This window comes from Podarcis filfolensis (assembly GCF_964270895.1).
Source record: "Podarcis filfolensis genome assembly, chromosome: 3".
Classification (NCBI taxonomy): domain Eukaryota; kingdom Metazoa; phylum Chordata; class Lepidosauria; order Squamata; family Lacertidae; genus Podarcis; species Podarcis filfolensis.
The window spans coordinates 115,347,354-115,419,442 of record NC_139606.1 but is presented as its reverse complement, the minus strand read 5'-3'; the positions used below and the strand labels follow the sequence as shown (position 1 = coordinate 115,419,442).

The window sequence follows — 72,089 nt, the reverse complement described above, 5'->3', positions numbered from 1 at the left end:
AAAGCATATTTACAGTTTATTCAGCATTGGTCAGAGCAAAAGAAGACATGACCGTCTGCTCCGACTGCTCAGGCAAACAGAGAGAAAACGAAAGGAACAGACAACAGAAACATCCTGTGAGACAGGAAATACGCAGGCTGTGACACAAACATCCTGCTCCCTTTTAAGGTGGAACGGAAATATCCTAACATTATGATCCATCCAGTCTGTTAGTTTCACTGTGTTTGGGTACATTTCCCTTAATCCATGTTTTTGCTTTTTGTTTTGTTTTTAAAAACCTTTTTGGAGTTGAAAAAAATGGATTTAAAGATCTGAAAAGATCTGATGCAGTGCTGTTTTCATATGCAGATTGAGCCAAGTAGGGCATCCAAACAGTTTCAAAGCTATCTTTCTCCCTTGTCCTTCTTCTGCTCTTTATTTAGTCGGGATCTGCTATGAATAAATAGTTGAATGAGTGGAATATCTTTAACCCGGGAAAGGTAAGGTGAAGTAGAAACAAGGAAGCTCTCTTCAGATATCAGAATAAGGACTGATACATTGTGATAATCAGGGTTCGTCAGCCACATGATGTTGAGAAAACAGACCAGCAGATGGGGAGCCAGGGGGTTATTAGGAAGACGACTGAGGTAAACAGAAATGTTGGATTGTACAAGAGATGTGGGCACAACTTCAAAGAGAACTCAGCCATGGAGAATAAAGTAATCTGAGATGCCATATGTACAAATTATGTAGGCAAATCAATCAATTTTTATTTCTCCCGGTTTCTCACACCTTCAAAACTATGTTCTGTACTCCACATCTTTGCATGTATGGGCAACATCTTCCAAAAGATATTTGTAATTTTGAGGAGTTTTGTGATCTAACTTGGTCATCTCTTCCTGCCTCTGCTCACTTCCCTTCTCTATCTCTTGTTAAAGTTCTTTGATGGCTGAGAATAGCCTTTTAATGTATAATCTGGTGGGAGGAAGAAGTGATAATGCAGGGTATCTTCTGACCTTCTTTGATGTTAGAAATTGTTTGGAGGAATGTGCGGGTATTGGAAGAGGGTGCTAGCTAATGAATAATCTACACATAGGCAGTTGGGCAAGCCATACAGGCTAGCGATCAATAATCTATAAATCAGATGGTTTGGGAGCATAGCTCAGAAGCTCATATACGAACTCATGGCTGGAGGGTTGTGCAACCTGAGGCTACCTAGGGGTCACTTTGCTACTTCTTGAGGGCTTCCCAGTGGCAGATCAAAGTGCTTGCTTGGTAATATATATAATGCTTGCTGTTTAGAATAAACACTTTAATCTTCTCACTTACTTGTGTTTGTATTGCTTCTGAATACGCCTAGCATTTGGCAAGAAACCGCATAAGTTTTGTTATCCATCCATCATCTATTCCCTATCATCTGTCTAAATCTATCTATCATCCATCTATCATCTATCTATCTAATCTGTCATCTATCTCTATGTCTATCATCTATCATCTATCATCTATCTATCTATCTATCATCTATCTATCTATCTATATCTATCTATCTATCTATCTATATCTATCTATCTATCTATCTATCTATCTATCTATCATCTATCTATCATCTATCTATCTAATCTATCTATCATCTCTAGGAAGTTTAGGAAAATCATGGAGGATACATCTGTTATTAAGCCCCCTGAATGTATCTATCTGTGTCTATTAGCTATAATGGCAAAGAGCAGCCGCCATTGACAGTTGCAATGCACTAAATAAAATGTAGGGGGATGAGGTATATGAAATGCAGCATAATGGATTGATTGTGCCGAAACTGGTCTGCCTTTCAAGCCATTGTTTTAAAGATCTGTAGCACGGGTGGCTAATGATTAGCCCTCCAGATGTCATTGACAATGGAGATGGGGATAAGGGGAGTTGAAGTCCACTAAGCTCTCAAGGACCACCTCTTGACCACCCCATCCTAGAAGTTATGTCTGAATGTTTCAAAAATGGATGAACGTCTTACCAGAAAGCCACGTTGCAGAAACCAGGCACATTCCTGAAAAAAGTGCTAAGAGAAGCCATCGAACCCTCATAGCTGATGCTCAAAAAGGATCTCAGGTCAGACTATAATAATGGAAAATTGCTGTGACCATTCTGCAGCTTTTGGAATGTCAAGTCTCTGCTTATTGATTGGGCTCTGTGATATACTGACATGCCAGCCCTGTTCATTAATCTTCCAGTTGTAATGCAGGTGGCAGAAGAAACCCTCAAGAGGACATGGTGTGCAAGAGAGAGGAAGTTAACACACAGTGCATTAATCTGATTAGGCATTCCATATTCACTGGGCTGGAAATATTGTTTCGATGTGCCTTGTACCCCAATCAGATGAAACATCGATGTAGGTCTGCTAAGTGATTTCATCCTTAAAATGCCATGCAAAGATCTTCCAGTCTGCCCAGTGGAAGAGGAAGCCTCTCAGGCACCTGGGGCGAACCGCCCATAGTGGTGGGACACATAGCAGCCATAGGGACAGGATGGGGTGCACAGTGCCCATAGGGATGGGATGTGCCATGGGGCCTCAGCCACCCTACAGATGGGGGGGAGGCAGTGGGTGGACAGCGTGGAGCCTGCGGGCGCCAAGATGCATGGCTCGGGTGCACTGCAGGCCCTACAGTGAGTGCTGTCCACAATTTTGTCACCCCCGTCAGGCTGACACCCGGAGCGGGCCACCCCCCAACCCTCTTCCTACACCCCTGAGTCTGCCACTGAGTCATCCAGAGGCTCATTAGTCACCTCTGACATCACCAGCTCTGGACCACATGAAGCAAGCAACTCTCATGGGCCAAAGTGGTAATGAAGTTATTCTTGTTGCCTTCACTTCTGCTTGACAGATCCGGTCACCTAAGTTCAGTGAGTTCCCTCTCACTTGCAGACCTAGCATGATTTTTTTTTGTCTGCCTTTGCTTAGTAAAATAAATGGCACTGTGCCCGTTGCAGCACTTGAAAGACCCTCAGGAGAAGCTCCTTTGATTTTCTGCAAGACTTGGAAGGAGTGTCAAAAAGCAAAGCTTTAAAATTAAAAGCACCTTTCTCCCAAATCCCTTTAATTGGAGTGCCTTGGGAAAATAATTAGCTGTGATTAAAAGCTTGACTTGCCTTTCAAAGTTAAATATGCCCCCACCTCTATACCCAGTCCTATCTGAAAGAGTATTTTGTGATTCGAGGACCCGATCCCCGCTTGGGGAATAAAGACACGTGGACACATAATGTAAGGTTAATGGGTAAGGTAAAGGCCACAACTTTATTGATTACAGCATGTGAGAAGGTATTGGCTTAGGCATTGGACCACGGAACATTAGACTCCACCCACTCGTAGAGGGGTGAGTCTGAGGAGGGGTTAACCACCAGTAGGGAAAGCCTGTTGATGCTAATCCAACTATAGGCTCTCTTCCTGATGTCACTGAAGGTCGTGCCATGGCCCCCCGCCACACGGGCATCGGACAGGATCCACGACCGCCGGATTCCTTTAGCGGAATACCCAAAATTGTCGGGGAAGGCGATGGCCACACCTTGCCACCCAAAACACCAACAACACATTCCAATGCCTAACCGCCAAATACCACGAAAGTTGTGACAGTTGCTACGAGGTAGGCGAAAAAAAACCAAGAGGCCGGGCCAATTTAGCCAATTGGAAAAAACTCCTACCAGGCCCCCTGGTTAAACAGGGCGACCAACCAGAGGTCCATAGCAAAGTCTCAGGAACAGCTAATCTAAAGGGAGTGGAGGGTGGGTGACTCGAAGAAAATGTGTGTGCGATGGTGGGGATCGCTGGCGCGGCTGCGTTTGAGCAGCAAGCCACACCCCCGTCGAGCTTCCCTATTGGGTGCCCAACTGGGGAGGGGCGTGGTGCCAGCCCTGGAGTTGAAGCAGGGGGCGGAGCACCCCCTGCATGACGCGGGAATCATCTCCCGATCACAACCCCTCCCCTCCTGGGAGGAGGAAAGGCTTTCCCCTCAGCCTGGTTTTGTTTCAAAGTAATGCATTTTTTATGTTATTTTTTTGGATAGCTGAAGCCACAGAGAAACTCAGATCTCGGAGCGGTAGCAGGGCCTGATCCAGATACTTTGTAAACAGTGAGAGCCAAATCAGGTACATGAGAACCCATCCCAAACCCACCTTGAGATTTGGGGGATACCTAAACATGAAGCACCCCTGAATAGTTCTGAAATGTCAAAGTGTTGCCTCTCTGTGAGGATCAGAACGTTCCTTTATGCAGCCCAAAGGAAGATCACTGACATCACTATTTATTCCAATAGTTCTCATTGGAATCCTCCTTGATTTCATTTCCCATTTCAAGAGCATTCTAGTATAGGTGAGCTAGAATACAGCCTCAGTACTAAATGAGTCCTACCAAACAGTCATTTCCAAATTCTGCCCCAACCAATTTATGATTCTCTGAGCATCACCAGTTTCCCTTTTTTGACCTGTGCAGTCTGTTGTATATTATAGGGTAAATATGTTGGGGATCAGACCCATCCTTTGCCTTTTATTCCCTGTCTTTTCTCTGAGGCTCATTGGTTTGCCACCTCAACCAATTACTTGAAGGCTGCATCCAGAAAGCTCTCTTGTTTTAGCTTCTCTAGCTCAGCTCTCTTTGCCCCAAAGGAGCAAATCTGTACTGTGAGAGCCAGGATCTCACAACTCCAAGCAAGCACACATCCTTTAAGAAGGATGTTGACAAGGTGGGACATGTGCAGAGGAGGGCAGCCAAGATAATCAAGCCATATGAGGAACAGTTGAAGGAGCTGGGTATGTTTAGCTTTGAAAAGAGGAGACTGAGAGGAGATTTGATAGCCATTTTTTAATATCTAAAGGGCTGCTACATGAAAGATAGAGAAAGGTTGTTTTCTCCTGCTCTGGAAGGTAGGACTTGAACCAATGGCTTGAAGTTACAAAAAAGGAGATTCTGACTAAACATCGGGAAGAACTTTCTGACTGTGAGAGCTGTTTGACAGTGGAACGGTCTCGCTCGGAAAGTTGTGGATTCTCCTTACATTGAGGTTTTTAAGCAGAAGTTGGATGGCCATCTGTCATGGATGCTTTAGCTGAGATTCCTGCATTGCAGGGGGTTGGACTAGATGACCCTTGGATCCCTTCCCACTCTAATATTCTATGGTTCTATGATCCACAACTTAATTATCTACTAGCTTTTGAAATTCCCCGATCATCCAACCCAGTTCTTTGCTATGATCGTGTATCCAAATGCTTTTGGAGATGCATGTTTCCAAAGTGTGTACATTTAGAGATGCACACATAATTGCAGGAATGTCCTGTGGATTTTCACAATAAACACACAGGGAGATTTCAGTGACATATTGTGTTTATTCCAATCATTTTATTCATTCATTTTCAGAAGGAGGGCTTCATTAATCAGCGATCAGTGAGCTCACTTCTTCAGTTGCTTTTTCTGGAGGTCAAATAAGTGATTTTGTCACAAAAGATAATGATGCTGAAGTTAATGAGAAGAGTCTTCTCCAACTACAAATCTGCAGAAAGATAACAACAGAAAGATAATTAAATGTTTCATTTTCTTTCCCTGTTAAATCCCTTGTTGTTTGCTTTGAAGTCAGTATGGGAACATGATCTTGGGGAGGAAATTGAAATTCTTTCTGGGGTGCAGTGATGGGGGAAATCAGCACAGTTGTTGGCAAGTTAGTCCACTTCTGTGCCACCTTTCCATATTTAAAGGCAATAACTCACCAGCTGCATCAAAAGCACTTGTCCTTTATATTGTCATGGCAGCCCACCCTACTAGAAAGAGGATTCAAATTCACCAACAGATATTTGACTCAAAAAGGCTGTGCCATAGAAATATCTTAATTAGAGGAAAAATTTATTCAACTGAAAGGAAAGTATTTATTTAAGATGCATAATCTCCTCCTTGACTGGGAAGTCGAGGAGGAAGAGGTTAAATAAGTTATGGTCCATTGGGCAAAGGATTTTGGACATAACATCTATATGAATGAATGGCAACAGCTCTGGAGAGAAGAGAAGATATAAATTTTACCGCGTGTTATAACTTGAAAGAAAACAGGATGAAAATGTTTTATTGATGGTACTTGACCTTGGCCAAATTGGCCAAAATGTATTTAAAAACCCTCAAACTTTTGTTGGAGATGTAAAAGAGGGGAGGGCACCTTAATGCACATGTGGTGGGATATTTCCGTTCCACCTTAAAAGGCAGCAGGCTTTGTGAGTCACAGAGTCTGCGTTTTTCCTGTTCACAGGATGTTTCTATTTTGATAGAGGTGCTGTCTCTCTCTTTGTCTGAACATGCAAGCAGGCAGTCAAGTTTCTTCCTTTGTTCTGACCAACGCTGAATAAACTTCTAAATAATGCTCTCCTGCGTGCATCTTTCGCTGTGTGAATTCTGCTGATAGAGCGTGCATCAGCTCTGGAATGTGACAAGCTATTTTCTGGAGCTCGTGTCGCTAATTGCTGATACTGTATCTACGGGAGATCGATGGATCATCCGGAGGCGACGTGGGGGCCATGATGGGCTTTATCTCCCTGGCAGTATCCCAACAACTTGACCTTGGCCAAATTGGCCAAAATGTATTAAAAAACCCTCAAACTTTTGTTGGAGATGTAAAAGAGGGGAGGGCACCTTAATGCACATGTGGTGGGACTGTGTGAAGATATGAGAATTTTGGGACATAATATACAACAAACTTAAAAAGATCTTTAAATTCTCCTTTCAAAGGAGGAGGAGGAGGAGGAGGAGTAGAAGCAGCAGCAGCAGCAGCAGCAGCAGCCTTTCTGTTAGGCATTATGTTCATTGAAATAAAATTAAAAAACCCTTTAGGACCATCTTTATGTATGCAACCACAGCGGCCAGAATTCTGGTAGCAAAAAAGTGGAAAGGTAACTTAATTCCTACAAAGCTTGACTGGCAGGTGAAGATGATAGAATACCTGGAACTTGCGAAAATGACTGGGAGAATAACAGGAAACTCGAATCAGAAAGTGAGCAAAGAATGGGCAATATTTAAAGAACATTTCCAACAATACTGTGAAAATGCAAATCTCCTGACAGGTATAGATTGTATCTTGAATATTAAAGAAAATTATAAATGTAAAAAAAATCCATATGCAATTGATATAATAGGAAGTGTGTATAGGTTTAAAATATTTAGAAAGCACAATGAAGTGATTAGGAAGTCAAAAATATGTGTGATGTTAGATATGTGTAGTCAATTAACATTTAGTTGTCATTGTGGTATTGTTTTTGTCTGTTTGTGTTGTATTTTTTGGCAATAAAGATAATAAATTTGGGGGGAAAGAAAAAAAGAAAAATAGAGAGTCTTTGAACCTCTTTTGTTGACCACCAGCATTACATTTTCCATTTTTAAGTTTGGAATAGAGTAGTTGCTTTGGAAAATGATAATCAGGCATCCGTACAACCAGTCCAACAAAGTCGATGTTGAAGAATCATTGCTTTGACACTAGTGATCTTTGCTTCTTCCAGTACACTGGCATTAGTTTGTCTGTCTTCCCAGGTGATGTGTAAAAAAATTTGGAGACACCATTGATGGAATCTTTCAAGGAGTTGGAGATGGCGTTTATAAGTGGTCCATGTTTCACAAGCATACAGTAAGGTTGGTAGTACAATAGGTTTGTAAACAAGCATTTTTGTTACCCTGTGAAAGTCCCAGTCCTCAAACTCTCAGCATTTCAGTCGGGAGAAATCTGTACTCAAACAGCTCAGGCAATGCTGGATTTTGGAATCAACATCTGCCCTTGTCGAAAGATAACTGGTATACTTAGTCCGGTAACTTATGGGCAGCCAGCGCAATCTTATTAACCCTAGCATAATATGATGGTGATATTCTGCCCAAGTGAGCAGTTGAGGCACTGTGTTGTGAACGAGCTGCAATGTCCGTGTCAACCACAAACAGAGCTCTGCATAGAGTCCATTGTGAAAGTTATCCCAGTCCAGAAACCTTCATGTCAGTCAGTGCTGGTAAATGGCATTCCTAACCACTCAGGCAAACTGGGCTGCTCCTGACAGAACTTGTGGGATGGGTGTGTTCTTAAAGAAGACTTAACCTTACTTTAAGAACTAAGCTCACTCTCCCACAAGCTAGATATTCGTTGTATGGAACTATATTGAAATTTTCTTTTTACCCCTTTTCCAAAATGGGACTTTATTCCCCTTCAAGCTTGACTTCTAGGCTAATCCTGAACACTAGCTTTTTGAGAGACTTCACACCCCAGGAATTTAGCTCCTATGTACTTTCAGGATTTGACTCCTAGTGCACAATGACCTGAGTCCTTCTTAGTCTGTGCTGTTTTGATTAAATGATAGAATGCATGGCTGTTACTTACCCTCTCCCTGCTTAACTCGCCTTGAGGCTTTGTCAGCTAGGACAGAGGCGCTTCAGCAGCTGGGGCTCCCTGTGCTTCTTGAAGAGAGGCAGACCTTTTTTTCTTGACAATCTCTGTTGGATTAGACACTCTGAAAGGAATTGGTTTAGGTCAGTGTGTTGTTTCAGCAACTCCATCTCAAAACTCAGTGCTAGGCTGAAAGACCAGGCTGGAAGACTGCCCTGATTTTTGTTAGGTATAATTGATTTAATTGATTTAATTCGCACAGAAATGAAAAATGCATGTGCATGGATGAAAGTTTAAAATGGAAAATGGCTGCCTTGAATTAAAAGAAGGCACCCATGAATGGAATTGTCTGAATGTATGCATCACTTGGGTGCCATGGAAGGAAAATAAGAAAGATTACCCAGTTGCCTTGCAGCAAATCCGACCTCTCTCACATTTTCCAACCTTTGCGGAATGGTCTCCACAAGTCTTAAGACAATTAGCGTGAAAGGCTTCACACTGCTTTCTAGTAGTAATATCTAAAAAGAAAAAAAGTGGAGAATCATAAGTGAAACCATTCTAATATACTGTATTTTTCCATGTATAAGACTATATTTTCTGCCATTTTTCAAAAGTTTATAATTGGGGTCATCTTATACATGGAATGTTTAAAATATTTATTTCTTAATTTTGGGCTTAAAAAATAGGGGTCATCATATGCATGTGGGCGTCTTATACACGAAAAAGTACGGTATTTCATTCAACAGTATACACATATACACTCCATCTAAACTGATGCACATATTCTGCAAAACTATATGTCTATAATTTTACATATAAATTATTGAGCTATTTTCAACACCAGTAATGCATAAACGGCTTGAACATGAGCAGACGCTCGATACAAGTGGGAGTCTGATAAGGGCAGAGGTTTCCTGATTGGAAACCGACAAATTCTCTGCAAAATAAGGCATTTTCAAATGAGTTTTTCCACTATCTCTAAATTTAAATAAAGGAAACATTTCTCTATTACCTATGATCTTTAAAAATGGGGACACTCAATTAAATCCATGGACAGTGGTTTTGGGACTGGCAGGAAAAAGTAGACAAATTCATGGAGGATATAACAGTCATGGAGCCCTTGGCATAGAATCATAGAATTACAGTGGTACCTCGGAATAAGTACTGAATTCGTTCCGGAGGTCCGTACTTAACCTGAAACTGTTCTTAACCTGAAGACCACTTTAGCTAATGGGGCCTCCTGCTGCCGCTGTGCCGCCGGAGCACAATTTCTGTTCTCATCCTGAAGCAAAGTTCTTAACCTGAAGCACTATTTCTGGGTTAGCGGAGTCTGTAACCCGAAGCGTATGTATGCCTCTCTTCTACATCCATGTAATCAAGACGAATTATAAGAGTGAGGCTTAGGTCTCTCCCCCACACATGAGACGACTCTGGAAGTTAATTTATTAAGATTTATTGGTTCAACAAAAAGCCCCAGTTGGAGCTCCGCAAATGTCAATCTTCCTTCGATTCCACTGTTGCCAGGAATGAGCTCCGCCCCCTTCTCCCCCAACAGGAAAACCCCCACCTCCCCTTCCTGTACTTTTCACACTTCTCAGCTAATCTCATGAGTCTACGCGATCGGGGTGATTCCCCTCTCCCTATTTCTGTGTCTGTGTCACTATCTGAGCCTTTCCTTTGACTAACTGCTTCTCCCCCCTCCTGTAGGAATCCTCCTCCTCCTTCCTCTGTGCCTGCTCTTTTGCAAGGCGATGAGTGGCATAGAGTGAAGGATAACAGATGGATCGTGTCCAAATTGTGGATTTGTCCCTCCTTCAGGCCCGTTGTTTTAAACACCTGCAGCATGGTTAGCTAACGTGTAGCCCTCTTGATTTTGTCCCATCATCCCTGAGCATTGTCAATGGTAGTGCGGATGACAGGAGTCCACTAAGCTCTGCAGGGCCACATCTTGACCACCCCAGTCAATATTTCCTATCTAAATATTTCAAATTTGGTTATGTCTTACTTTTCTTCCCTGCAGAAAGCAGGAATACCCCTGAAAGGACCACAAGGGAAAGCCAACAAACATTAATAGTTGATACTTGACAAAAGTGGCGCTGTGGGTTAAAGCCTCAGCACCTAGGACTTGCCAATCGAAAGTTCGGCGGTTCGAATCCCCGCGGCGGGGTGCGCTCCCGTTACTCGGTCCCAGCGCCTGCCAACCTAGCAGTTCGAATGCACCCCCGGGTGCAAGTAGATAAATAGGGCCCGCTTATTAGTGGGAAGGTAAACGGTGTTCCGTGTGCTGCGCTGGCTCGCCAGATGCAGCTTGTCACGCTGGCCACGTGACAAGGAAGTGTCTGCGGACAGCGCTGGCCCCCCGGCCTATAGAGTGAGATGGGCACACAACCCTAGAGTCTGGCAAGACTGGCCGGTACGGGCAGGGGTACCTTTTACTTGACAAAGATCTCAAGTTAGACTGCCAGAAAGGAAAATGACAACAGAACTCTGTGACAGTTCTGTGTCTTCTGTAAGGCTAAAAGTCCTCTCGTTTATTCAGCTCTCTTATAAATGATGCCTAAGCATTGATGCATAAGCACTGCCTGTGGTGGAAGAATAGCTATCATATCTCCACTCAGTCTTCTTTACCAGGTTAAACATACCAAACTCCTTCAACAGTTCCTCATAAGGCTTGGTTTGCAGACCTCTGATCATCTTGGTTACCCTTCTCTGCACAGGTTCCAGCTTGTCAATATCCTTCTTAAACTGTGGTGACCAGAACTGGACATAGTACACCAGCTGGGGTCTGACCAAGTCAGAATAGAGCGGCACTATTAGTTCCCTTGATCTGGACACTATACTTCTGTTAATGCAGCCTGGAATAACATTATGTTATACCGCTGCATCACACTACTGACTCATGTTTATCTTGTGGTCTACTAAGATCCCTAGATGCTTTCCGCATGTACTACTGACAAACCATGTGCCCCTCATCTGATATTGGTGCAGTTGATCATTCCTCCCTAACAGTAGAACCTTACACTTGTCCCAATCTGTTACGGCCATATTGAATCTTGATTCTGTCTTCTGCAGCATTAGTTATCCTCCCAGTTTGGTGTCAATTGCAAATTTGTTGAGCATCCCCTCAATTCCTTCATCCAAGTCGTTCATAAAGACATTGTACAATAACAGGCTCAGGAGAGAACCCTGCAGAACCTGACTTGTCACTTTCTTCTAGGACGATAGGGAACCTCATCTTACAAGCTTCTCCACAAGAATATCATGCAGAAAGCCATCAAAAGCCTTGCTGAAATCAAGATATACTATGACATAGCATTCCCCTGATTCACCAAGCGTGAAACTCTCTATAGAAATAATATTCATCTGGCATGGCTTCTTTTTGAGAAACCCATGCTATCTCTTAGTAATCAATCTATCAGGGGCTGTTAGCTATAATGGTAGAGAGAAGCCCCCACAGAGAGATGATATACATTGAATCCAAAATGTAGCAGAATGAGGTATGGGACTCAACATAATGGATAGATTACTCCCCAAATGTGAACTTGTCACTCCTTCAAGCCCATTGCTTTAAACATCTGTATCATGGCTGGCTAAAAAGCAGAGACATTGTTGCCAACAAAGGTCCATATAGTTAAAGCTATGGTTTTCCCAGTAGTGATGTATGGAAGTGAGAGCTGGACCATAAAGAAGGCTGATTGCTGAAGAATCGATGCTTTTGAATTATGGTGCTGGAGGAGACTCTTGAGAGTCCCATGGACTGCAAGAAGAACAAACCTCTCCATTCTGAAGGAAATCAGCCCTGAGTGCTGACTGGTAGGACAGATCCTGAAGCCGAGGCTCCAATACTTTGGCCACCTCATGAGAAGAGAAGGCTCCCTGGAAAGGCGCCTGATGCTGGGAAAGATGGAGGGCACAAGGAAAAGGGGACAACAGAGGACAAGATGGTTGGATAGCGTTCTCAAAGCTTCCAGCATGAGTTTGACCAAACTGCAGGAGGCAGTGGAAGACAGGAGTGCCTGGCCTGCTCTGGTCCATGGGGTGACGAAGAGTCGGATACGACTAAACGACTAAACAACAACAACATCATTGCTGGATAATGATTAGCCCTCTACATTTTGTCCCATCATCCCTGGTCATTGACAATGCTGATGGGGATGATGAGAGTTGAAGTCCTCCAAGCTCTGGAGGACCACCTCTTGACCACCCCATCCTATAAGTTATGTCTGAATGTTTCAAAAACAGATGTATGTCTTACCAGCAGAAACCAGGCATAGCCCTGAAAAGATAGCAAGGAAAAGCCATTGAACCTTCATAGCTGATGCTCAAAAGGGATCTCAGGTTAGACAGCAATAATGGAAAAGAGCTCTGTGACTGTTCTGCAGCTTCTCGAATGCCAAGTCTCTGCTTATTTATAGGGCTCTGTGATATACTGACATGTCAGCTCTGTTCATTCATCTTCTGCAGTTGGCAGAAGAAACTCTCAAGAGAACATGGTGTGTAAGAGAGAGGAAGTTAACACACAGTACATTAATCTGACCAGGCATCGAGGATTCACTGGGCTGGAAATATTGTTTCGATGTGCCTTGTTCCCCAATCAGATGAAACATTGGTCATGGCTTGCTAAGTGATTTCATCCTTGAAGTGTCATGCAATGCACTCACAGTCTGCCACTGAGTACTCCAAAGACTTCACCACCTTTGACATGACGAGCAGTATGCCAAATGAAGCAACTCTATTGGGCAATATTGTCAGAAATCAGAATAATAGAATCACAGAGTTGGAAGGTACACCAAGGGTCATCTAGTCCAACCTCCTGCAATGCAGGAATCTCAGCTAACGCATCCATGACTGATGGCCATCAAACCTCCGCCCTGTAAGGAGAATCCACAACTTTCTGAGTTGTTAAATTAAAATGAAGCCATTTATTTGCTACTTGTGTATACCATTCTTTATCTGAGGATCACAGAGTGGTTTACAACATAAAAAATATAAAATGAGAATGTTGTTGTTTAGTCGTTTAGTCGTGTCCGACTCTTCGTGACCCCATGGACCAGAGCACGCCAGGCACCTCTGTCCTCCACTACCTCCCGCAGTTTGGTCAAACTCATGCTGGTAACCTCGAAAACACTATCCAACCATCTCGTCCTCTGTCGCCCCCTTCTCCTTGTGCCCTCCATCTTTCCCAGCATCAGTGTCTTCTCCAGGGAGTCTTCTCTTCTCATGAGGTGGCCAAAGTACTGGAGCCTCACCTTCACGATCTGTCCTTCCAGTGAGCACTCAGGGCTGATTTCCTTAAGAATGGATGTGTTTGATCTTCTTGCAGTCCATGGGACTCTCAAGAGTCTTCTCCAGCACCATAATTCAAAAGCATCCATTCTTCGGCGATCAGCCTTCTTTATGGTCCAGCTCTCACTTCCATACATCACTACTGGGAAAACCATGGCTTTAACTATACGGACCTTTGTTGTCAAGGTGACGTCTCTACTTCTCAAGATGCTACCTAGGCCTGTCATTGCCCTTCTCCCAAGAAGCAGGCGTCTTTTAATTTCGTGGCTGCTGTCACCATCTGAATACAAAACCAATAATAAAAAACAGAACCCATTCCCTCAAACTTATTTCAAATGTCACATATGGTTTTATCAGCCAAAGACCTTTTTATAAAGACACTTTTTTTCTTTCCTGGGGAGAGCCTTCCATAAATGGGAATTCAGCCCAGAAAAGACCTGTTCTTGGGTTGCTACCCTTTTGTGGAGGAGGCAGACAAAGAAGGACTTCAGAGGAAGTTGGCAGCCTTTGGGTCGGTTCATAGGGGGAGAGGCAGTATTTGAGGTATTGCAGTCCTGAGTCAGTTAAAGGCATTTAAGGCTATATAGGTCAGCTTCCTCTCTTTTCTCCTTGGGTCTACTCTGGGCATCCACTGCCTTGGTCTCCTGCCCACCCCAAAGAGAGGTGCCTCACCATGCCACCCCACAGGGGCCTAGGAAGAGGATGCCCCCGGCCCTAGTGTCCCAACGAAGAGTGGCCAAAGGTGAACATGAGGCCAGGCCCTTATTCACCTTGGGAGGCAGCAGCTGGTGCCACCAGGCCTGTGTGGCAGAAAGGCTCCCTTTTGGCACCGGCCACTCAGCTACCAGACAAGGACAAGAAAGGCCAGCGTGGCAACTGCCTGTCTGCCCAGCCTCCCACTTGTCTGCCCTTTCCCAACACCAAGGGCTGGCAAACTGGCTGGCTGGCTGGGCTCCCTCACCCACTTGTGTACTCTGAGGCCACCTCAGCTCTTGACACCCAGCACCCCCTGGCTAATCTTCCCCAAGCATCACCCTTTGGAAACAACCATCCAAGCTGGACCAGAACCACCGCAAAGCAGTGCCACCCACCCCCAACTCAGACAGTCCCTTCAGAAGCATGCCATGCTAAGTGGTATCAAAAGACCCTGAGAGGTTGATGAGAATTAACAAGGACACATTTCCCCTGTCTCTCTCCTGAGAGATTTTCTGTGCCAAAGCACAGAACCGCAATTGAAATGGATCTAGAAAATCAGTGTCCTCCAAGAACGTCTGGATCTGGTCCATGATCATCTACTCAAGAACATTGCGTAATAAGGAGAGACCAGCAACTAGCCAGTAATTACTTAGACCTTTTGAATCTAGGGAGTGCTCTTACCACTGTCTCCTTCAACTCCCTGGTTTCCCAACACAAGTCAATAGGATTTCCAAAATTTTCATTTCATGGATGCAGGATGGGCTGGGTTGGTCCAGAATCTGACACAATCTAAATTACAAGCCGGGCCAGAAATCAGATCCAGGTATCTGTTCACAGCCATACTAAGCATTTTTTAAAATAGGATCTTTATTCTTACCAGAATAACAGCAACGAATGTCTTTACCACAACTTCCAATGTCTGAATAGATGAGAGGACATTCCTTCATTACACAGTATGCGGTCACAGCACCATACATGCACGAATTTAGGTCTGACACATCAGTGAATCCTGTAGTTACAGAGCAACAAATGACCTTTATCTGCCTCTCCACCTACATGAGACTTCAAGCTGGATGGCTAGGAAAATAGAATCTAATAAATAACACTATAAGTTAAAATATATACCATATTTTTCGCTCCATAAGACGCACCAGACCATAAGACGCACCTAGTTTTTGGAGGAGGAAAACAAGAAAAAAAATATTCTGAATCTCAGAAGCCAGAACAACAAGAGGGATCGCTGCGCAGTGAAAGAAAAGGAATACAACAGACTCCTTCTTGCTGTACTGAAACCCAACTTTAAGCTACCACAATCCCCACACAAACCTGCCGCTGGTACCCAGTGTACTCAGGCCTCTGCCATTGTTGAAAATTGCATGACATGTGCATTTAACCTGCGCGGTTTCAGTTGTAAAGGACAAGGTGAGGATGCTGTTGTGAGATGTCACAGGAAGTCAGTTTATCCTGTGACACCATATAAGAGCATCCCTACCAGCATCCCTACCCTACCCTTTTCCAGCCTAAACATACACAGCTCCTTCAAGCGGTTATTGTAAGGCTTTGTCCCAGACGCTTGATTACCTTGGTCACCCTTCTCTGCACAGGTTCCAGCTTGTCAATATCCTTCTTAAACTGTGGCGACCAGAACTGGACATAGTACACCAGCTGGGGTCTGACCAAGTCAGAATAGAGCGGCACTATTAGTTCCCTTGATCTGGACACTATACTTCTGTTAATGCAGCCTGGAATAACATTATGCTATACCGCTGCATCACACTACTGACTCATGTTTATCTTGTGGTCTACTAAGATCCCTAGATGCTTTCCGCATGTACTACTGACAAACCATGTGCCCCTCATCTGATATTGGTGCAGTTGATCATTCCTCCCTAACAGTAGAACCTTACACTTGTCCCAATCTGTTACGGCCATATTGAATCTTGATTCTTTCTTCTGCAGCATTAGTTATCCTCCCAGTTTGGTGTCAATTGCAAATTTATTGAGCATCCCCTCAATTCCTTCATCCAAGTCGTTCATAAAGACATTGTACAATAACAGGCTCAGGGGAGAACCCTGCAGAACCTGACTTGTCACTTTCTTCTAGGACGATGGGGAACCTCATCTTACCAGCTTCTCCACAAGAATATCATGCAGAAAGCCATCAAAAGCCTTGCTGAAATCAAGATATACTATGACATAGCATTCCCCTGATCCACCAAGCGTGAAACTCTCTATAGAAATAATATTCATCTGGCATGGCTTCTTTTTGAGAAACCCATGCTATCTCTTAGTAATCAATATATCAGGGGCTGTTAGCTATAATGGTAGAGAGAAGCCCCCACAGAGAGATGATATACATTGAATCCAAAATGTAGCAGAATGAGGTATGGAACTCAACATAATGGATAGATTACTCCCCAAATGTGAACTTGTCACTCCTTCAAGCCCATTGCTTTAAACATCTGTATCATGGCTGGCTAAAAAGCAGAGACATTGTTGCCAACAAAGGTCCATATAGTTAAAGCTATGGTTTTCCCAGTAGTGATGTATGGAAGTGAGAGCTGGACCATAAAGAAGGCTGATCGCTGAATAATCGATGCTTTTGAATTATGGTGCTGGAGGAGACTCTTGAGAGTCCCATGGACTGCAAGAAGAACAAACCTCTCCATTCTGAAGGAAATCAGCCCTGAGTGCTGACTGGAAGGACAGATCCTGAAGCTGAGGCTCCAATACTTTGGCCACTTCATGAGAAGAGAAGGCTCCCTGGAAACGCCCCTGATGCTGGGAAAGATGGAGGGCACAAGGAGAAGGGGGCAACAGAGGACAAGATGGTTGGATAGCGTTCTCAAAGCTACCAGCATGAGTTTGACCAAACTGCAGGAGGCAGTGGAAGACAGGAGTGCCTGGCCTGCTCTGGTCCATGGGGTCACGAAGAGTCGGATACGACTAAACGACTAAACAACAACAACAACATTGCTGGATAATGATTAGCCCTCTACATTTTTTCCCATCATCCCTGGTCATTGACAATGCTGATGGGGATGATGAGAGTTGAAGTCCTCTAAGCTCTGGAGGACCACCTCTTGACCACCCCATCCTATAAGTTATGTCTGAATGCTTCATAAACAGATGTATGTCTTACCAGCAGAAACCAGGCATAGCCCTGAAAAGACAGCAAGGAAAAGCCATTGAACCTTCATAGCTGATGCTGAAAAGGGACCTCAGTTTAGACAACAATAATGGAAAAGAGCTCTGTGACTGTTCTGCAGCTTCTCGAATGCCAAGTCTCTGCTTCTTTATAGGGCTCTGTGATATACTGACATGTCAGCTCTGTTCATTAATTGATGCTTTTGAATTATGGTGCTGGAGGAGACTCTTGAAAGTCCCATGGACTGCAAGAAGATCAAACCTATCCATTCTTAAGGAAATCAGCCCTGAATGCTCACTGGAAGGACAGATCCTGAAGCTGAGGCTCCAATACTTTGGCCACCTCATGAGAAGACAAGACTCCTGGAAAAGACCTTGATGTTGGGAAAGATGGAGGGCACAATGAGAAGGGGATGACAGAGGACAAGATGGTTGGACAGTGTTCTTGAAGCTACTTGCATGAGTTTGACCGAACTGCGGAAGGCAGTGGAAGACAGAAGTGCCTGGCATGCTCTGGTCCATGGGGTCACGAAGAGTCGGACATGACTAAACAACAACAAAACCAAGTTAATTAATAATAATAATTGTTCTTGGTTCTCTTGGTCCTCTGTTACAAGGCCTAGTCCACCTCTTGGCGATCCAGCCCACGGTGGGCATTCTCCCTATTCACTCATATCTACAAGCTGATTTAATATTCAGGTCATATGTATATCATCAATACCAATGTAATTATTTTCTGTCAAGTGAGAGCTCTTAGACAGAAAGTTAATCTGTCAATTCTTCTCCCAGAAGTGTATATCTCTCATGGACTGGTTGGATGCAGAGGGGGGGGGGACCAGCTATGGAACCCACAAGGGATGAAACATGGATCAGTGGCTATGATGACTAAGTAATGCTTCAGGGGATATGATACCATTTTTCCAATTCAGTGAATCTTGAATGCATCATGAGGTTAATGTACTGTACAGAACTTCTTGAACAGCAAGGAAAAACCAGCAAATCAGTTTTGCTTGACAAAGATCTCGGTTATTAGTGGGATCTGAACCACATTGAAACCATATTTCCAACTGGGTGAATTGTGAATGCATTGCCAGATTAATGTACTCTGCCACAATTTCCTCTCTCTGGAATACCACAGCCTCTGGAAGGGTAACACAGGGAAGGCATTTTGTAATTCATTGTGTAATGCCTAGGGCTCCAATCACTGGATATTTTGTAATCCCTAGAAGGGTGCGCATTGCCTCTTCATTACGTCTCAGGTTGGGGTACAAGGAGCATCCACCTTGACCTTCTCAGAGCTATGAAGACCATATAGTTTTACAATGTTGTGCTTGCTCTGCTAGTCATTCCCAATCCAGGCAAGAAATTACTTGAGGAGAGGAATGAATAATATCACCGTGTAGGGCCAAAACGTATCCCAGATTCTTCGTCCTCTTCCATTTTTGTTTCCAAGTTCTACCTTTCCAATTTCCATATGCAGTAGCTCTGCACCTCATGTAGGTGTTTGCTTCCAAGGGGAAAGCACATGTGCAAAATTTTGCATATAGACAAAATTAGGTTATCTTTTGATTCTGCCCTCAGCTACCTAACCTGCCTTCCATAAGGTGGCTTATGAGGTGGGGAGAACCCAACACACGGCAGGCTGAAAATGCCTTTCCAGGGAAGCAAGGTGAAGAGCTCAAAAGCTCTTTTTACACTGGTCTGCTTGGGTTTACTTGTTGCAAAGTAACCACTCAGCTTTAAGCAAAGGCCTATCATCATGCAGCTCTGGGACTGGTAGGGATGCTCTTATATGGTGTCACAGGATAAACTGACTTCCTGTGACATCTCACAACAGCATCCTCACCTTGTCCTTTACAACTGAAACCGCGCAGGTTAAATGCACATGTCATGCAATTTTCAACAATGGCAGAGGCCTGAGTACACTGGGTACCAGCGGCAGGTTTGTGTGGGGATTGTGGTAGCTTAAAGTTGAGTTTCAGTACAGCAAGAAGGAGTCTGTTGTATTCCTTTTCTTTCACTGCGCAGCGATCCCTCTTGTTGTTCTGGCTTCTGAGATTCAGAATATTTTTTTTCTTGTTTTCCTCCTCCAAAAACTAGGTGCGTCTTATGGTCTGGTGCGTCTTATAGAGCGAAAAATATGGTATATATTTTAACTTATAGTGTTATTTATTAGATTCTATTTTCCTAGCCATCCAGCTTGAAGTCTCATGTAGGTGGAGAGGCAGATAAAGGTCATTTGTTGCTCTGTAACTACAGGATTCACTGATGTGTCAGACCTAAATTCGTGCATGTATGGTGCTGTGACCGCATACTGTGTAATGAAGGAATGTCCTCTCATCTATTCAGACATTGGAAGTTGTGGTAAAGACATTCGTTGCTGTTATTCTGGTAAGAATAAAGATCCTATTTTAAAAAATGCTTAGTATGGCTGTGAACAGATACCTGGATCTGATTTCTGGCCCGGCTTGTAATTTAGATTGTGTCAGATTCTGGACCAACCCAGCCCATCCTGCATCCATGAAATGAAAATTTTGGAAATCCTATTGACTTGTGTTGGGAAACCAGGGAGTTGAAGGAGACAGTGGTAAGAGCACTCCCTAGATTCAAAAGGTCTAAGTAATTACTGGCTAGTTGCTGGTCTCTCCTTATTACGCAATGTTCTTGAGTAGATGATCATGGACCAGATCCAGACGTTCTTGGAGGACACTGATTTTCTAGATCCATTTCAATTGCGGTTGAGACCTGGCTTTGGCACAGAAAATCTCTCAGGAGAGAGACAAGGGAAATGTGTCCTTGTTAATTCTCATCAACCTCTCAGGGTCTTTTGATACCACTTAGCATGGCATGCTTCTGAAGGGACTGTCTGAGTTGGGGGTGGGTGGCACTCCTTTACGGTGGTTCTGGTCCAGCTTGGATGGTTGTTTCCAAAGGGTGATGCTTGGGGAAGATTAGCCAGGGGGTGCTGGGTGTCAAGAGCTGAGGTGGCCTCAGAGTACACAAGTGGGTGAGGGAGCCCAGCCAGCCAGCCAGTTTGCCAGCCCTTGGTGTTGGGAAAGGGCAGACAAGTGGGAGGCTGGGCAGACAGGCAGTTGCCACGCTGGCCTTTCTTGTCCTTGTCTGGTAGCTGAGTGGCCGGTGCCAAAAGGGAGCCTTTCTGCCACACAGGCCTGGTGGCACCAGCTGCTGCCTCCCAAGGTGAATAAGGGCCTGGCCTCATGTTCACCTTTGGCCACTCTCCGTTGGGACACTAGGGCTGGGGGCATCCTCTTCCTAGGCCCCTGTGGGGTGGCATGGTGAGGCACCTCTCTTTGGGGTGGGCAGGAGACCAAGGCAGTGGATGCCCAGAGTAGACCCAAGGAGAAAAGAGAGGAAGCTGACCTATATAGCCTTAAATGCCTTTAACTGACTCAGGACTGCAATACCTCAAATACTGCCTCTCCCCCTATGAACCGACCCAAAGGCTGCCAACTTCCTCTGAAGTCCTTCTTTGTCTGCCTCCTCCACAAGAGGGTAGCAACCCAAGAACAGGTCTTTTCTGGGCTGAATTCCCATTTATGGAAGGCTCTCCCCAGGAAAGAAAAAAAGTGTCTTTATAAAAAGGTCTTTGGCTGATAAAACCATATGTGACATTTGAAATAAGTTTGAGGGAATGGGTTCTGTTTTTTATTATTGGTTTTGTATTCAGATGGTGGAGGGCGGGGATCCAACATGGCGACGAAGGTGTATTCAGATGGTGACAGCAGCCACGAAATTAAAAGACGCCTGCTTCTTGGGAGAAGGGCAATGACAGGCCTAGATAGCATCTTGAGAAGTAGAGACGTCACCTTGACAACAAAGGTCCGTATAATTAAAGCCATGGTTTTCCCAGTAGTGATGTGTGGAAGTGAGAGCTGGACCATAAAGAAGGCTGATCGCCGAAGAATTGATGCTTTTGAATTATGGTGCTGGAGAAGACTCTTGAGAGTCCCATGGACTGCAAGAAGATCAAACACATCCATTCTTAAGGAAATCAGCCCTGAGTGCTCACTGGAAGGACAGATCGTGAAGCTGAGGCTCCAGTACTTTGGCCACCTCATGAGAAGAGAAGACTCCCTGGAGAAGACACTGATGCTGGGAAAGATGGAGGGCACAAGGAGAAGGGGGCGACAGAGGATGAGATGGTTGGATAGTGTTTTCGAGGTTACCAGCATGAGTTTGACCAAACTGCGGGAGGTAGTGGAGGACAGAGGTGCCTGGCGTGCTCTGGTCCATGGGGTCACGAAGAGTCGGACATGATTAAACGACTAAACAACAACATTCTCATTTTATATTTTTTATGTTGTAAACCACTCTGTGATCCTCAGATAAAGAATGGTATACACAAGTAGCAAATAAATGGCTTCAATTTAATTTAACAACTCAGAAAGTTGTGGATTCTCCTTACAGGGCGGAGGTTTGATGGCCATCAGTCATGGATGCGTTAGCTGAGATTCCTGCATTGCAGGAGGTTGGACTAGATGACCCTTGGTGTACCTTCCAACTCTGTGATTCTATTATTCTGATTTCTAACAATATTGCCCAATAGAGTTGCTTCATTTGGCATACTGCTCGTCATGTCAAAGGTGGTGGAGAAGTCTTTGGAGTACTCAGTGGCAGACTGTGAGTGCATTGCATGACACTTCAAGGATGAAATCACTTAGCAAGCCATGACCAATGTTTCATCTGATTGGGGAACAAGGCACATCGAAACAATATTTCCAGCCCAGTGAATCCTCGATGCCTGGTCAGATTAATGTACTGTGTGTTAACTTCCTCTCTCTTACACACCATGTTCTCTTGAGAGTTTCTTCTGCCAACTGCAGAAGATTAATGAACAGAGCTGACATGTCAGTATATCACAGAGCCCTATAAATAAGCAGAGACTTGGCATTCGAGAAGCTGCAGAACAGTCACAGAGCTCTTTTCCATTATTGCTGTCTAACCTGAGATCCCTTTTGAGCATCAGCTATGAAGGTTCAATGGCTTTTCCTTGCTATCTTTTCAGGGCTATGCCTGGTTTCTGCTGGTAAGACATACATCTGTTTTTGAAACATTCAGACATAACTTATAGGATGGGGTGGTCAAGAGGTGGTCCTCCAGAGCTTAGAGGACTTCAACTCTCATCATCCCCATCAGCATTGTCAATGACCAGGGATGATGGGACAAAATGTAGAGGGCTAATCATTATCCAGCAATGTTGTTGTTGTTGTTTAGTCGTTTAGTCGTATCCGACTCTTCGTGACCCCATGGACCAGAGCAGGCCAGGCACTCCTGTCTTCCACTGCCTCCTGCAGTTTGGTCAAACTCATGCTGGTAGCTTTGAGAACGCTATCCAACCATCTCGTCCTCTGTTGTCCCCTTCTCCTTGTGCCCTCCATCTTTCCCAGCATCAGGCGCCTTTCCAGGGAGCCTTCTCTTCTCATGAGGTGGCCAAAGTATTGGAGCCTCAGCTTCAGGATCTGTCCTTCCAGTCAGCACTCAGGGCTGATTTCCTTCAGAATGGAGAGGTTTGTTCTTCTTGCAGTCCATGGGACTCTCAAGAGTCTCCTCCAGCACCATAATTCAAAAGCATCGATTCTTCAGCGATCAGCCTTCTTTATGGTCCAGCTCTCACTTCCATACATCACTACTGGGAAAACCATAGCTTTAACTATATGGACCTTTGTTGGCAACAATGTCTCTGCTTTTTAGCCAGCCATGATACAGATGTTTAAAGCAATGCGCTTGAAGGAGTGACAAGTTCACATTTGGGGAGTAATCTATCCATTATGTTGAGTTCCATACCTCATTCTGCTACATTTTGGATTCAATGTATATCATCTCTCTGTGGGGGCTTCTCTCTACCATTATAGCTAACAGCCCCTGATAGATTGATTACTAAGAGATAGCATGGGTTTCTCAAAAAGAAGCCATGCCAGATGAATATTATTTCTATAGAGAGTTTCACGCTTGGTGGATCAGGGGAATGCTATGTCATAGTATATCTTGATTTCAGCAAGGCTTTTGATGGCTTTCTGCATGATATTCTTGTGGAGAAGCTGGTAAGATGAGGTTCCCCATCGTCCTAGAAGAAAGTGACAAGTCAGGTTCTGCAGGGTTCTCTCCTGAGCCTGTTATTGTACAATGTCTTTATGAACGACTTGGATGAAGGAATTGAGGGGATGCTCAATAAATTTGCAATTGACACCAAACTGGGAGGATAACTAATGCTGCAGAAGACAGAATCAAGATTCAATATGGCCGTAACAGATTGGGACAAGTGTAAGGTTCTACTGTTAGGGAGGAATGATCAACTGCACCAATATCAGATGAGGGGCACATGGTTTTTCAGTAGTACATGCGGAAAGCATCTAGGGATCTTAGTAGACCACAAGATAAACATGAGTCAGTAGTGTGATGCAGCGGTATAACATAATGTTATTCCAGGCTGCATTAACAGAAGTATAGTGTCCAGATCAAGGGAACTAATAGTGCCGCTCTATTCTGACTTGGTCAGACCCCAGCTGGTGTACTATGTCCAGTTCTGGTCACCACAGTTTAAGAAGGATATTGACAAGCTGGAACCTGTGCAGAGAAGGGTAACCAAGATGATCAGACGTCTGCAAACCAAGCCTTATGAGGAACTGTTGAAGGAGTTTGGTATGTTTAACCTGGTAAAGAAGACTGAGTGGAGATATGATAGCTATTCTTCCACCACAGGCAGTGCTTATGCATCAATGCTTAGGCATCATTTATAAGAGAGCTGAATAAACGAGAGGACTTTTAGCCTTACAGAAGACACAGAACTGTCACAGAGTTCTGTTGTCATTTTCCTTTCTGGCAGTCTAACTTGAGATCTTTGTCAAGTAAAAGGTACCCCTGCCCGTACGGGCCAGTCTTGCCAGACTCTAGGGTTGTGCGCCCATCTCACTCTATAGGCCGGGGGGCCAGCGCTGTCCGCAGACACTTCCGGGTCACGTGGCCAGCGTGACAAGCTGCATCTGGCGAGCCAGCGCAGCACACGGAACGCCGTTTACCTTCCCACTAGTAAGCGGGCCCTATTTATCTACTTGCACCCGGGGGTGCTTTTGAACTGCTAGGTTGGCAGGCGCTGGGACCGAGCAATGGGAGCGCACCCCGCCGCGGAGATTCGAACCGCCGAACTTTCGATTGGCAAGTCCTAGGTGCTGAGGCTTTAACCCACAGCGCCACTTTTGTCAAGTATCAACTATTAATGTTTGTTGGCTTTCCCTTGTGGTCCTTTCAGGGGTATTCCTGCTTTCTGCAGGGAAGAAAAGTAAGACATAACCAAATTTGAAATATTTAGATAGGAAATATTGACTGGGGTGGTCAAGATGTGGCCCTGCAGAGCTTAGTGGACTCCTGTCATCCGCACTACCATTGACAATGCTCAGGGATGATGGGACAAAATCAAGAGGGCTACACGTTAGCTAACCATGCTGCAGGTGTTTAAAACAACGGGCCTGAAGGAGGGACAAATCCACAATTTGGACACGATCCATCTGTTATCCTTCACTCTATGCCACTCATCGCCCTGCAAAAGAGCAGGCACAGAGGAAGGAGGAGGAGGATTCCTACAGGAGGGGGGAGAAGCAGTTAGTCAAAGGAAAGGCTCAGATAGTGACACAGACACAGAAATAGGGAGAGGGGAATCACCCCGATCGCGTAGACTCATGAGATTAGCTGAGAAGTGTGAAAAGTACAGGAAGGGGAGGTGGGGGTTTTCCTGTTGGGGGAGAAGGGGGCGGAGCTCATTCCTGGCAACAGTGGAATCGAAGGAAGATTGACATTTGCGGAGCTCCAACTGGGGCTTTTTGTTGAACCAATAAATCTTAATAAATTAACTTCCAGAGTCGTCTCATGTGTGGGGGAGAGACCTAAGCCTCACTCTTATAATTCGTCTTGATTACATGGATGTAGAAGAGAGGCATAGGAGGGACGCAGGTGGCGCTGTGGGTTAAACCACAGAGCCTAGGACTTGCTGATAAGAAGGTCGGCGGTTCGAATCCCCGTGACGGGGTGAGCTCTCGTTGTTCGTTCCCTGCTCCTGCCAACCTAGCAGTTCAAAAGCACGTCAAAGTGCAAGTAGATGAATAGGTAGCGCTCCGGCAGGAAGGTAAATGGCATTTCCATGTGCTGCTCTGGTTTGCCAGAAGCGGCTTAGTCATGCTGGCCACATGACCCGGAAGCTGTCTGCGGACAAACGCCGGCTCCCTCGGCCTATAGAGCGAGATGAACGCACAACCCCAGAGTCAGTCATGACTGGACCTAATGGTCAGGGGTCCCTTTACCTTTATTCTGCCTGGGTTAGACCACACCAGGAATATTGTGTCCAGCTCTGGGTGCCACAATTTAAGAAGGATGTTGACAAGCTGGAATGTGTGCAGAGGAGAGCGACCATGATGATCAGGGGTTTGGAGGGTAGGACATGAAACAATAGATTCAAGTTACAAGAAAGGAGATTCTGACTAAACATCAGAAATAACTTTCTGATGGTAAGAGTTTTGACTGTGGAACGGACTCCATCAGAAGGTGGCGGACTCTCCTTCATTTAAGGTTTTTAAGCAGACGCTGGATGCTATCTGTCATGGATGCTTTACTTGAGATTTCTGCATTACAAAGAGTTGTGCTAGATGACCATTAAGGTCTCTTCCAACTCTATACAGTGGTACCTCGGGTTACATATGCTTTAGGTTACATACGCTTCGGGTTACAGACTCCGCTAACCCAGAAATAGTGCTTCAGGTTAAGAACTTTGCTTCAGGATGAGAACAGAAATTGTGCTCCGGCGGCACAGCAGCAGCAGGAGGCCCCATTAGCTAAAGTGGTCTTCAGGTTAAGAACAGTTTCAGGTTAAGTACGGACCTCCGGAACGAATTCAGTACTTATTCCGAGGTACCACTGTAATTCTATGATTCTATGCCAAGGGCTCCATGACTGTTATATCCTCCATGAATTTGTCTACTTTTTCCTGCCAGTCCCAAAACCACTGTCCATGGATTTAATTGAGTGTCCCCATTTTTAAAGATCATAGGTAATAGAGAAATGTTTCCTTTATTTAAATTTAGAGATAGTGGAAAAACTCATTTGAAAATGCCTTATTTTGCAGAGAATTTGTCGGTTTCCAATCAGGAAACCTCTGCCCTTATCAGACTCCCACTTGTATCGAGCGTCTGCTCATGTTCAAGCCGTTTATGCATTACTGGTGTCGAAAATAGCTCAATAATTTATATGTAAAATTATAGACATATAGTTTTGCAGAATATGTGCATCAGTTTAGATGGAGTGTATATGTGTATACTGTTGAATGAAATACCGTACTTTTTCGTGTATAAGACGCCCACATGCATATGATGACCCCTATTTTTTAAGCCCAAAATTAAGAAATAAATATTTTAAACATTCCATGTATAAGATGACCCCAATTATAAACTTTTGAAAAATGACAGAAAATATAGTCTTATACATGGAAAAATACAGTATATTAGAATGGTTTCAGTTATGATTCTCCACTTTTTTCTTTTTAGATATTACTACTAGAAAGCAGTGTGAAGCCTTTCGCGCTAATTGTCTTAAGACTTGTGGAGACCATTCCGCAAAGGTTGGAAAATGTGAGACAGGTCGGATTTGCTGCAAGGCAACTGGGTAATCTTTCTTATTTTCCTTCCATGGCACCCAAGTGATGCATACATTCAGACAATTCCATTCATGGGTGCCTTCTTTTAATTCAAGGCAGCCATTTTCCATTTTAAACTTTCATCCATGCACATGCATTTTTCATTTCTGTGCGAATTAAATCAATTATACCTAACAAAAATCAGGGTAGTCTTCCAGCCTGGTCTTTCAGCCTAGCACTGAGTTTTGAGATGGAGTTGCTGAAACAACACACTGACCTAAACCAATTCCTTTCAGAGTGTCTAATCCAACAGAGATTGTCAAGAAAAAAAGGTCTGCTTCTCTTCAAGAAGCACAGGGAGCCCCAGCTGCTGAAGCGCCTCTGTCCTAGCTGACAAAGCCTCAAGGCGAGTTAAGCAGGGAGAGGGTAAGTAACAGCCATGCATTCTATCATTTAATCAAAACAGCACAGACTAAGAAGGACTCAGGTCATTGTGCACTAGGAGTCAAATCCTGAAAGTACATAGGAGCTAAATTCCTGGGGTGTGAAGTCTCTCAAAAAGCTAGTGTTCAGGATTAGCCTAGAAGTCAAGCTTGAAGGGGAATAAAGTCCCATTTTGGAAAAGGGGTAAAAAGAAAATTTCAATATAGTTCCATACAACAAATATCTAGCTTGTGGGAGAGTGAGCTTAGTTCTTAAAGTAAGGTTAAGTCTTCTTTAAGAACACACCCACCCCACAAGTTCTGTCAGGAGCAGCCCAGTTTGCCTGAGGAATGCCATTTACCAGCACTGACTGACATGAAGGTTTCTGGACTGGGATAACTTTCACAATGGACTCTATGCAGAGATCTGTTTGTGGTTGACACGGACATTGCAGCTCGTTCACAACACAGTGCCTCAACTGCTCACTTGGGCAGAATATCACCATCATATTATGCTAGGGTTAAAAAGATTGCGCTGGCTGCCCATAAGTTACCGGACTAAGTATACCAGTTATCTTTCGACAAGGGCAGATGGTGATTCCAAAATCCAGCATTGCCTGAGCTCTTTGAGTACAGATTTCTCCCGACTGAAATGCAGAGAGTTTGAGGACTGGGACTTTCACAGGGTAACAAAAATGCTTGTTTACAAAGCTATCGTACTACCAACCTTACTGTATGCTTGTGAAACATGGACCACTTATAAACGCCATCTCCAACTCCATCAATGGTGTCTCCAAATTTTTTTACACATCACCTGGGAAGACAGACAAACTAATGCCAGTGTACTGGAAGAAGCAAAGATCACTAGTGTCAAAGCAATGATTCTTCAACATCAACTTTGTTGGACTGGTTGTATGGATGCCTGATTATCATCTTCCAAAGCAACTACTCTATTCCAAACTTAAAAATGGAAAATGTAATGCTGGTGGTCAACAAAAGAGGTTCAAAGACTCTCTATTTTTCTTTTTTTCTTTCCCCCCAAATTTATTATCTTTATTGCAAAAAAATACAACAAAACAGACAAAAACAATACCACAATGACAACTAAATGTTAATTGACTACACATATCTAACATCACACATATTTTTGACTTCCTAATCACTTCATTGTGCTTTCTAAATATTTTAAACCTATACACACTTCCTATTATATCTATTACATACAGATAATTTTTTTACGCTTATAATTTTCTTTAATATTCAAGATACAATCTATACCTGTCAGGAGATTTGCATTTTCACAGTATTGTTTGAAATATTCTTTAAATATTGTCCATTCTTTGCTCACTTTCTGATTCGAGTTTCCTGTTATTCTCCCAGTCATTTTCGCAAGTTCCAGGTATTCTATCATCTTCACCTGCCAGTCAAGCTTTGTAGGAATTAAGTCACCTTTCCACTTTTTTGCTACCAGAATTTTGGCCGCTGTGGTTGCATACATAAAGATGGTCCTAAAGGGTTTTTTAATTTTATTTCAATGAACATAATGCCTAACAGAAAGGCTTCTTCTTCTTCTTCTTCTCCTTTGAAAGGAGAATTTAAAGATCTTTTTAAGTTTGTTGTATATTATGTCCCAAAATTCTCATATCCTCACACAGTCCCACCACATGTGCATTAAGGTGCCCTCCCCTTTTTTACATCTCCAACAAAAGTTTGAGGGTTTTTTAAATACATTTTGGCCAATTTGGCCAAGGTCAAGTACCATCAATAAACCATTTTCATCCCGTTTTCTTTCAAGTTATAACACGCGGTAAACTTTATATCTTCTCTCCAGAGCTGTTGCCATTCATTCATATAGATGTTATGTCCAAAATCCTTTGCCCAATGGACCATAACTTATTTAACCTCTTCCTCCTCGACTACCCAGTCAAGGAGGAGATTATGCATCTTAAATAAATACTTTCCTTTCAGTTGAATAATTTTTTCCTCTAATTAAGATATTTCTATGGCACAGCCTTTTTGAGTCAAATATCTGTTGGTGAATTTGAATCCTCTTTCTAGTAGGGTGGGCTGCCATGACAATATAAAGGACAAGTGCTTTTGATGCAGCTGGTGAGTTATTGCCTTTAAATATGGAAAGGTGGCACAGAACTGGACTAACTTGCCAACAACTGTGCTGATTTCCCCCATCACTGCACCCCAGAAAGAATTTCAATTTCCTCCCCAAGATCATGTTCCCATACTGACTTCAAAGCAAACAACAAGAGATTTAACAGGGAAAGAAAATGAAACATTTAATTATCTTTCTGTTGTTATCTTTCTGCAGATTTGTAGATGGAGAAGACTCTTCTCATTAACTTCAGCATCATTATCTTTTGTGACAAAATCACTTATTTGACCTCCAGAAAAAGCAACTGAAGAAGTGAGCTCACTGATCACTGATTAATGAAGCCCTCCTTCTGAAAATGAATGAATAAAATGATTGGAATAAACACAATATGTCACTGAAATCTCCCTGTGTGTTTATTGTGAAAATCCGCAGGACATTCCTGCAATTATATGTGCATCTCTAAATGTACACACTTTGGAAACATGCATCTCCAAAAGCATTTGGATACACGATCATAGCAAAGAACTGGGTTGGATGATCGGGGAATTTCAAAAGCTAGTAGATAATTAAGTTGTGGATCATAGAACCATAGAATATTAGAGTGGGAAGGGATCCAAGGGTCATCTAGTCCAACCCCCTGCAATGCAGGAATCTCAGCTAAAGCATCCATGACAGATGGCCATCCAACCTCTGCTTAAAAACCTCAATGTAAGGAGAATCCACAACTTTCCGAGCGATACCGTTCCACTGTCAAACAGCTCTCACAGTCAGAAAGTTCTTCCCGATGTTTAGTCAGAATCTCCTTTTTTGTAACTTCAAGCCATTGGTTCAAGTCCTACCTTCCAGAGCAGGAGAAAACAACCTTGCTCTATCTTTCATGTAGCAGCCCTTTAGATATTAAAACATGGCTATCAAATCTCCTCTCAGTCTCCTCTTTTCAAAGCTAAACATACCCAGCTCCTTCAACTGTTCCTCATATGGCTTGATTATCTTGGCTGCCCTCCTCTGCACATGTCCCACCTTGTCAACATCCTTCTTAAAGGATGTGTGCTTGCTTGGAGTTGTGAGATCCTGGCTCTCACAGTACAGATTTGCTCCTTTGGGGCAAAGAGAGCTGAGCTAGAGAAGCTAAAACAAGAGAGCTTTCTGGATGCAGCCTTCAAGTAATTGGTTGAGGTGGCAAACCATTGAGCCTCAGAGAAAAGACAGGGAATAAAAGGCAAAGGATGGGTCTGATCCCCAACATATTTACCCTATAATATACAACAGACTGCACAGGTCAAAAAAGGGAAACTGGTGATGCTCAGAGAATCATAAATTGGTTGGGGCAGAATTTGGAAATGACTGTTTGGTAGGACTCATTTAGTACTGAGGCTGTATTCTATAGCCTTAAATGCCTTTAACTGACTCAGGACTGCAATACCTCAAATACTGCCTCTCCCCATATGAACCGACCCAAAGGCTGCCAACTTCCTCTGAGGTCCTTCTTTTTCTGCCTCCTCCACAAGAGGGTAGCAACCCAAGAACAGGCCTTTTCTGAGGTGAAATTACCATTTATGGAAGGCTCTCCCCAGGAAAAAAAAAGTGTCTTTATCAAAAGGTCTTTGGCTGATAAAACCATATGTGACATTTGAAATAAGTTTGAGGGAATGGGTTCTCTTTTTTATTATTGGTTTTGTATTCTCATTTTATATTTTTATGTTGTAAACCACTCTGTGATCTTCAGATATAAAATGGTATACACAAGTAGTAAATAAATTGCTTCAATTTAATTTAATCGACTGTTTAAACCTAAACAGAGTTCCGTACTAACAGCAAGAAATAAAACCCACTCCTCGCTTGTGGAGTACCGATTTGCTTCTAAGTAAGATACCACTTCTGTCCAGCTCTAAGTTTTCACAAAGGTTAATGAAATATTTGCCATTGCAAAATGTCATTCCGAAAGGTTAAGAATGGGAAATGCAGAACATGAAAGAAAGTGAAATGGATAGAACCGAAAATCTTTGCTCAAAGCTGAGGTTACCAATATTAGTGCCTGCTGGACCTCTACTGGTATCCTTGAAGTCTTTGAAGACCACACTCTCTGCCCCTTCATCAAGAGTAAACATCCCACCTGGAAGTTTAAGTGAGGAAGAAGTGGATTGAGTCCTGAAATTTATAAATACTCTTCTGCCAGATAACGTTTGCTAAATTAATGAAGAATAAGAAATATTGGTTAAGGGTGTTATATTCAGATGGCATTTAACCTGCGTTCACCTATCAAACAGAATGAGAGAGCGAGCGATGGAATGAAGACTTGTGGATCGAGGGCCCGACCCCCGCTATGTGAAATAAACACACAAGGACACGTGATATAAGGTTAATGGGCAAGAAAAGGCCACAACTTTATTGATTACAGCAGTGAAAAGGTATTGGCTTAGGCAGCCTAATGCCAAATGGAAAAATTCCTACCAGGCCCCCCCAGACAACCGGGGCGACCAACCTAAGGTCCATAGCAAGGCCAAAAACCTAGACCCTGAGCTAAATGGGAGTGGAGGGTGGGTGACTCGCTGCGGGACGACGACGACTGAGGAGGAGGCGGAGCTGGATCCGCAGCATTAAGCTGCTAAACACGCCCCCCGGAGACACCTGGTTGGCTACCTCCAGGTTGGGCGCCAGCCAGGTGAGGAGGGGTGGGGGCTAAGGCCCCCGACCAGGGGCGGAGCTCGGGCTCCCGCCCACAACCACTCCCCTCTCTTCCAGGGAGGAGAGTCTTTGTGCAATATATTTTTTCTCTCTGGGTGTATCTGCAGGACAAGATCTTGTAAGAAATGAAGGGCAATGTAGGAGGAAAAAGGTGTTATGTTTCAAAACCCGATGCAATGAGCATTACCGTCCTATAGGAAAATGTGCAAAGAATGTTGAATGCTGCCGCTTAATGTAAGTATACAGCTCCTAGACATTGGGGGGGGGTGTTGGACTGATGACCCTTGGCGTCCCCCAGCTGTTCGATTCTATGATTCTATGAAAAATACTTGGTATTTAACGTATTAATTCGCTTGCAGGTGAATTGAAGATGGTGCATTTGAAATATTCTTGCTGGCGGCTTGCACACACATTACACTTGCCCCAGATATTGTCAAGGCAGACAGGTCCAGCAGGTGGTTGTTCCTGCGTTTGTTGTTGTGAATTATAATACCAATATCAATAATACTTTATTTTATAAATATAACACCACAAAGCAGCAACAGATGGAGTAGTGCGGTTGTTCAAGGGCCAGACTTTAAATTTGACTTTGTCTTTCTTCTTCTTTTTATTCCTATTTTCTCACAGAGCAATAAGCTGAAGGAGGTATCTACATTTGCTCTTACACTCCTGCTCATTGGAATGCAGAATAAAATTGGACCTGTCTGCAGCGAAAGTATCTGTGTGTGCTTCTTCCCTTTCTGCTCATTTTACTTATTTCTCTTAAAAGCCCCGTTCCATGCCCAATAAGCATGGGGCACCTTTGCCTGGCGGCACTGTGGCCCATAAATTGCAGCAAAATCTCCTCTGTGTAATGGGCTTGTGGGAAAAAGCTGTCCCATGAGCAATGCCAGATTTACATATAAGCTGAACAAGCCATAGCTTAGGTCCCCACTTTCTTGGTGGCCCCAAAAAAAATTAAAGGGGAAAAAACTGGATTTACATTTCCAAAATATAAGATAAAAATCAAATCAAATCAAATAAAAAGTACATACAGGAACAGTGTTTTGTGTTGTGTAGGCTCCATATTAGGTCCATAAATTACCATATAGCACATATTCAACACAAAAAACAGCGACAATTTGTTGTTGACAAAGGACAGCTGGACATATAAAGGGCCCCATTACCTTCAGTAGCTTAGGGCCTCATGAAACCTAAATCAGGCCCTGTGCATGAGCCTTTGCTGTAGAGGGGAAGGGAGAGCCTTTGTAAGGCTGCTTCCCCTGGCGCTCACAGCCATTTAGCTTTGAGAACTTCTCTCTTGCCCACCCTTGGGTTAGTGCCTTTACTGAGCAATTTTGGGCTGTTCGTTGACAGAGCCAGAAATGATTTTCTCTCTCAAAAACTGAGACACTTGGTTATTGTTTTACCTTTCCCTCAGTGAAATTATGGCTTTCCTTTGTTAGGTGGAAGAACATTGTTTGTGTGAGGGGGAAAATGGCATTGGGTAGGATCAACATAGTATAGGGAAGAACCTATAAGGGGTCTGAGGGGTGGATTGACCACAGCAAACCCAAGCGTGGGTTCGGTATCTGCTTGCTTGGAGTCTGCACCCTGGTCTTCCAGTGAGACCTCGCTTGCCTGGCTTGCACCACAGCAAACCTCAACACTGACCGACTCCCATTGTTCCGGTTTGGAGGGGTTCAAACCCAGCGGAACCATTCTGTCAACATGGAGCTTGTGGAATGATGTACTGATCCTTTGTTTTTTTAAAAAAATCATTTTTATTAAATTTTCCACTTTTACAATCCAATCAAATCACATTAAATATTCCAAATTATACATATACATATCAAATAATCCAAATGTTCTGCAAAATTATCAAATTTTTAATAGGACTTCCCATGCTTCAAGTGCGAGGTTCTGATCATCTCATATCTCTACTTCTTTTCATAGTCATTTCCGATGGTTCCTCTAATTCTTCCTGTTGTTAACCTTCCTTCTTCCTCGGCCTCTTAGTTGTTCCCACAAGCAGGTTGAAATAAGCAATGATGTATTTCTCTGTGGATTTTATGTCTATGATTCCCATCTATAAGTTTGCAGCATCTCCTCACACGCTGGTGTTTCTGCCAAATCAATCCAAAGGTCTTTTCGCTGCTGGCAGCCGCCATCTTCACTCAGTTCCGATGAAATCAAGTCTAAGCATCTGCTCATTAATTTTCCCAGACTGGTTGTATCAAACATTAGCCTTTCCAGAGGAGGTTTACCAAATCAAACTGGAAATACAAATATTAAAGGCTCACCTCCCCCTATGGCTGTTTGTAATTCTGCAGCTTGGTCTTGACTTCCATCATGGCGGATTTCCAAATTAAAAGTGTGACACAGCTTCCACACAAATTCTAGGAAACTATCCAAAGTTTTTTAACATCTCTCCAGCGCCTAATGAGATCCTGCTTCTGTCTAATCTCAGCAAACTGGAGAATCTTTTATCCTCTTCCAAGCAAATCAAAGATCAAAAGCCTTAATTAGATAGTATTATTATTTCCAGACAGTTTATAGTTCTACAGCCATATTTATATCAACAAATACAAAACAATCCAGTCTCGCTTGTTATAGATAATGTAAATGGTTCTTCTGGGGGGACTCTCTCGGGGGCTTTGCAGCCAGTGCCCTCAGACCCTCCTTCCTTACAAAATTGGAGCTGGTTTGTTGGGCATCCGTGGATGAGACTGTGTCTTCCCATACCCCGGGAAGATTATGGGAGGCTGATTACTCCCATCTCAGCCTCTAATTACCCTGTGGGAGCCGGAGCGATGGAATTTTCAGCCATCTTCCATGGCGCCTCAAGCAGAAGTCCTGATGTACTGATCCTTTGACCCAATGCCATGCCAACCCTTGCCCTGCCTGCTGCTGTCAAGAAATATTTGGCCTGATTTTAATCCCATCACCGTTGCACCATCTGGTGATTTGGCTGCTCTCATGCGTCACATCATGCTCTTGCCTGGGCAACTAACTACCTCTATGAGGAACATTCTTTTTTTTTTTATTGCATTTAGATCAAAGAGGTATAAGAAAAGATTGGATGGAGGGAGGGCTATCCTGCTACTTAAATGATGCTGTGAAGCATATCAGCTGCATCCACTCACTCCATACACAATCAAAATATATGCAATGCTTGCAAACAGAACATGACGACAGAGACTCTTTCTTGGAAGTAAGGGGCAAATCTTTCCTGAACAAGAGAGTTATTCCCCTCCACCCCCCAAAAAAAAGTTATAACTGGTGAAAGGATGGTGGGACCACCCAAGAGTCAAAGCCCAAGAGTCCAAGATCAGGACATGAGCTTCAGCACTGCATGGCAGCTACGACATTGACCCAAGAAATGCCCATGCCCACTCCCCAAACTAGTAAGCTCAAGGTATGGTCTCCTCACTCATGGGATGCCTGTGCCTTGCAGGAATGTTGGCCTCGCCAGCACATGCTCACTTTGCATGGTAGGATCTGTTCCTTTCTATGGATGTTGGAAGTTTCATTGGCTTACTTTAGACAAGGTAAATCGACTAATGAAATTAATTGACCTTGACCTTCAACACAAAAGGTTGATGAGACAACCAACTGTGCCCCAAGGCCCTTCCAATTCCTACACGTAGTCTCATAGGCCCTTGCTATATGTTACACACTGTGTCTGGCAGTCTTCATTTGTACCTACATGAATCAGAAGGAGATTGTTTCTATGTTATCTCTGGGGCAGAATTAGAGAAATGTTCCCAGAGTTCTGGCAATGCTGATTTGAGACTGCACTTTATGTTGAAGAATATGAAATCGGGAAGAGAGATTTCTAAAAATAGAATGGGGGAAAATGTTTGATTCTTTGAAGATGCACTGTAAACAAATCACAACAATAGCAGGCCTGATATAAACACATGCAGTAAGTGACAATTAAGGGAAAAGATCAGGACAAATTAGTAAATAGGTTTAAATTGGTTATGCAGTAATGAAAAGATATAAAATATAAAATAAATAACCGCAGAAAGGAGGGGGGAGAGAGGGGGATGCACAGTATATTCTTAACTATTCATTATCGCTGATGCTGTCCATTTGAGAGCAGCTGGGCCACAGGGGGTGCCAGAAAGAGGTTTATAAAGCATCGTTTGACTGCCTTGGGACTCCACTCTGGATTTGTGTAGAAGTTTTGCAAGACAGAAGATATGGATTATTCCTTGGGGATTACTCCTGAAGCATAGGCACAAAGCAGTGAAGGTAGAGGACCAAAGTTTTTGTTCTCCTAGATGGGCTCCCATCCCAGGTTACTGAACCCCACCTGCCTCACATTTCCTCCAAATAATAATAATAATAATAATAATAATAATAATAATAATTTATAACTTCCCTAAACAGGGCTGCCATTAGATGTCTTCTAAAAGCCAGATAGTTGTATATTTCCTTGACATCTAATGGGAGGGCATTCCACAGGGCAGGCACCACTACCAAGAAGGCTCTCTGCCTGGATCCCTGTAAACTCACTTCTTGCAGTGAGAGAACCACCAGAAGGCCCTCGGAGCTGGACCCCAGTGTCCAGTCTGAACAATGGGGGTGGAGACGCTCCTTCAGGTATACTGAGCCAAGGCCGTTAGGGCTTTAAAGGTCAGCACCAACACTTTGAATCGTGCTTGGGCCAATGTAGGTCTTTTAGGATTGGTGTTATATGGTTTTGGCGACCACTCCCAGTCACCAGTCTAGCTGTCGCATGTGCAGAAACTGCCTTCTTGACTATTGGGCCCAGTATTAGTCTTGTCCGCTCAATTCTTTGAAGCTTGCCTACATTCACAGGGGACAGACAAGTCCCTAATTTACTCTGGATTTGAGACACATCAGCTACCCTCACCTGGTTTAGCTGGCCATTAGACAGCTTCTAGGAACCACAGGTAGAGTTGAGTGCAGGTTGGGGACCAATTGTTGAAGAACTACTACAGGGGGAGAACCATATCTCCCCCTGCCACAGGTACTACCCCTCCCCTAACACCCCATACACAGGTTAGGAGAACCTGAGATATAAGGCAAAATGTACATTCTCTATCTTCCTCATTTCTCTGTGTGAGAGAAACAATCCTGCCCCCTTCAACGTTTTACTTTCTCTCTCTCTGTAACAATTTCTCTGGACACCCATGATTCTACCTTTGATGTTACAATTTTCTCTCCGTAGAAAGTGGCTGTAATATTGTGGAAAACATGTATGTGAAAAGTGGCCCTGGTTCAGACCACTGAGTTGTGTCTCCATGCTTATTCCTGGTTCTGGTTGCAACTGGTATTTTTTAATACATGGGAAAGGTGGGTGGAAGAAAGAGGACTAATAGAAAAACAGAGACAGTTGATGGCTTAAATTATTTTTAAAAGGAGATGGAAGAGACTTTGCTCAGTGGCTATGATGGTTGAGTGGATCTATAGGTGCTTCCGGGGGTATGAAACCATATTTCCAACCCAGTGAATCTTGACTGCATCGTCAGGTTAATGTACTGTACAGAACTTCTTCTGCTGTACAGAACAGCAAGGACGAACATGCAAACTGGTGCTGCTTGATAGGGACCTCAGTTATTAGTAAGATCTGAGCCACATTGAAACCATTTTTCCAACCGGGTGAACCGCGAAGTCATTGCCAGCTTCTTAAAGCAGTGATACTTAAAGGCAATTTATAATTAAATGTATAATGCCTAGGGAGATTTTTTTAATACCCAGAGGAGTATAAGACACACAAAAACACATTGCCTCTTCATTTCCTTTCAGGTTGGGATACAAGGAGCATCCACCTTGACCTTCTGGGAGATATGAAGACCATATACTTTTTCTATATTGTGTTTGCTCTGCTACTCATTCCCAATCCAGGTAAGCAATTATTTGAGTCCTAAATTTGAGTCCTTCTTTGGAGGTCTTTAAGCAGAGGCTTGACAACCATATGTCAGGAGTGCTCTGATGGTGTTTCCTGCTTGGCAGGGGGTTGGACTCGATGGCCCTTGTGGTCTCTTCCAACTCTATGATTCTATGATTCTATGATTCTAAATGGAACTGGAATGAGTAATACCACTGTGTGGGGCCAATGCTTATCCTCTTCCTCTTTCCCCCCCTTTTCCCCGTTCTACATTTCCAATTCCCATATACAGTATCTACTTGCACTTGTGCGCTTGTGAACTGGTGGGTTGACAGGACCTGGGACAGATCAGTGGGAACTCATCCCACTGCGGGGATTCGAACTGCTGAGCTTACAGTCAGCAAGTCCAAGAGGCTCAGTGGTTTAGACCACAGCACCACCCACATCTTTTTCAACTAAACACCAGGCACACTGAAAAGGCATTGCCATGGAAGAAAGGTGAACAGCTAAATGCTTACTTGGTGCGGAAAAAGCTTTAAACTCTCAATCTTTCTTCTTGGGCAAAGGCCAATCATCATGCAGGTCAGGAACCGGTAGGAATGCTCTTACATGGTGTCACAGGATAAACTGACTTCCTGTGACATCCCACAACAGCATCCTCACCTTGTCCCTTACAATGGAAACCACACAGGTTAAATGCATGTCATGCAATTTTGAACCATGGCAGAGGACTGAGTACACTGGGTACCAGTGGCAGGTTTGTGTGGGGAATGTGGGTTAAAGTTTAAAGTTGGGTTAAAGCTTAAAGTTGGGTATACGTACAGTAAGACGGGAGGTGGAAGGAGTCTGCCATGTTTCTTTTTTGATGTGTTCTTCTGTGTTGCACCCATCTCTGCTATTTCTTCTTGTTAAAATAGGTGCTTGCTTGCTTCCTTGTTTTTTAAGAAAACATACACCTGAGTTTCTCTGCATTCTCTTAAATATTTTTTGCTGATATTGTTATTTATTAGATTTTATCATACCCACCATTCTACTTGAATTCTCTTGTAAGTGGATAGGTAGCTAAAGGTCATTTGCTGCTCTGTTACTACAGGATTCACTGATGTTTCAGATGAAGAATCTTGCATGTATGGCGATCGGCCAGGGTACTGTGTGTTGAAGGAATGCATTCGTGGCTATGAAGTCATTGGAAATTGTGGAGAAAAGTATCGTTGCTGTTTTTACCGTAAGAATAATGACCTTATAACCGGATCTGATTTCTGGCCCAGTTTGTAATTTAGATTGTGCCTGATTCTGGACCAACCCAGCCCATCCTGTATCCATGAAATGAAAAACTTTGGCAATCCTATTGACTTGTATTGGGAAACCAGGGAGCTGATTAATGCCTATTCTAGAGAGGGGATATTGCCTCCCTGCTTGAAGGAGGCAGTGGTAAGACCACAAGTTCAGAAGTCCTCCCTAGATTCAAAAGATCTAAGTACCGTATTTTTTGCCCTATAGGACGCACTTTTCCCCCTCCAAAAATGAAGGGGAAATGTGTGTGCGTCCTATGGGGTGAATGCAGGCTTTCGCTGAAGCCTGGAGAGTGAGAGGGGTCGGGTCGGTGCGCACCGACCCCTCTCACTCTCCAGGCTTCAGGAAGCTCTGCACAATCCTCGGGAGACCGGCTCCGAGGGTTGCGCAGAGCTGCCTGCAGTCCCGGGCTCAGCGCAGCTCTGCGCGGCCATCGGGAGCGGGGCGCAAAGTCCCGCCCCGCTCCCGATGGCCACGCAGAGCTGCCTGCAGTCCCGGGATCAGCGCAGCTCTGCGCGGCCACCGGGAGCTGGGCGCGAAGTCCCGCCCCGCTCCCGATGGCCGCGCAGAGCTGCCTGCAGTCCCGGGCTCAGCGCAGCTCTGCGCGGCCACCGGGAGCCGGGCGCGAAGTCCTATATAGCCTTAAATGCTTTTAAATGACTCAGAACTGCAGTACCTCAAATACTGCCTCTCCCCATATCAACCGATCTAAAGGCTGCCAACTTCCTCTGAGGTTCTCCTTTATCTGCCTCCTCCACAAGAGGGTGGTAACCCAAGAACAGGTCTTTTCTGAGGTGAATTCCCATTTATGGAATGCTCTCCCAAGGCAAAAAAAAAAAAAAAAAAGTGGCTTTATAAAAAGGTATTTGCTTGGTTTTTTATGAAAAATAATTTGGAAATGATGGGTCTGGGATGCCTGGCTCTCCCCCCAAAATACAAACCTATTTAAGGATAACTACAAAACACCATGGAAAGAAGTAACAACAAATCTGGAAATATGGTATAGATTGAAACTATCTTTTTGTGGAAGAATAGCAGCCATTAAGATGAGTGTCTTACCTAAGATGCTCTTGGGTATCTATTTCAAACCATCCACATAGTCACAGGACAAGGTCAATTCAACGAGTGGCAAAAAATGATCTCAAAGTTTGTATGGCAGGGGAAGAAGCCTAGATTAAATTTAAAATTCTAATGGACAGAAAGGAAAGAGGAGGTTTTTCACTACCAGATCCTAAAATATATTATGAGGCTGCATGTATAACATGGCTAAAAGAGTGGTTCAGTTTGGAAAACACAGATGTATTGGATGTGGAGGGGTTCGGAAACAGATATGGGTGGCATGCATACCTTTGGTATGACAAGGTTGGAGTGCATTTAAATCATATTATAAAAAGCCCATTATATGAAGTCTGGATAAGATCTAAAGAGTGGTTTGAAAGAAAGACACCTTGGTGGCTGTCACCCCAGGAGGCCTTCTCAGTGAAAAGATTAAATATAAAAGGAGAATGGTTAACTTATAGAGACATGTTGTTGGAAGAGAATAATGTAATTAAGATCAAGCCTTATGAGGAATTAAAAGATAAATTATCAAGCTGGATGGAATACCACCAAATGAATGACATTTTCTCAAAAGATAAAAAAGCGAGAGATTTGAACAAACAAAATCAATATTAGAAACTGCAGTACTACAGAACAACAACAAAAATACTGTCTAAGGTTTACGAGTTTTTACTAGAATGGCACACAAAAGATGAAGAAATCAAAAGTGTCATGATTAAATGGGCAATGGATGTTGGCCATAACACTGAGTATGAAAAGTTGATAAAATTATGGAACACTGGGCTAAAATCCACAGCATGTACATTTACATTGTTAAAAGAAGCGACTTCCGGTTTGGGATCGCAAGCAGCAAGGAGCGCGGAAAAGACGCTGAGAGCTTTTCCGAGCTTCACGGGGACTCGGGGGCAACGCAAGGGCACTGCGACCCCCAAAATCTCAAGGGGGGCACCCTTGAGGGACAAGCTACCCAGCAGCGTTGGAGGCGTCCCGAAGTTTTTTCGGGTTTTTTTTTAGAGACTTGAAGACGACAGGACTGAGAAACGCGAACGGTAATCTCTGCGGACCCCATGTAGCGATGCCTCTAGCTCCTACTGGAAAAGTGACAAACCTCCGCAACTTTAAGAACAGAACCCTCAATGCTATGGCAGAAACGACGTACTAAAAATTTTAAGCTAACAATAAGAGGGTTTCTGGATGTATAAAGATTTAATTGAGGAACCCGACTTGTTCTTCCAGAGCAAAATGGCGCAGGAAACATAGTCGCAAGAGCAAAGAAAGGAAATGACTAATCATCTGCTATAGAGAACAGAAAAGTGAAAGCCCTCAGCAACTTTGTTGGTGAGGCGAAGGAAAGATAAGTAACAAAAAGCAATTAAATAGACCTCTAGAAACTTTGTATTCTTTCTGGGGGAAAAGACTCCAAAAATAAGGGACTAAAAAAGACTGAGTGGTGATAGAGGGATAAATATCCTGAAGCACTAAATAACAATATTGGAGCACAAGGGGGAAGGTGAGGAAAGGGAGAAAAAGACGAAATAAAATAAAAGCCTCCAAACAAATAAACAATAACTTCCACTTACCTGCCTTTCCTGGAGGGAAGTTTGAAATTTTGAGCATAGTATTTCTGAGGCAATCTGACTAAACACCAAACTGAGATACTAACCTCCCCCCTTAAAGACTTTGGAGTTTCAACCCCTTTCTCTGCTCCTTTTTCTTGTTTTTTTTTTCCTTTGCCTTTGAGAAACTGGATATGAACTGAGCTCATAAAGATGAACCCAAACTTTGTTTATACACCTACTCTTCCTCTCTGAAAGACTGGATTAAAATTTGAATACATCGGACCCTTAAAGATCTTGAATTTGGCTTTTTTTTTTGCTTTTTTTGTTTGTTTGTTTGTTTGCTTTGGAGACTAAAGTACAATTGAACTTAAAAGAGGAACATATTTAAGATTACTGGAGGATTCATCTACTCTTACCTTATGGTCTGGACCTGATTTTTGGGGACTTAAATTTCTGGACTCCTCTTCCCAACTGTAACCAAATATTGGATTAAGCCAGCAAGTGGCTGAAGAATATAGAATTTGGAAAGAGATTTATTTACAGGTGACTTATTTTCAAATATTGATACCTTTTTTCTTTGGTGAAATTTCGAAATTGGATTAAGCTGACCAAGTGGCTGAAACACAAACAGAAGGGAAGAAAAAGAGTCTTTACATAAGATAAAGTTAGATACATGTTAAATTTATTTTGTAGTTCTAATTGCTTGTTTGCTGTTCTGCTTGTTAGGATTTGTCTCTCTTTCCTTTTTACCTCTTTTGGCCAGTATAATTTAATTTGAAATATTATTGAAATATTATTACTGAAATATTATTGAAATAATTTATAACTTAGGATAACTTGCATTAATGTATTTGAGATTCTAGAATTGAAGCTGGAAATTATTTAAGCCAACTTGGCAGCATTAACGTATTTGTTGGAAATTAAAGGGACTGAGAATAATTTGAATTACACTCAGTTCCCACATATTTCTTTGAGAAATCTGAGGGTTCTAAAAGCGTTTGTGAACTTAACGTCTGAAATTTAGCAGGATAGGGTTTAGACTGTGCGCACCCTAGGGGAGAGGAAAAATATTACAAGAGACTTAACTTAACACCAGAAAAGGACAAAATGTCGGGGGGAAATGGAAAAAAGATAGGAGGGACACCATCAGAAAGGAAAATATCCCGACAAGAAGAGATTAAAGACTTAGATATTTTATGGCTAAAAATAAAAGAAGAGTTCAGACAGAATGAAATACATATGGAAAAAAATTTAGGAGAAATGCATGAGTTATTAGATAAAAAAATAGAAGGAGCAGTAGGAGAATTGTCAAATAAAATAAAGGATTTGACAGGTCGGTCAAAATCTTTGGAAGAAGCAAATAAAAAAATGCAGAAAGAAATGAAAGAACATAGAAAGGAGACAGATAGGTTAAAAGATGAGATAGGAGAATTGAATAGAAATCAAGACCAAGTTCTGGACAACTTAGCGATGATTGAAATGAAACAAAAACAGTTAAATCTGAAATTTAGGGGAGTTGGAGAAGAAATAAATGAAAATATTAAAGAAAAGATGATTAAGGAACTAGCGAAATGGCTAGAACTGAAAGAAGAAGAGGTTGTATATACGATAGAAAACGCTTTCAGAATTAAATCAAAGACTAAACAAATAAAATCAAAAAAAGTCGCAGGCGATTGCTTAGTTATTTTTAATTCGATAGAGATGAAAAACATGCTATTGAAAACAAGCTATCAAAAAAGATTAATTATTAATGGCAGACCGATCATCATCTTTAAAGAGATACCAACTAGACGCCTGCGCAAAAGAGAAGGTTATAAACAGCTGGCAAGTGTCCTAAAAAAGAATAATATACAATATAGATGGGAGTTCCCGGAAGGGATCTCCTTTTTTTACAAAGATAAAAGATTTAGAATTGTTGAGATCCAAGAAGTGAAGAAATTCTTACGTAGATATGAGAAAGATTTAGGAAGAGTAGAGGAGAGATATGAAGGAAAAAGTGATGGTCCAGAGGAGAAGAGAAAGAAAAATGAACCGTGGAAAGACAAAGAAGACAAAGTCAGAGAAGAAGAAGTAGATGAAGAAGAGGAGGAGGAGATTGCAGAGGAGGAGGAAGAAGAGGAAGGAGAAGTGAACAGGGAAAATAAAACCACTCGAATCTAAATTATTAGCTGTTGGTAAACGGAAAAATAGTCAATATGATGAACTTGAAAGTTTTGTCGTGGAACGTGAATGGTTTGAACGAAAAAAAAAACTAAGGGAATAAAATAGTAAATGTGTTGAAAAGAAAGAACTTAGATCTAATCTGTTTACAGGAGACACACGTAACCAAAAAGCACAAACATATTTTGGTGCACAAAAAGTTGGGGGTTGAATTTACAAATTGTACAGTCGAAAAGAAAAGAGGGGTAGTGATTTATGTGAAAGAAAAATGGGAACCCAAAATGATCTGCAAGGACGAGGAAGGAAGGATTTTAGGTGTACAAATTAACTTCCAGGGGGAGAAAATCAATGTGATAAAAATATACGCCCCAAATTTGAATAAATCGGAATTCTTTAAAAAATTGGAACAAACCTTATTAGAGGTAGAATGCAATAAGACAATTCTACTAGGAGACTTTAATGGAGTACCGATACCAGAATTGGACAGACAATCAGAAAGGGGAAAAAATAATCAAGGGAAACTGCCAGGATCCTTTAATAAGTTGGAAGAAAGTCTAGATTTAATAGACATTTGGAGATATAAACATGGTTTAGAGAAACAATTCACCTTCTTCTCAGAGCCACATAAGAGTTGGGGCAGAATTGATCAAATTTGGACCTCAAGGGAATTTACTTTAAGAACTATAAAGTGTGAAATCCAACCTAGAACTCTTTCAGATCATAATTCGGTAGTTTTGGAAATAAAAGGTAAACCACAAGGCGGGTTCAGATGGAGATTGAACGAACATCTATTGGAAAATGATGAAGTGGTCGGAAAAGCTAAAACCACTCTAAAAGATTACTTGGATCTGAGCCTTAATACGGAAACAAGTTTGGACATAGTCTGGGACGCCAGTAAGGCTGTTTTAAGAGGGTTTTTTATTCAACAAAATAGTTATAGGAGGAAAGTAAGAGAACAGAAGAAAGGAAATCCTAATTCAGATAAGAGAGTGTGAGAGAAAATTAACAACAAACCCGAAAGATGAACAAAATATCCAAATAAGAAAGATGTTACAATCTCAATACTCAATGTTAATAAGTCAAGAAATCGAATGGAAAATTAAATTAATGAAACAAAAATACTTTGAGTCAGCTAATAAAACGGGTAAATTATTAGCTTGGCAATTACGAAAAAGACAAAAACAAAATGTGATAAACAAAATAAAAATAGAGGAACAACTGATAGAAGACCCAAAAGAAATAAAGGAGAATTTCCTCAAATTTTATGAGAAGTTGTACAAAAAAGATAAGGAAGACATAACCCAAATAGAAAAATACCTAGAAGAATATAACGGGAGAACCATAACAGAGGAAGAAAGAACCCAACTTAATAACCCTATAAAAGCAGAAGAGATCCAAAATGCGATAAAGAAAATGAAAATAGGGAAAGCCCCAGGACCAGATGGATTGTCAGCTAAATATTACAAAGTATTGGAAAATCAATTAACACCAGTGCTATGTAACATCATGAACAATATATTGAGAGGAGGAAGAATACCAGAGACATGGAGGGAGGCTCATATCACGATGATCCCTAAACCAGATACGGACAAATTGAACATTAAAAATTATAGACCCATATCACTTTTAAATAACGATTACAAAATCTTTGCGGAAGTGGTGGCAAGTAGACTTAAAAAATGTCTAGTAAACATAATACATAAGGATCAAGCAGGATTCCTTCCAAATAGGTTCCTCAAGGATAACGTAAGGCACACCATAAACATTATAGAATATCTGGAGTGTAAGAACGAAATACCCGTGACACTAATTTTTATAGATGCAGAAAAGGCATTTGATAATGTCTCTTGGAAGTTCCTACTGAAGAGTATGGAAAGAGCAGGGTTAGAGGGCGAGTTTATGAATGGAATAAAGGCAATATACTCAAATCAATCTGCAAAATTGATTATAAATAACAACTTAACAAACTCCTTTAAAATTGAAAAAGGAACAAGACAGGGGTGCCCTCTATCCCCCCTTTTATTCATCATGGCATTAGAGATAATTTTAAATAAAATGAGAGCAACATCTGAGATCCGAGGGATCAAAATAGGAACAAAGGAATTCAAATTAAAAGCATACGCGGACGACTTAATGTTATCTTTGGAAAACCCGCAAAAAAGTGTTGGCAGGGCCTTGGAGATGCTAGAAGACTTCGGTAAACTATCTGGGTTTAAATTAAATAAATTAAAGACAAAAATGCTGATCAAAAATATGGAAAAAAAAGAAAGTGAAAAACTGGAGGAACAGCACGGAATTAAGGTGGTAAAAAAAATAAAATATTTGGGAATCTGGTTAACCACAAAAAATATAAATTTAATTCAAGATAATTATTTTACAACATGGAAGGAGATTAAGAAAGAAATAGATATTTGGAATAGAGTGAAGCTTTCGTGGAGGGGAAGAATGGCGGCGATAAAAATGAATCTACTCCCAAGAATGCTTTTTCTGTTTCAAAACATCCCAGTGATTAGAGGATCTAAAATATTTACAGATTGGCAAAGAACCCTGTCGAAATTCATATGGCAGGGCAAAAGACCAAGAATTAGATTCAAAATCCTTACAGATCGGAAAGAAAGAGGGGGCTTCTCAGTACCTAACCTGAAGTTATATTTTGAGGCTGCCAGCCTTTGTTGGATTAAAGACTGGATTAATCTGGAAAACACCGACCTGTTGGACCTAGAGGGGTTCGACAATAGGTTCGGCTGGCATGCCTATTTATGGCAGAATAAAGAGAAGATACATAAAGGATTCTCAAATCATATTATTAGAGGACCCCTACTCGAAGTATGGGAAAGAAATAAAAAACTCCTAGAATGGAAGACGCCCTGGTGGTTATCACCAATTGATATCCTAATAACAAAAAAGGCAAATATGGAGGGAGAAAGGCTGACTTATGAGGACCTACTGATAAGATCAGAAAATGGATGGAAGATGAGACTTTACGAGGAGTTGAAAGACAAATTAACGGGTTGGTTACAATTCCATCAAACAAATGCAGTATGGAGAGATGATAAAAAAGTAGGAATGAATGAAAAGAAATCTAAGTTTCAGATAGAGATAATCGAAGGCAAATCCAAATTATTATCCAAAATGTATAACATATTACTAGAGTGGGATACCAAAGACGAGGAAATAAAGGGGGTAATGACGAGATGGGCAATGGATCTGGGGTATAATATAGAGTATGACAAATGGCTGAAATTATGGACTAGTGGAATGAAATTTACAGCATGTGTAACAGTCAGGGAAAATTTAGAAAAGATGATGTACAGGTGGTACATTACCCCAGCAAAGTTGGGGAAAATGTACAAAACTGGGAATAAGAACTGCTGGAAGTGTAAGGTTAAAGAAGGTAACTTTTTCCACATGTGGTGGACATGCGAAGAAATGAAGAAATATTGGGAACACATTTATAATGAGTTAAAAAAAATATTTAAATATACATTCCCTAAAAGACCGGAAGCATTCCTACTAGGGATAATTGGGGATGAAGTCAAAAATGAAGATAAGACATTATTTCAGTATGCCACAGCCGCCGCCAGATTATTAATTGCCCAAAATTGGAAAAATCAAGATATCCCATCAATTAGAGAGTGGCAAACAAAATTATTTGAATTTGTTGAACTTGCAAAAATGACTCAAAAAATCAGAAACCAAAAAAATACAAAGTTTATTAATGACTGGAACAAATTTATGATATACATTGAAGGGAATTACAGAAGCCTAAAAACTATAGCAGATCTGATATAAACCCTACGACGTGTAAACTATTAACAATTATTAGCTGCGGGGAAAATAAATTATGTATATTAAGAAGCCTGAAAGCGGGAGGGATGGAGGTCAATAGAGTGTAGAAGAATGATTTAAGTTCTTAAGATATAAAGAGATAAATGTGAAGAGAAAGAATGGTAACGGAAATAGATAATACTTATGTTATGTTTAGATATTTGTTTTGTATTTTTCTCTTTTTTTCTTTGTAACTGTGAAGTTGTTTTTCTTTTTGGTTATTTACATGAAACTTAAATACATTGTTAAAAGAAAATCTGTTAAAAGTGATGTACAGGTGGTGTTGTTGTTTAGTCGTTTAGTCGTGTCCGACTCTTCATGACCCCATGGACCAGAGCACGCCAGGCACCTCTGTCCTCCCCTACCTCCTCCAGGTGGTACTTCATGCCAATTAAATTAACAATGATGTATAAAACAGGAAATAAGAATTGTTGGAAGTGTGGGATGAAAGAAGGCAGTTTCTTTCACATGTGGTTGACATGTGACAAAGTGAAAACTTATTCGGAAAACATATACAACGAACTAAAGAAGACCTTCAGGTATACGCATTTGAAAAAAACCACTCATTTTTGTTGGGAATGGTAGGAGAGTATATTAATAAGAATGACCAGAAATTGTTCCTGTACACAACAACAGCGGCGAGGTTATTGCTGGCCCAGGTGTGGAAACAGCAACAAATGCCAACAGTAGAAGAGTGGCAGTACAAGGTTATGGAGTATGCAGAAATAGCCAACCTAATAGGAATATTTGACATCAGGGCGATAAAACATTTCAAAAAGAATGGGAAAAAATTGTGTCATACATAGGGAGGATGAGGTGAAATAGGGAAACCAGTAGAATTGAAATAAACCTCATAATGGGAAACTATAGAAGAAGAAGAAGAAGAAGAAGAAGAAGAAGAAGAAGAAGAAGAAGGAGGAGGAGGAGGAGGAGGAGGAGGAGGAGGAGGAGGAGGAGGAGGAGGAGGAGGAGGAGGAGTTTGAGGAGTTTGGATTTGATATCCCGCTTTATCACTACCCTAAGGAGCCTCAAAGCGGCTAACATTCTCCTGTCCCTTCCTATCCCACAAAAAACACTCTGTGAGGTGAGTGAGGCTGAGAGACTTCAAAAAAGTGTGACTAGCCCAAGGTCACCCAGCAGCTGCATGTGGAGGGGCGGAGACGCGAACCCGGTTCGCCAGATTACAAGTCTACCACTCTTAACCATTACACCACACTGCTCTTATTGGACAATAATAACAATAAGAAGTAAAAATGTATAATATGGCCAATGTAACAAACAGTATATGTAAATGAATATAGACGGACAACAGGAATTGTATATATAGAAAGATTTATTTGTTTACAGACATCTTACCGACAAAAATGGAAGAACAACAACTATGTACAAAATGGATAGAGACAATGTGACAAGATAGAGACGACATAAAAAAGCCAGAAGAAGGAAGGAGGGAAGTCAGCTCTTAGGAACAAGTATAAATGTAAAAAGCAGTGTAATATGTGTATGTACAGTATGTAAATAAATAAAAAAAACTAATAAAGATCATCATGGGGAAAAAATAAAATAAGAATATAAAAAGGTATTTGGCTGATAAAACCATACGTGACCTTTGAAACAGGTTTGCGGGAATGGATTCTGTTGTTTTATTTTTTGTTTCCTATTTTCATTTTGCATTTTTATGTTGTAAACCACTCTGTGATCTTCAGATGAAGAATGGTAGTAAATAAGTAGTAAACAAGTAGTAAATAAATGGCTTCAATTTAATTTAATTGGCTATTCAAACCTAAGCAGAGTTTCATACTAACAGCAAGAAATAAAACCCACTCCTCCCTTGTAGAGTACGTATTTCAGCTCAAAGCTGAGGTTACCGACGTTAGTGCCTGCTGGACCTCTACTGGTACCCAGGAAGTCTTTGAAGACCACACTCTCTGCCCCTTCATCAAGAGAATAATAATAATAATAATTTATTATTTGTACCCCGCCCATCTGGCTGGGTTTCCCCAGCCACTCTGGGCGGCTTCCAACAAAGATGAAAAATACACTTTCCACCTGGAGGTTTAAGTGAAGTTGATTGAGCTCTGAAAATTAAAAAGACTCTTCTGCCAGATAACTTTTGCTAAATTAATGTAGAATTAGAAATATTGGTTTAGGGTTTTATATTTAGATGGCATTTCACGTGCTTTCTCTCTGTGTGTACATGCAGATCAAGATCCTGTAAGAAACATAAGGCAATGTAAAGAGATCCATGCGTTTTGTCACAAACCCAAATGCGCACTTGGATATTCTACTAAAGGAAAATGTGCAGAGAATGTTGCATGCTGCAGACCTGTGTAAGTATGAAGCTCCCAGATATTGTGGTGGGTTGGACCTGATGACACTTGGGGTCCCTTCCAGCTCTATGATTCTATGATTCTATGAATAATACCTGGTAATTAACGTATTGATTCACTTGCAAGTGAATTGAAGATGGTGTGTTAGAAATATTCTTGCTGGCGGCACACATATTACACTTGCCCCAGATATTGTCAAGGCAAACAGTTCCTGAAGGTGGTTGTTCTTTTGCTTGTTGTTGTGAATAATAATATCAATAGCAAGAATACTTTATTTTAAAAATAGAACACCACAAATCAGCAACAAATGGAGTAGTGCGCTTGTTCAAGGGTCAGAGGTCAAATTTGACTTTGTCTTACTTTTTTTCTTTTTTTTCCCTTTTCTCTCACAGAGGATTTGGCTGAAGGAGGTATCTACATTTGCTCTTACACTCCTGCTCATTGGAATGCAGAATAAAATTGTACCTGTCTGCAGCGAAAGTATCTGTGTGTGCTTCTTCCCTTTCTGCTCATTTTACTTATTTCTCTTAAAAGCCCCGTTCCCTGCCCAATAAGCATGGGGCACCTTTGCCTGGCGGCACTGTGGCCCATAAATTGCAGCAAAATCTCCTCTGTGTAATGGGTTTATGGGAAAAAGCTGTCCCATGAGCAATGCCAGATTTACATATAAGCTAAACAAGCCATAGCTTAGGGCCCCACTTTCTTGGGGGCCCCCAAAAAATTAAAGGGGGGAAACTGGATGTACATTTCCAATACAGTGGTACCTCAGGTTAAGAACTTAATTCGTTCTGGGGGGTCTGTCCACTTTAGCTAATTGGGCCTCCGGCTGCTGCTGTGCCACCAGAGCACGATTTCTGTTGTTATCCTGAAGCAAAGTTCTTAACCCGAGGTACTATTTCTGTGTTAGCGGATTCCGTAACCTGAAGCGTATGTAACCTGAAGCGTGTGTAACGCAAGGTACCACTGTATACACACACAAAAAAACAACAACAAAAAACACACACATACATACACATACATACATACAAACATACAGATGTCTGCCTTCAGATGTCTTCTAAAGGTTGCATAGTTACTCATCTCTTTGGCTTAGGGTCCTCATTACTCCCTACCCTCTAACATTTCTCCAAGGAAAATCGGGATGTCCTAAGGAGAAGTGGGGCATTCTGGGATAAAATCAGAAACTGGGGTTGCTTCTGTGAATCTGGGATGTCCCTGGAAAATAGGGACACTTGGAGGGTCTGTTATTTCCAACCACAGTGTTCATATTGTTTCAATACAATGAATAGTATACAGTGTTGGAAAACTTGCCCCCTTGGGAGAGGCTGGCCCCTCTCCCAGGCTCCCAGGGGTTTGTTTACTGGTGATCTACTCTGGCTGTTGACATCCCGGCAGTCCAGGAAGATCTTGATAGGCGACATCTCCCTGTGTGGAAGATGCACACCCCCTTCTTCCTTGCATACCAGCAGGGGAAAGAAGATAGTCAGAAAGTCATTTACATCTTGTTTATTTCTGACTGTTCAACTCTACAAAAAACATGTCCGATCAGTTCAGTCTCCTGAAAGTTTCTTTGCGCCATCTGCTGGCGTAGAAATTTCATCTCTGTCAAATGCACCTGCACATCCCCATCAGGCGCCAGTCTCATGTTTGTGAGCTTCTCAAAATGCAGCAGTGTTGTGCCAGCGGCATCTCTCTGATGAATTCGCTGTTGTTGTTGTTGTTTAGTCGTTTAGTCGTGTCCAACTCTTAGTGACCCCATGGACCAGAGCACGCCAGGCACTTCTGTCTTCCACTGCCTCCTGCAGTTTAGTCAAACTCATGCTGGTAGCTTCGAGAACACTATCCAACCATCTCGTCCTCTGTCGTCCCCTTCTCCTCGTGCCCTCCATCTTTCCCAACATCAGGGTCTTTTCCAGGGAGTCTTCTCTTCTCATGAGGTGGCCAAAGTATTGGAGCCTCAGCTTCAGGATCTGTCCTTCCAGTGAGCACTCAGGGCTGATTTCCTTCAGAATGGATAGGTTTGATCTTCTTGCAGTCTATGGGACTCTCAAAAGTCTCCTCCAGCACCATAATTCAAAAGCATCAATTCTTCGGCAATTGGCCTTCTTTATGGTCCAGCTCTCACTTCCATACATCACTACTGGGAAAACCATAGCTTTTACTATACGGACCTTTGTTGGCAAGGTGATGTCTCTGCTTTTTAAGACGCTGTCTAGGTTTGCCATCTCCTTCCTCCCAAGGAGCAGGCGTCTTTTAATTTTGTGGCTGCTGTCACCATCTGCAGTGATCATGGAGCCAAAGAAAGTAAAATCTCTCACTGCCTCCATTTCTTCCCCTTCTATTAGCCAGGAGGTGATGGGACCAGTGGCCATGATCTTCGTTTTTTTGATGTTGAGCTTCAGACCATATTTTGCGCTCTCCTCTTTCACCCTCAATAAAAGGTTCTTTAATTCCTCCTCACTTTCTGCCATCAAGGTTGTGTCATCTGCATATCTGAGGTTGTTGATATTTCTTCCAGCAATCTTAATTCCGACTAGGGATTCATCCAGCCCAGCCTTTCGCATGATGAATTCTGCATATAAGTTAAATAAGCAGGGAGACAATATACAGCCTTGTCGTACTCCTTTCCCAATGTTGAACCAATCAGTTGTTCCATATCCAGTTCTAACTGTAGCTTCTTGTCCCACATAGAGATTTCTCAGGAGACAGATGAGGTGAATAATAATATAAATAGCAACAATACTTTACAGTGGTACCTCGGGTTACATATGCTTCAGGTTACATACTCCGCTAAACCAGAAATAGTGCTTCAGGTTAAGAACTTTGCTTCAGGATGAGAACAGAAATTGTGCTCTGGCAGCGCGACGGCAGCAGGAGGCCCCATTAGCCAAAATGGTGCTTCAGGTTAAGAACAGTTTCAGGTTAAGAACAGACCTTCAGGTTAAGTACAGAGCTCCAGAACGAATTAAGTACTTAACCCGAGGTACCACTGTATTTTAAAAATAGAACACCACAAATCAGAAACAAATGGAGTAGTGCGCTTGTTCAAGGGCCAGAGGTCAAATTTGACTTTGTCTTATTTTTTTCCTTTTTATTCCTTTTCTCTCACAGACCAATAGGCTGAAGGAGGTATCTACATTTGCTCTTACACTCCTGCTCATTGGAATGCAGAATAAAATTGTACCTGTCTGCAGCAAAAGTATCTGTGTGTGCTTCTTCCCTTTCTGCTCATTTTACTTATTTCTCTTAAAAGCCCTGTTCCAAGCCCAATAAGCATGGGGCAACCTTGCCTGGTGGCACTGTGGCCCATAAATTGCAGCAAAATCTCCTCTGTGTAATGGGCTTATGGGAAAAAGCTGTCCCATGAGCAATGCCAGATTTAAAGCTAAACAAGCCATAGCTTAGGGCCCCACTTTCTTGCGGGCCCCCCAAAAAATTAAAGGGGGAAAACTGGATGTACATTTCCAATACAGTGGTAATAATAATAATAATAATAATAATAATAATAATAATAATTATTATTATTATTATTATTATTATTTATACCCCGCCCATCTGGCTGAGTTTCCCCAGTCACTCTGGGCGGCTCCCAATCAAGTGTTAAAAACAGTACAGCATTACATATTAACAACTTCCCTGAACAGGGCTGCCTTAAGATGTCTTCTGAATGTCAGGTAGTTGTTTGTCTCTTTGACATCTGATGGAAGGGTGTTCCACAGGGCGGGTGCCACTACTGTGAAAGCCCTCTGTCTGGTTCCCTGTAGCTTCACTTCTCACAATGAGGGAACCGCCAGAAGGCCCTCGGCGCTGTATCTCAGTGTCCGGGCTGAACGATGGGGGTGGAGACGCTCCTTTAGGTATACAGGACCGAGGCCGTTTAGGGCTTTAACAGTCAGCACCAACACTTTGAATCATGCTCGGAAACGTATCTCGGGTTAAGAACTTAATTTGTTCTGGAGGTCTGTTCTTAACCTGAAACTGTTCTTAACCTGAAGACCACTTTAGCTAATGGGGCCTCCTGCTGCTGCTGTGCCGCCAGAGCACGATTTCTGTTGTCATCCTTAAGCAAAGTTCTTAACCTGAGGTAATGTTTCTGGGTTAGTGGAGTCTGTAACCTGAAGCGTTTGTAACCTGAAGCATATGTAACCCGAGGTACCACTGTATATGATAAAAAATAAATTAAATAAAACCTACATGCAGCAACAGTGTTTTGTGTTGTGTAGGCTCCATATTAGGTCCATAAATTACCATATAGCATATATTCAATACAAAAGACAGCAACAATTTGTTGTTGACAAAAGGACAGCTGGACATATAAAGGGCCCCATTACCTTCATTAGCTTAGGGCCTCGTGAAACCTAAATCAGGCCCTGTCATGAGCCTTTGTTGTAGAGGCGAAGGGAGAGTCTTTGTAAGGCTGCTTCCCCTGGAGCTCACAGCCATTTTGATGAGAGAACTTCTCTCTCGCCCACCCTTGAGTTAGAGCCTTTACTGAGCAATTTTGGGGTGATAGTTGACAGGGCGAGAAATGATTTTTCTCTCTAAAACTGAGACACTTGGTTGTTTTAGTTGTTGTCTGGCCTTTCCCTCAGTGAAATTATGGCTTTCCTTTGTTAGGCGGAAGAACATTGTTTGTATGAGGGCAGAAATGGCCTTGTGTACGATCAACATAATATAGGGGAGAACCTATAAAGGGTTGAGGGGTGGATTGACCACAGCAAACCCAAGCGTGGGTTGGGTATCTGCTTGCTTGGAGTCTGCACCCTGGTCTTCCTGTGAGACCTCGCTTGCCTGGCTTGCACCACAGCAAACTTCAACACCGACCGATTCCCATTGTTCTGGTTTGGAGGGGTTCAAACCCAGCAGAACCATTCCACCAACATGAAGCTTGTGGGATGATGTACTGATACTTTGACCCAATGCCATGCCTGTTGGAAAACAAGCCTTTTTCGGGAGAAGCTGGCAACTCTCCCAGGCTCCCGGCTTGGTCTCCGGTGACCTCCCTGGCTGCAGTCCCCACAGGCTCCAGGCTAGGTCTCAATAGACGACACTCTCCAGCATGGGAAGTGCACACCCACTCCCTCCTGCTTTCCTAGCAGGGAAAGGAGATAGTCAGAAACGTCTATTTACATCCTTTTATTTCTGACTTTGCAGCACTACAGAAAACGTGTCCGATCGCTTCAAACTTCAGCAATCAAGTGAGAGAGACGTCCTGTACATACGCAAGAGGAAGGTCTCATATTATTGAGAGCCAGTGTGGTGTAGTGGTTAAGAGCGGTAGTCACATAATCTGGGGAACCGGGTTCGCGTCTCCGCTCCTCCACATGCAGCTGCTGGAGGACCTTGGGCCAGTCACACTTCTTTGAAGTCTCTCAGCCCCACTTACCTCACAGAGTGTTTGTTGTGGGGGAGGAAGGGAAAGGAGAATGTTAGCCGCTTTGAGACTCCTGAAGGGGAGTGAAAGGCGGGATATCAAATCCAAACTCTTCTTCTTCTTCTTCTTCTTCTTCTTCTTATTATTATTATTATTATTATTATTATTATTATTATTATTACACTCTTCACAAAGACTTTTCCAGCCTGTGAACTTCCAGGAAGATTCTTTCCCACAACTAGCCATATCACATGATGTCAACAAGCTGGCTGTCTGCAGCTGCGATGAGCTCATATTCTGACATCCTCCCCCATATGAATCATCGTTAGCTGCTGACAAAGCTTGGTCCAGAGAAGAAAACAAACAGTTGTTATACACATAACAATCCCCTGTTGTTTCAGTTCCACCCTTGGAACTACTCGCCACTGGTTTCACCAGTGTAACTCTCTGGTTGTCTGTTTTCCATGGAATGAGTGCTTCTGCATTACCTTGGCTAGGGAATGTAGTGTTACACTTAGCAACTCCCTGTTGTGTCTTTGACTCTGACTTAGACACACTTTTAACCTGTCTTGAGTTGTCAACAATAGTAACACATGCAACAGCTGAGTTAGCAAACTCTTGAGAATACCTCTTGGGTGGTACGCACTTTGTAATTCTCTCAGACCTGCGTATGAGGTGCTGATCCTCTCTGCTGACTGGTTCATCCTCAGAATCTTTTGGAGAACCAGTTCCAACAGTAAACAGTGGTTCATCCTTAACCTGTGAAGGTCTAGCCATTTTGTGTGAACCTTTCTCATTGACCGTGTCAACAGAGCTGCTTGAGCTTTCTGTGTCACTCTCAGCAACACTATAATCAGCAAAATCAGAATCATCATCTGAATTGTCATCAGTGGGAAATGTGTGAAAAACTTCTGTCTCCTGTCTCGGAGTGCTCTCTATAAATTTTGTGAGAATCACCTGACCGGATTCAGACAAAATTACTCTGTAGAGACCCTTTTCATAACCCACAAACATGCCTCTGGCATTCTTTACTCCATCTGGAGCTTCTGTCTTCACATGAGATCCAAAAACCTTAAAATGTGCTACAGAAGGTTTTCTGTGGAATAGCCTTTCAAAAGGAGAACTTTCCATACCCTTTGGAACCTTTCTCACCCAAGTGTAACAATCAGAAGATAAAGATTCAGCCCAAAACTCATGTGGCAAATGTGAACTCAGCAATTGTGCCTTCATGCCATTTTGCAACTCTTTGTTCACTTTTACACAAATACTCTTGTTCCATGCACCTGCAGAAACAGAAACCTTATGCTTTATCCCTTGCTTTTCCAGGAAATCCTGAAAATCCTGTAAAAGTAAAACTGGCTTTTCATCTGTGAAAAGACAATCAATGTCAGCATCATGAACACTTTTAACCTTATCACAAAACTCTTTAAACCTTGTTAAGGCTTCCTTGGGACTCTGCAAAATGTAAATCCATACATAATGAGAGAAATGATCAACACACACAAGATAGTATTTTGCATTGCCTCTAGATGGTGCTAGAGGACCAATCACATCGGCATACAATCACTGAAAAGCACTGGTAACTTTCGTTGCCTTCTGGACGTCTTTCGACACACCTGCAAGAGAAATCATGTTAGACTCACATGCAGTACAATAATTGTAATCATTCTGATCGAAAGTCAACAAATACAGTCCATCTTTCTCTCTGGCAGAAAGATACAGCTCTCCATCTTTGAAGATTTTGCAGCTTTCCTTATCATAGGACAACACCAGTCCTTTCTTTGTCATCTGCGAAACACTCAGCAGATTGAACTTTAAATCAGGAACAAAATACACATTGTTTATAGTCAAGTTCATGCTCTCCAGATAAACAGTTCCAAATCCAGTCGCTTGGATCTCCTGACCGTTGGCCTGTTTCACAGTGAAGCTTTGCTTCTCAAATGTAGAAAACAGTTCCTTGCGTGATGCCATGTGTTGCGTCGCTCCAGTGTCCAAGACAAAAGCGTTTTCCACCGAAAATGTGGCTTTTGTCGACAGCAGAGCCTTAGCTGGTTTCACCTGGGACTTGGCACGACCTTTGCCTGAAGTCTCAGGCTTTGCCGAGCTCCCCTTAGCTCCTTTCTGTTGACGTGGCTTCTTACAGTTCCTCTGAATATGCCCAGCCTGTCCACAATTGTAACAACGTTCAGAGCTACAGCCTGTTCTTCACTAGCAATAGCAGCGGGGGTGCCAGATCTCCAAACTTCACTCCCCCTGTCAGCGACATCTATTGCAGCAAGTCTGTCTCTCTCATTCAGAACCACGGAACAAATCCTCTCCACCGTAAGATCTGCGGCAGGTAGAGAACCAAGCTGACTTGCAACGGTTTTGTAAGTCCGACTAAGGCTGTTAATAATCATAAAAGAGAGCTTTTAGCCACCTTTGGCGACCTTCCACCGAGGGAACAACAAGAAATAATTGATAGATTAGAAGTACTTAATCATCAGCTCATACATGTCCAGAAGAACGGAAAAGCCCTGCCCACTTTTCAGGATAACCTTGCCAGCTTTTCGGAGTCGTGTTTTAAGGAAGCAGGAAGTCTTCCATATCTCAGTCCAGCTCCTAAACCCATGCCTCCCCCACTTGTGGGCAAAGCCCATCGACGGATGGCAGACCCAGGTTTTGCCTCACAAGTTGGCCTCTCATCCCAACTCTTGATAAATTTTGACTCGCCCTCCAAGAGTCCCCCGTTGAAGAGTGTAATTCAGAGTCCCTTCCACCAAAACAATTCCTTACCATCTAATTCATCAATGCCGGAATTGGAGTCCTCATATTCCCCTGAGTGGCATAGACCCGACATACAAACGGTATCTGTGCGTCGAGCACCCCCAGTACCTTCGCTAGCATCAGGTCAGGGGAGTGTTCCACCTACATCAAAAAATGACCCGGATTTGACTGAAGACCCGGCCGGACATATAAATCAAATTGTTTCATTGGCAACCTTTAGACCTCGCAGTGGGGCAGTCTCAGCAAATCCTGTGGAGTCTCCTACTGAAGTGGCTACCCTTGGGTTAGCCAGCGGGAGACCCGCTTTGGTGCCCCAGTCTGAACACCCCACTACCAACTTCAAGATTAGGTACCTCCAGCAGGTGCCTGCCACGCAAAGTAAAATAACTGACTTTTTTGTGGGGTCTGCCCTGCCTCCAAAGGACCCACTTCTCTCCCTGAAATGACAGCGAATTGAACACAACAGGAACTCCCCCCTATCAGTCCTCAGCTGGAACATTGCGGGCTGGAGGGGAAAAAAACATGAGCCAGAATTCTTGGAGTATATCAACCTGTTTCATATCATCTTGTTCCAAGAATCGTGGGAAGTAGAGAAAATTGTCCTAAATGGCTTTGAGCTTCTAGAACTCCCTGCCTGCCCCTCCCTGAAAGGAGGCCGCCCTAAAGGGGGCCTAATAATAGGCATCTCCCTCAACCTACATTCTAAATTTACTCTAGTACAGGCCTTGCCTCCCTACGCCCTTACCGGGCTGATTGCGGGGGAAAAGATCTCGCTCCTAGTTACAAATGTCTATTTGCCACCTGGGGGTTCTTCCCTCAAACTGGGCTCTAAATGGGGCTCGCTAGAAGAGCATTTGCTCTCATGCTATGTTAAGTTTCCTAACACCCCGGCCATAATAGGTGGAGATTTTAATGCCCGTACAGCAGCAAACTGGGACTCGCTGACCAAAGCCAAATGGTGGGTTACCCCAAACCTTGATAATTATGACCTGGAACACATCATGAAGAGAACTTTTAAAGACCACAGAGTAAATGAGGCTGGAGTACTCCTCTATCAAATGGCCATCTGTTTGAATTTGGTCCCCTTAAATGGCACATGCCTCCCCGATATTCCAGGGGATTTCACTCACCTGAGCGTTAAATCAAACAGCGTCCTCGATTACCTGTTGGTCTCTAGGGATCTACTTAAGTGTATTTCCACTTTTAAGATCGAGAATGTACAATTTAGTGATCATCTTCCCCTTGTTGCTAAGCTTTCCCTGAACTGGCAGCTGGAGGCTCATAGACATCCGACTCAGATAGTAACCAACGAATCTCTCCAAGTAAGAGGAATCAAATGGTCGGAGACACAGGCCCAAAGGTACCTGGAATTCTTTCAAAAAGAAATCCTCGGGCCCCATTCCAACATAGGCCCTGCCTCAGACGAGCATAGCATAGTGCTGAAGCGCTTCCACCATCATATGACTGATCTTACGTCCTTCTTCAGGTTACCACCCAAAAATTTAAATCGAAACGAGTATACTTACGGTGCCCCCTGGTATAATTCTCAGTGCAAACAAGCAAGACAGCGCCTCCGTGCTATATATAATGTATACAAGACCTCTGATGCATCTACTCTGCCAGCTAGCTATGCACATGCCAAGCAAGTTTACAAATGCACGCAGAAAATTGCCAAGCGTGAGTGGCAACATAATCGTTGGCAGGCTTTGATCACTGCTTCAAAACCACACAGATCCAGGGAATTCTGGTCTTTGATTAACTGAAGGGGGAGGAATTCCCCAAGGGCAGTCATCTCTGCAACGACATGGGAACTGTTCCTGAAGAGATGCTTCTCACAGGCAGATGCTCCCTCTGACCATCTGATGCACCTGTTTACCCACCTACCTATTTGGCCTCCCACCGATCCTGACGAAATAGCCAAGTTAATAGCTCAGCTGAAACCGGGCAAGGCCCCTGGGCCCGACCTGATCCCTGCTGAAGCCATCAAACTACACCCAAAATGGTGGGCCGGCATCTTGGCCAAAACCTTCGATGCAATCAATGCTTCCGGTCTCATCCCCAAAATATGGAAGGAGGCCATAATAGTACCAATTCATAAAAAAGGTTCTCCAACGGAGCCGGAAAACTACCGTAACATCAGCCTCCTTTCGATCATAGGGAAAATTTATGCCAGCTTTTTGCTGACTAAATTATTGCGATGGGTAGACGAGACTAACCAGATTGGTCACGAACAGGCAGGGTTCAGAACTAAACGCTCTACAATCGATCATGTGATAGTTCTTTATCACCTGGCACGGAAGTACTCCTCCCCTCCCCGGGGCTACCTCTGTGCCGCCTTCTTAGATCTAAAGGCAGCCTTTGATAGCGTTCCTAGAAATATTCTTTGGGAGAAACTTGCGAAACAGGGCATTGATAGAAGACTCTTATGGCTCATAAGCCAGCTCAACGAAGGTACCCTTGCCAGAGTGAGACTCACTCCTGCGGGCGACCTCACAAATTCGATACCAATAAACAAGGGAGTGCGCCAAGGATGCATATTGGCTCCCTGCCTATTCAACCTATTCATCAGTGACATGCGAGCACCCCTAGTTAACTCATCTCCAAGTATACACGCGCCTAGACTAGCGGATTACCGCTGTCCACTCCTCTTATATGCGGACAACGCAGTAATTCTATCTTATACACGTGTTGGACTAACCAGAGCTCTGAAGATCTTTGCCACGTATTGTCAACTCAATCAATTAACCATCAACCATGCTAAGTCCAAGATTCTGATTTTCTCCAGAAGCCGGAGATTATACAAATGGAAGCTTGGTGGAGCAAAAATAGAGCAAGTCCTAAAATTTCAATATCTAGGAGTTATTTTTCAATACAATTTGGGGTGGAAAGCTCAAATTCAACACCTACTTAACAAGGCCAAAACCTTGTCATATGCGCTCCTCCGATTCTTCTTTTCAGACGGAGCTTTGCATGTTCCCTCGGCCCTAAAGGTGTTCAAGGCAAAAGTGGTTGCCGTGCTTGCTTATGCTGCCCCGCTCTGGGCCGTGATGACAGATCTTGCTCCCCTTGAGACTCTGCAAAGCCAATTCCTACGTCGGCTCCTAATGCTCCCCCTGTGCGTAAGCAACGCAGCCATGCGACTAGAATTGAAGATCGCATCCTTAGAAACTTGTCTGTGGAAGCAAGTCTTCAATTACTGGTTATCATTGTGGCATAGATTACCAAACCATTACCTTGTCCAATGCTTATGGCGAGATGAATTCTCTAGCCATTGGACTAGTAGAATTCATGCCAAACTCCTGAGTTATGGAATCTCTCCCTCAGATTCCCTAAAACTAGACCAAATCACTGCTCAAAGATTGATCCGCCAAAGACTGGATGACATCGACTTACAGCGAAATTATACGCTGGGGGGAGGTGTTTGCTCGCCCCAGAACATTGGTATCACTTTAACTTACTGTGTTCCATCATACCTCTCCTCCCTTTCGACTGTTGCCCATAGACTGGCCTTCACCAAAGCGAGGTTTAACGTTTTTCCCTCCAATGTCCTGAGACATAGATTCTCAAAGGGCCAAGCCCCCGCTGTGTGCGAATGTGATAAGGTGACGCCGGAGTCGCTCCAGCACATTATGTTCTTTTGCCCCTTGTTCAATGTGCCACGGGCAAATTTGTTGGGATCAATCATTCAGAAACTAGAGGGTACCCCACCAAAATTCCACCTTGCCCAAATCTTGCAGGACAAGGATACCCACACGACCCTGAAGGTGGCTAGGTTCCTGGTCGCTGTCCTTTCCCAAAAGCGACGACAAGGAGCACTACAAGCTAATTAAGGCGTAGTATGCCTTTCCATCTTTTAGTATTTTATTGTTATAGTGTCGTTTTAGCGACTGTTTTTTGTTTTGTTTTGTTTTTCCCCTACGGCACAAGCTGTCACTTATGTGTTGTTTTTACCTGTATGGGCCTATGGCCGTAATAAATGAAATGAATGGAATCATAAAGCAAAATATCTCTTCCTGAAGAGGGAAATTGCGTTGCGCCATCTGCTGGCGTAAGAATTTCATCTCTGTCAGATGCGCTTGCACATCCCCATCAGGCGCCAGCCTCATATTTGTCAGCTTTTCAAAGTGCAGCAACGCTGTACCACCAGCATCTCATTGATGAATTCTCTGTAATATAAGCCAAATTTCGTGTGCGTGTTCCTCATCCGCGATATGAACAAGTTGCTCATCCGAGACACACAGAATAATAGCCATCCTGGCTCTCACATTCTGTGAATTCCAAGCTGGCGTGGGCGCAGCAGGGATAGGATTATCAATCACTCCAAATATCCTTTGATTCTGAAGCAGGGCCTTCATTTTCACAGACCATGAGGAATAATTGTCATTAGTTAGGGGAGGTGGGTAAGGTAAGCCTCCCCCTTTTTGGCATCCATTTTGGATTCAAGCCTCAGCTCTCAGCCACAAGCTGGAAAAATCCAAAAGTCTATTGGGCTGTTTACTTACTGGCTGCTATGCAGCTGGCAGCTAGCCTCTGCTGCTTGGAAAGCCCCTTCTAAGAGTCTGTGAGATAACAAACAAACGCTGGAATTCTGACAGTTATTCCCAGCCTCTCAGTCCCAGCCTCGCTCTTGCTTCGGCTTATTTTTCTCTCTTTGCTTTTTGAAGCTAACTTGCTCAAAAAAATTAGCTCAAAAGTACTCACGTCTTGTTGCTTAGCAACGGCACTTGGCAGGCGGCGGCAGACTTTATCAGTTCCCCTGGAATGCGAAGTATGTGGCTGTCTCTGTGCTGTTTTTAATCCAAAAAGCAGCGTCCTTTTCAGTGAACCAGAGAAAAATCAATCTGCGTTCACTTTTTCAGCCATAAATCAGCATACCTTTAGGGGTTCTTGGAACGTAGCTTATCAGGAAGACTTCTCCACTGGTGCTCAGCTGTGCTCAGCTGATACTTTGTAGCCACCACCTGTGAGCTACCACATCTCCTTGCAGAGGATGAATACGATCCATCGACCTCCAATTTGCTACCACATGTTGGAAAACAACCCTTTTTCAGGAGAAGCTGGCAACTCTCCCAGGCTCCCGGCTTGGTCTCCGGTGACCTCCCTGGCTGCAGTCCCCGCAGGCTCCAGGCTAGGTCTCAATAGGCGACACTCCCCAGTGTGGGAAGTGCACACCCACTCCCTCCTGCTTCCCTAGCAGGGAAAGGAGATAGTCAGAAACATCTATTTACATCCTTTTATTTCTGACTTTGCAGCACTACAGAAAACGTGTCTGATCACTTCAAACTTCAGCAATCAAGTGAGAGAGACTTCCTGTACATACGCAAGAGGAAGGTCTCATATTACACGCTTCACAAAGACTTTTCCAGCCTGTGAACTTCCGGGAAGATTCTTTCCCACAACTAGCCATATCACATGATGTCAACAAACTGGCTGTCTGCAGCTGCGCTGAGCTCATATTCTGACAATGCCAACCCTTGTCCTGCCAGCTGCTGTCAAGAAATATTTGGCCTGATTTTAATCCGGTCACCGTTGCTCCGTCTGGTGATTTGCCTGCTCTCATGGGTCACATCATGCTCTTGCCTGGGCAACTAACTACCTCTATGAGGAACATTCTTTTTTTATTGCATTGAGATCAAAGAGGTATAAGACAAGATTGGATGGAGGAGGGGCTCTCTTGCTACTTAAATGATGCTGTGAAGCATATCAGCTGCATCCACTCACTCCATACACAATCAAAATATATGCAATGCTTGCAAACAGAACATGATGACACTCTCCTTCAGGTATACTGGGCCAAGCTCGTTGGTGCTTTAAAGGTCAGCACCAACACTTTGATCGTGCTTGGAAATGTACTGGGGGCCAATGTAGGTCTTTTAGGACTGGTGTTATATGGTCTCGGCGACCACTCCCAGTCACCAGTCTAGCTGCCGCATGTGAAGAAACAGCCTTCTTGACTATTGGGCCCAGTATTTGTCAGGTCCGCTCAATTCATTGAAGCTTGCCTACATTCACAGGGGACAGACAAGTCCCTATTCACTCTGGATTTCAGACCCATCAGCTACCTTCACCTGCTTTAGCTGGCCAGTAGACAGCTTTTAGGAACCACGGGTAGAGTTGAGTGCAGGTTGGGGATCAAATGTTGAAGAACTACTACGGAGGAGAACAATATCTCCCCCTGCCAGAGGTACTACCCCTCCCCTAACACCCCATACACTGGTTAGGAGAACCTGAGATATAAGGCAAGATATACATGCCCTATCTTCCTCATTTCTCTGTGTGAGAGAAACTGGCCTGCCCCCTGCAACGCTGTACTTTCTCTCTGCCTGTAAGAATTTCCGTGGACACCCATGCTTCTACCTTTGAGGTTACAATTTTCTCTCCATAGAAAGTGGCTGTAATATCATGGAAAACATGTATGTGAAATGTGGCCCTGATTCAGACCACTGAGTTGTGTCTCCATGCTTATTACTGGTTCTGGTTCTGGTTGCAACTGGTACTATTTAATACATGGAAAAGGTGGGTGGAAGAAAGAGGACTAATAGGAAAACAGAGACGATTGATGGCTTACATTATTTTTAAAAGGAGATGGAAGATACTTTGATAAGTTGCTATGATGGTTCCCTAGGTACTTCTGGGGGTATGAAACCATATTTCCAGTCCAGTGAATCTTCACTGCATCATCAGGTTAATGTTCTGTACAGAACTTCTTGAACAGCAAGGAAGAACCAGGAAACTGGTGCTGCTTGATAGGGACCTCAGTTATCAGTAGGATCTGAGCCACATTGAAACCATTTTTCCAACCGGGTGAACCGCGAAGGCATTGCCAGATTAATGTACTCTGCCACAGTTTCCTCTCAGTTGCGTACCATGGTCTCTTGAGCAGTGATACAGGAAGGCAATTTATAATTAAATGTATAATGTTTAGGGAGATTTTTTAATACCCAGAGGAGCATAAGACACACCAAAACACATTGCCTCTTCATTTCCTTTCAGGTTGGGATACAAGGAGCATCCACCTTGACCTTCTGGGAGCTATGAAGACCGTATACTTTTTCTATGTTGTGTTTGCTCTGCTACTCATTCCCAATCCAGGTAAGCAATTATTTGATTCCTAAATGGGACTGGAATGAGTAATACCACTATGTGGGGCCAAGGCTTATCCTCTTCCACTTGTTTCCCCGTTTCCCCGTTCTACATTTCCAATTCCCATATACAGTATCTACTTGCACTTGTGTGCTTGTGAACTGGTGGGTTGACAGGACCTGGGACAGAGCAACGGGAGCTCACCCCACTGCGGGGATTCGAACTGCTGACCTTACAGTCAGCAAGTCCAAGAGGATCAGGGGTTTAGACCACAGCAACACCCACATCTTTTCCAACTAAACATCACGCACGCTGAAAAAGCATTGCGATGGAAGAAAGGTGAACAACTAAATGCTCTTTTCACACTGCGTCTGATTGGACTTACTTGGTGCGAAAAAAGCTTTAGACTCTCAATCTTTCTTCTTGGGCAAAGGCCAATCATCATGCAGGTCAGGGACTGGTAGGGATGCTCTTATATGGTGTCAGAGGAAAAACTGACTTCCTGTGACATCTCACAACAGCATCCTCACCTTGTCCCCTACAATGGAAATCACGCAGGTTAAATGCACATGCCATGCAATTATGAACCATGGCAGAGGCCTGAGTACACTGGGTACCAGTGGCAGGTTTGTGTGGGGATTGTGGGTTAAAGTTTAAAGTTGGGTTAAAGCTTAAAGTTGGGTATACGTACAGCAAGAAGGGAGGTGGAAGGAGTCTGCCATATTCCTTTTTTGATGTGTTCTTCTGTGTTGCACCCATCTCTGCTATTTCTTCTTGTTAAAATAGGTGTTTGCCTGCCTGCCTGCTTCCTTGTTTTTTTTAAAAAAACACCCACCTGAGTTTCTCTGCATTCTCTTAAATATTTTTTGCTCATATTGTTATTTATTAGATTTTATCATACCCACCATTCTACTTGAATTCTCTTGTAAGTGGATAGGTAGCTAAAGGTCATTTGCTGCTCTGTTACTACAGGATTCACTGATGTTTCAGATGAAGAATCATGCAGGTATGGCGATGTGCCAGGGAACTGTGTGTCGAAGGAATGCCCTGATGGCTATGAAGACATTGGAAATTGTGGAGCAAAGCTTCGTTGCTGTCATTACGGTAAGAATAAAGACCCTATAACCGGATCTGATTTCTGGCCCAGTTTGCAATTTAGATTGTGCCAGATTCTGGACCTACCCAGCCCATTCTGTATCCATGAATTGAAAAACTTTGGCAATCCTATTGACTTGTATTGGGAAACCAGGGAGCTGATTAATGCCTATTCTAGAGAGGGGATATTGCCTCCCTGCTTGAAGGAGGCAGTGGTAAGACCACAAGCTCAGAAGCCCTCCCTAGATTCAAAAGATCGAAGTTATTACTAGCTAGTTGCTGCTCTCTCCTTATTACACAATGTTCTTGAGTAGATGATCATGGACCAGATCCAGACGTTCTTGGAGGAAAGTGATTTTCTAGATCCATTTCAATTGCAGTTGAGACCTGGCTTTGGCACAGAAAATCTCTCAGGAGAGAGACAGGGGAAATGTGTCCTTGTTAATTCTCCTCAACCTCTCAGGGTCTTTTGATACCACTGAGCATGGTATGCTTCTGAAGGGAGTGTCTGAGTTGGGGGTGGGTGGCACTGCTTTGTGGTTGTTCTGGTCCAACTTGGATGGATGTTTCCGAAGGGTGATACTTGGGGAGTATTTGTTGGCTATTTGCAGTATGGTAGCGCTGCAGAGAGCTTGCTGGGGAGACCATGCATTAAAAAGGGACTCAAAAATAACTTAAACAAGGTTTTAATTACATAAACAAAAACTCCTTTTATACTAAATGCATCAACAACAAACCAGACCCAACCACCAACCCATCCCCCAGGGTAATGGGAGAGCTAGGTGCTGCTCCTTATATACTACACCCAATTGCTGACACAGCTTAATCAATGCAACTCAGCAGCACCTGCTATGTTTCACAGCTGTAAAGCTGGGTCTCGTTATTTTGCTCTGGCCCTTGCTCTGGCCCCTTAAAGACATACACATTGGGTGGAACAATGATGAACCTTTACATTTATGTGTATGTACAGTATGTAAATAAATAAAAATACTAATAAAGGTCATCATGGAAAAAAATATTAAAAATATATAAAAAGGTCTATTGCTGATAAAACCATACGTGACCTTTGAAATAATAATAATAATAATAATAATAATTTATTATTTATACCCCGCCCATCTGGCTGAGTTTCCCCAGCCACTCTGGGCGGCTCCCAATCAGTGTTAAAAACAGTACAGCGTTACATATTAAAAACTTCCCTGAACAGGGCTGCCTTAAGATGTCTTCTGAATGTCAGGTAATTATTTATCTCTTTGACATCTGATGGGAGGGCGTTCCACAGGGCGGGCGCCACTACCGAGAAGGCCCTCTGTCTGGTTCCCTGTAGCCTCACTTCTCGCAATGAGGGAACCGCCAGAAGGCCCTCGGTGCTGGATCTCAGTGTCCGGGCTGAACGATGGGGGTGGAGACGCTCCTTCAGGTATACAGGACCGAGGCCGTTTAGGGCTTTAAAGGTCAGCACCAACACTTTGAATCGTGCTCGGAAACGTACAAATAGGTTTGTGGGAATGGGTTCTGGGTTTTTTTGTTTTGTTTTGTATTCTCATTTTGTATTTTAATGTTGTAAACCACTCTGTGGTCTTCAGATGAAGAATGTTATACACAAGTAGCAAATAAATAATTTTAATTTAATTTAATTGGCTATTCAAACCTAAGCAGAGTTTCATACTAACAGCAAGAAATAAAACCCACTCCTCCATTGTAGAGTACAGATTTGCCTCTAAGTGAGATACCACTTCTGTCCAGGTCTAAGTTTCAGTCAAATATTTATCTTTGCATAGTGTCATTTTGAAAGATTAAGCATGGAAATTCAGAACATGAAAGAAAGTGAAATGGATAGAACCATAAATCTTTGCTCAAAGATGAGGTTACCAACGTTAGTGCCTGCTGGACCTCTACTGGTACCCAGGAAGTCTTTGAAGACCACACTCTCTGCGCCTTCCTCAAGAGAAGACTTTCCACCTGGAGGTTTAAGTGAAGTGGAGTGACCTCTAAAAATTACAAATACACTTCTGCCAGATAACTTTTGCTAAATTAACGTAGAATTAGAAATAATGGTTTAGGGTATTATATTTAGATGGCATTTCACTTGCTTTCTCTCTCTGTGTATATGCAGGTAGAGAACCTGTAAGAAACCAAAGGCAATGTGAGAAGATCCATGGGAATTGTTACAAATCCCAATGCGAAATTGTACATTATTCTAGAGGAAAATGTGCAGAGAATGTTCTATGCTGCAGTGATATGTAAGTATAAAGCTCCCAGGTATTGTGGTGGGTTGGACCTGATGACACTTTGGGTCCCTTCCAGCTGTACGATTCTATGATTCTGTGAAAAATACATGGTATTTAAAGTATTAATTCGCTTGCAGGTGAATTGAAGATGGTGTGTTAGAAATATTCTTGCTGGCGGCTTGCACACACATTACACTTGCCCCAGATATTGTCAAGGCAAACAGCAGGTGGTTGTTCTTGTGCTTGTTGTTGTGAATAATAATATCAATAGCAAGAATACTTTATTTTAAAAATAGAACACCACAAATCAGCAACAAATGGAGTAGTGCGCTTGTTCAAGGGCTCTAGGTCAAATTTGACTTTGTCTTATTTTTTTCCCTTTTTTTTCCTTTTCTCTCACAGGCCAATAGTCTGAAGACGTTATCTACATTTGCTCTTACACTCCTGCTCATTGGAATGCAGAATAAAATTGGACCTGTCTGCAGCAACAGTATCTGTGTGTGCTTCCTCCCTTTCTGCTCATTTTACTTATTTCTCTTAAAAGCCCCGTTCGGTGCCCAATAAGCATGGGGCAACTTTGCCTGGCGGCGCTGTGGCCCATAAATTGCAGCAAAATCTCCTCTGTGTAATGGGCTTATGGGAAAAAGCTGTCCCATGAGCAATGCCAGATTTACATATAAGCTAAACAAGCCATAGCTTAGGGCCCCACTTTCTTGGGGAGCCCCAAAAATATTAAAGGGGAAAAAACTGGGTTTACATTTCCAATACAGTGGTACCTCGGGTTAAGAACTTAATTCGTTCTGGAGGTCTGTTCTTAACCTGAAACTGTTCTTAACCTGAAGACCACTTTAGCTAATGGGGCCTCCTGCTGCTGCTGTGCCGCCAGAGCATGATTTCTGTTTTCATCCTGAAGCAAAGTTCTTAACCTGAGGTACTATTTCTGGGTTAGTGGAGTCTGTAACCTGAAGCTTATGTAACCTGAAGTGTATGTAAGCCGAGGTACCACTGTATATAAGATAAAAACCTACATGCAGCAACAGTGTTTTGTGTTTGGTAGGCTCCATGTTAGGTAAATAAATTACCATATAGCATATATTCAACACAAAAACCAGCAACAATTTGTTGTTGACAAAGGACAGCTGGGCATATAAAGGGCCCCATTACCTTCATTAGCTTAGGGCCTCATGAAATCTAAATTCAGCCCTGTGCATGAGCCTTTGCTGTGGAGGGGAAGGGAAATCCTATGTAGGACTGCTTCCCCTGGAGCTCACAACCATTTTGCTTTGAGAATTTCCCTCTCACCTACCCTCAAATTAGAGCCTTTACAGAGCAATTTTGGGATGATAGTTGACAGGGCGAGAAATGATTTTTCTCTCTAAAACTGAGGCACTTGGTTGTTGTTGTTTTGCCTTTCCCTCAGTTAAACTATGCCTTTCGTTTGTTAGGTGGAAGAACATTGTTTGTATGAGGGCGGAAATGGCCTTGTTTAGGATCAACATAGTATAGGGGAGAACCTATAAGGGGTCTGAGGGGTGGATTGACCACAGCAAACCCAAGCGTGGGTTCGGTATCTACTTGCTTGGAGTCTGCACCCTGGTCTCCCAGTGAGACCTCGCTTGCCTGGCTTGCACCACAGCAAACCTCAAGACTGGATGACTCCCATTGTTCTGGTCTGGAGGGGTTCAAACCCATCAGAACCATTCCACCAACATGGAGCTTGTGGGATGATGTACTGATACTTTGACCCAATGCCATGCCAACCCTTGCCCTGCCTGCTGCTGTCAAGAAATATTTGGCCTGACTTTAATCCCATCACCGTTGCACCATCTGGTGATTTGCCTGCTCTCATGGGTCACATTATGCTCTTGCCTGGGCAACTAACTACCTCTATGAGGAACATTCTTTTTTATTGCATTGAGATCAAAGAGGTATAAGAAAAGATTGAATGGAGGAGGGGCTCTCTTGCTACTTAAATGATGCTGTGAAGCATATCAGCTGCATCCACTCACTCCATACACAATCAAAATATATGCAATGCTTGCAAACAGAACATGACGACAGAGACTCTTTCTTGGAAGTAAGGGGCAAATCTTTACTGAACAAGAGAGTTATTCCCCTCCACCCCCCAAAAAAAGTTATCACTGGTGAAAGGAAGGTGGGACCACCCAAAAGTCAAAGCCCAAGAGTCCAAGATCAGGACATGAGCTTCAGCACTGCATGGCAGCTACAACATTGACCCAAGAAATGCCCATGCTCACTCCCCAAACTAAAATTTTTTTCCTTCCAGTAGCACCTTAAAGACCAACTAAGTTAGTTCTTGGTATGAGCTTTCGTGTGCATGCACACTTCTTCAGATACACTGAAACAGAAGTTGCCAGATCCTTCTATATAGTGAGAAGGTGGGGAGGGGTATTACTCAGAAGGGTGGTGGGAATGGGTGATTGGCAGATGGCTGTGATGAGCCTGTTGACGACTCTTAACGACTGCAATAGGTCTTACAGGAAAAAGCAAGGGGTGAGAAGGTGAAAAATGGCTTTGTCATGTATAATGAGATAAGAATCCAATGTCTTTGTTCAGACCAGGTCTCTCCATGGTTTTAAGTTTGGTAATGAGTTGCAATTCAGCAGCTTCTCTTTCCAGTCTATTTCTGAAATTCCTTTGTAGTAAAACAGCTACTTTGAGATCTTGTATAGAATGTCCTGGGAGATTGAAGTGTTCTCCTACTGGTTTCTCTGTCTTGTGATTCTTGATGTCCGATTTATGTCCGTTTATTCTTTGGCGTAAGGTTTGGCCTGTTTGTCCAATATAGAGAGCTGAAGGACACTGTTGGCATTTGATGGCATATACAATGTTAGACGATGAGCAATTAAATAGTCCCGAGATGGTATGTGTGATGTTGTTGGGGCCAGTAATGGTGTTGTCCGGGTGTATGTGGCAGCAAAGTTGGCATCTGGGTTTATTGCAGGCTCTGGTGCCAGTGTCTGTGTTACGTCTGGTTGTAGTATTATTGTGGGTTAGGAGTTGTTTAAGATTGGGTGGCTGTCTGTAGGCAATGAAAGGTCTTCCTCCCAGAGCTTGAGAAAGAGAACTATCATTGTCCAGGAGAGGTTGTAAATCTCTGATGATGCGTTGTAC

The 72,089-nt window shown here is 43.0% G+C and overlaps 2 long non-coding RNA genes across 3 annotated transcripts; both read left to right on the top strand.

The window, feature by feature from the left end:
* Positions 1-32,436: 32,436 nt before the first annotated feature.
* On the top strand, positions 32,437-39,397 carry LOC310758925. 2 transcript variants are annotated; one of them, XR_014546101.1, is made up of 3 exons: positions 32,437-32,568; positions 38,095-38,193; positions 39,270-39,397. It is a non-coding gene; the product is annotated as an uncharacterized lncRNA (long non-coding RNA). The 2 variants fall into 2 exon arrangements; XR_014546102.1 differs by lacking the exon at positions 32,437-32,568 and adding an exon at positions 37,722-37,817.
* A 25,762-nt stretch (positions 39,398-65,159) lies between these two features.
* LOC310758895 lies at positions 65,160-68,879 on the top strand. Its single transcript, XR_014546069.1, has 4 exons — positions 65,160-65,229; positions 65,539-65,637; positions 66,601-66,732; positions 68,840-68,879. It is a non-coding gene; the product is annotated as an uncharacterized lncRNA (long non-coding RNA).
* Positions 68,880-72,089: the final 3,210 nt, after the last annotated feature.